The sequence below is a fragment of the Protopterus annectens genome, chromosome 1.part1, assembly GCF_019279795.1.
Source record: "Protopterus annectens isolate FY-2018-M chromosome 1.part1, PAN1.0, whole genome shotgun sequence".
Taxonomy (NCBI): Eukaryota; Metazoa; Chordata; order Ceratodontiformes; family Protopteridae; genus Protopterus; species Protopterus annectens.
The window spans coordinates 1,544,950,562-1,545,022,650 of record NC_056726.1 but is presented as its reverse complement, the minus strand read 5'-3'; the positions used below and the strand labels follow the sequence as shown (position 1 = coordinate 1,545,022,650).

The window sequence follows — 72,089 nt, the reverse complement described above, 5'->3', positions numbered from 1 at the left end:
CTGGGACCCCCTGCCTCTAGGCGGCGTCTATTATTGTTACCCCCTCTGCCTCTGGGGGTAAACTGACCACGTGTGTCCGGTGTAGCTCCTTGGGCTTTATGGAACCACATCTCCCCCCCCCCCCTTTCTGACCCTTGGGATATGGTCTAGGAGTGGAAAACTGGACTCCAACGGCAGAAAGAGTCTTACCGTCCTGCTCACACCTGGTCAAGGTATCCTTCACTTGAGGCCCGAACAAAGCCGAACCGTCAAAGGGGGTATTAGTGAAGGACGCCTTAAAAGGGTCCGCAAAATTACACAGCCGCATCCAGGCTTGGCGTCTAAGAGCAACTCCTGTGCCTGCAGCCCTGCTCGCTCCATCGGCTGCATAAGATATGAGCATAGAGGAGTTACATATGGAATTCAGGATAGCAAGCTGTGAGGCAATCTTTTCCTGAGCCCCAGCAGCAGAAGGATCCTGGACTACTTCACCCAGTTCTTTGAGAATATCTCGTTTAAGCCTGGTGAAGTGACAAAGGTAATTCAGCGAGCGCGCAAAGGTCGCTGAAGAAAACATCCGCTTCCATACCTGTCCATGGTCCTAGAATCCTTATTAGGAGGATGGACAGGTACTGAAGGATCCGCCAGTTCCTTCTTAGTGGCCGCCGCCACCACCATAGCATCCACAGAGACACCTTTGGAAAGGAACTGTTTATCCGACGGGGCTGTAATGAACTTGGATAGTCTCCTGGGGACAGGTTCCACAGAATCTGAGCCGTCACGCCTTCGAGCCACTACCTGCATGAGTGGGTGAAGGCGGAGACACCCAGGAGGTGGAGGGTCGGGATCCAAAAGCCTCCAGGTATACAGACTCATCCTCGGAGGGGTCAGTGGAGGGCCAATTCCCCCTCTGAGGAGCTCAAGGATGTCTGAAAAGGAGACCTCCTCAGAGGGGGACCGTGGGGAACCCTCCGACTCATCTAAGTCTGTATCAGATGTAGTAGACTCAGGGGAGTCTGTGTTTCCTCTTACGTCCTCTTCGAGGGGTTCCCCTGCAGGATCAGGAGAAACCGGAAGAGGAGGAAATACCCAGTGGGGAAACCTGGGGCGATGGATCCCTGGGCCTGAGAGCAAGAGGCTGGCAAGAGGCATCTGCAGGCACTGATGAGGGAGGAGCTAGAGGGATAGACCGTTGACCAGGCTCAGAGGCCAGGACACTCCTCATCACCTCAAAGGCTCCTCTCGGGCGGAACACACCCGTTCGAAGAAACAGGAATGGTCGGCTCCAAGGAGAGAGAGAAGGCTCCAAGGCGATGTCGGCGCCGAGCTTACCGAAGCCCCGAGAGGGAGAGCGGGGTCGGACAAGGGTCCGATGCCACTAGCCCCCTCGGAGCCGACAGTGGAAACCAGATGACCAGATCCCTCCAAAGGTCTCGGAGCCGAGGACGATGGAGCCGAAGGATGTATCGGCTCCGGCATCGAAACAGTCGCTGTCCCAAGAAGCTCCGGCTCCGAACTCTGGTGTGGAGTCGGAGGAGGAAGTTCAAGAATTGGGGCTATAGCCGAAGTCTGAGACGGGCTATGGAGCATTTGGGCCAGTGCCTGAGACTTCAACAGCCTGCTTACCACCCTCTCCAAGTCGTGGTCAGACAGCCTGGAAGATCTCGAAGATCGGCTCTGCTCTGACAAAATGGATCCCGGAGCCGAATGGATACTCATAATAGAGGGGGACCGAGATCTCTTACGGGTCGAAGCCATCGGAGCCGAAGTCCCTAGAACTCCAGATGGAGCCGAGGATTTCTCGGCTCCGATGCTGGATAAAGTGTCTGCTCCAGCCGGAGCCGACAAAACCACAGTAGTCAGGGTCGGAGCCTGCGGCACGAACCCACTACTCGAGTAGTATCGACTCCAGCCGAGCAGATATCGCCTCGGAGCCACGGAGGAGGCTTGGACACTGTAGCCTGAACCTTCGGTGGCTTAAGAGGTTTTCCTGACCCTGATTTAGGAGGAGAACCTTCAGGTTTAAGTAAACCTCGGAGGATTAGTTTGTTCCTCCTTTCCTGCAGGACTCTCTGGCTAAAAGCATGACACAACGCACAGGAGTCCTGCAGGTGCAAAGGCCCCAGGCAATAAACACAAGAAGTGTGACAGTCTGTCAGACATTTTCTGACAGCACTGGTCACACTTCTTGAAGCCTGAGACCTTGCCTTCTTTAGACATCCTAGAAGGATAGAACACAAACAGTCCCAACAAACACACAAATTAATCCCTTACACAAGCACACAGGAAGGGATAACAGAAAGGGAGGGATAACAGAAAGGGACTAGGCCTGACTAAACTACTTTAGACAAAAACTTATAAAAAATTTATATTGAAAAATAGGGTGGGCTGTAACTAATTACAGACTACACTAACAGGGAAAAATAAACCCCTAACTACACTTTTTCTTACTTGACTAAGAAAAAACTTACCTCAGCTGGCAAAGGAGACCTCTTTCGCTAAGCGGCAAACGAGATCTGAGGTAGTTCCGCCTTGCATCATGGGATATAGGGTTGCCTCGAGCTGGTAAAAGGAGTTCTTGAGCTGAAGCAAGTGCCGAGTCGGAGCCGAGGATCGGCTCCGAACCCATCCAGCAAGAATGAAGGCGAGATTGACAACTTAACATCAAAGATTAAGGCCACAATGTCTGAGTAAACTTGAATAAATTACCCCAGTGTCTGGAGGGAGGCTTGGTTACACTCTTTCCCGAGTAGTATATAAAGTCTATAAGGCATGGTTACACTCTTTCCCGAGTAGTATATAAAGTCTATAAGGCATCACACTGGTATGTGCACACAGTCCAAAGCCAATGTATAGTCACACAATAATACCTTAAGCACTAGTGTTTGGAGCCTGAAACTATGCACTGCCTAAAGATTTTTAAAGCTCTCTGCTCTGCTAAGGGCCCTTTACAAGAGCTACTGGAGTCACCTGCTAGGGCATAGAGAACATCCTGATTTTCGTCTTGTTTTAATGCAACAATTTGTACTGAAGCTCACTTGGTGGCCAGTGGTGCAGCTGTTAGTGTTGCTGCCTCACAGCAAGAGGTTCTCTGGTTTGATTCTCTGTTGGGGTGCCTACTGTGTGGAGTCTGCATGTCCTCAGGGTTTCCTCCAACATCCCAAAGACATGCAGTAGGTGGATTGGACACTCTAAATTGGCCCTAGGTGTGTGTGCCTTCTGTGGAAGGTTGGGCGCCAGGCTGGCAACTCTACACCATAAAACTCCACTGCCGATCATGAATGGACAGATTATCTTCTGTGGCAACCCCTAACTGGGAAAAGCCGAATAGTACTGAAGTTCACTACATGGCTTCTCTAAAAACCTGTAAGGTGTGTTCTTGCACCTAGGGCCAATTTGGTGTCCAGTCCACCTGTCTTATTTCTCCTGTATGGACTTGTGGACACCAGGCCATGGATGATGAACTAGTGTAGCAAATCCCCAAACAAACTCTCTAGCTGTTGGCCACAAGGGATATCAACCTTTCACTATGGTGTAGTGAGATGAGCTGTTGCAGGTGGCCAGCAAACACATCTAGTTTAGACTAGATGACCAACATGGTCAACTTTTCTGGTGTTGTATGTCAACATCTTCATGCTCTTAATCACAACTAATCATATAACTACCTTGTTCCTTTATAGTTTAGACAAAACTATACCCAAAGTTGGAGCTATCTTTTTACTAGAATAAGTTTAAGCAAATGCTTGGGGATAATTGGGTTAGCCCTCACATTTTTACAAGGACAGGGAAAATTAATTATGACACTTTAAATGCTTTTCTTTTGGGCTGTACCTTCAAGTAGTCCACAGAGATTGGTGCATTACCCTGGTAAACATTTCCATTTACTCAACCTAGGCATAAAAGCTGCTGATGGCTGTATGAGGGTGTCGTGGTACATGCTGCGCTGGCCCAAGTTGGGGGGGAAAGAGTGCAGCAAAATAGCTTGTATATATCTAAACAAGGTCAGCTACTGTAGCCATAGTGTCTGGTACAGTGTAGCAGAGCATGCCTATATCATGAGGTTTGCATTAAGGGTGGCAAGTTCCTGACATTCCGTTTAAAATGGTGACCTGGCACATTCTGAGGGCTCCATGGTAGTCTTGGGGTGCAGCATGAAACTGACCGTAGATATCGCTGTGTGCTGGTGAGGAACCTTCAGTGCTTTTTACCCTGAAACCCATCAGTGCTCTGTCTACTCTACTACAATACACTCACCCAACAAATCAAATATCCAGTTTGTCTAGGACCAACTTGTGTGGACTGACTTGTTCCATTCCTTTGCTAAACTAGATTTTGTATTTCTTGCACTAATGTCTGACATTTCTCATTTTCTTTGGACACTTTGTGAATTCTGCTGGACCTCATGGCTGAGAATATGGCTGAGAAATGGTGAAGATACCAAAACAGACTTGACAGATGTTTGTGAGCAAATCAAGTCTACTTATTGAGACTGCTGTATTTGATACACAAATGGATCATAATAAAATGATAACCTCAGACTTGAGTGGTGTGACATTTAGTAAGTACACAAAGACGTCACAATATTGCCTGGCTATATAGCCTTCCCATAGGTAGCTACAGGAGTAGTGAAAGTGGTTTGGTATGCTATGTTGGGAAGAGCAAACCTGAAATAAGTGGAAGTTTTTTACTAATTTGGTTTTCTAGTTCCAGAAAGTTCTAGACAAATTTATTCAGAATGCAATACATGGAATGTAGGCCAACTTTGCACCTCTCAATCTGGACAAAGACCAAAATCCTGATGGAATGGGGACAGTTTAAGAAACTCAAAACTGATACCTTGATGATGGGTTTTGCACTGTCACTTATTTTCTCAAGTATATGAAGTCCAACTAAAACCTCTCCTTATTGTGACTCCAACCTATACTAACTTACCTGAAAGTGAATCTGGATAGGTGAGGTATGTTCATCATAACCTAGGTGGCACTGTTGGTGGCTTACAGCTCAAAGTGGTTGTTTGGTCACCATCTAGTGATCTTAACCCTTGTTGGAAGGGGAGGCTCATACAAGGCACTGTTCAGATGGCTTAGCTACAAAGATGGTTCACTTTGGTCACCACTACTGACTATTGTTGCACATCTCCATGATGACTCCTCCCTACTCATTCTTTCAAGCATCTCACTATCTTTGCAAATCTGAACATGTTTGACATAACCAATATATAACAATTTCTCATTTCATGGCCAACATGGTGTAAGTCCAGTATAAGACAGCCCTGGCAGTGATCTCACTTGTGCGCTTGAAGTCAACCCATGAGTCCCTGTTAATCAAAGGGAAGGAATGATTGCCCTCCTACTCGGTCACATTCTGTAAAGGCTGCCAACTTGTAGTGCAGTGGGAATATCTGAGATCTGATGGGCTTTGTCCTGTGCAGTGGGTGGAAGTGGCTTGCATAAGTGCATCCTTGTGTAGGCTCAAGGCTCTCAACTGAGCATGAAACCTCAGGGTGTGGAGGCAAGCATACCATGAAGATAAATGGGATGCCCTTGGTGTTGTACGCATTCTGTTGGCCAGCATGGACAGGGTTTCCTGCCTCAAATGTCTTTCATTGGGAGGCTGGTATGGGCACAAACCACTTATGCCTGCTTGAGTTAGTCCCTTTCCCTCGCACTAGAAATGTGCAGCAGGTGCAATGTATGGGCTGAGACTGGTTTCAACTGTTTAAAAAAAATCTGAGCAGAGCAGCACTAATTAAAATACTCTGCTACAGTCCTGTAGACACTTGCTTGTGGAAAGAGGCTACTATCAGATGAAGCATCTTGCAGTTGTAGCCTTCTATGCTTGGGCCCTATGGGGTAGAGGGATTATAGTTGTATGGGGCAGACTTGATGCCATCATGTCTACGGAGGCCAGTCAAGTTAAGCAAGCAATGGGAATTGCCATCAGAAATGCCTGCACTGTCCAGGGGAAGATTGGCTGCTGTCCTGCAATGCTGTCAGTGTAAGTTTCTGCTTTGTGAGCAGATAGTACTGAACAGCATTTACCAGTGGTATATGGAGGGTTATTTGGTCCAACACTGACTTGCACTATGTCTAGTCCCATGCTGTGCTAGTTCAGCTCTGCAAAGAATGTGCCTTTGTAGACCTTGAACATGGCCTGCTATTAACTTATTACAAGCGAGTTGATCAGCCCCCTTTTTCCCATCTTTCTACATGAGTTATGTTAACTGTTGCCCACTCTCTCATGCCACACTCCTGCCTTCAACATGCATGTCTGTCGCAGATCTTTCACACAATCCATCCACCTTTTGAATGTCCTCTTCCCCGTACCTTCCTGTCCCAAATCTTCCTCCCCAAATTGTCTTCTGCTTTTCTACACACATGCCCAAACCACCATCTGTTTTGTCCCAGTGTGTATCCTACCACCTTTCTCAGGCGTTTGTTTCAATCACTGCTAGCTTCACGTGTTCTGCCTTTACTGCCCAGGTTTCTGTACCATACAGTACTACTGGTCACATCACTGTCTTATACACCTTACTTTTCAGCTTCTTTGGCATTTCTGTCCTAGATGACACCTGACACTCTATGCCAGTTGGCTGCAGCCCCTCTGATTCTAGCTTTGACCTCTTTATTCAGACAACCAACCTTTCTCCTAAACTATCCCTCCCAGATACTTGAAGCTGCTTATCTTCCCTTCCATCTTCCCTTCTATCTCTTAGCTTCTGATTTCCCCAATTTGCTTTCTTACCAGTCTTATCTGTGCTTCATCCTGTGTGCTTCAGATTTCCATTCTCCTATCCTTTGCAGAGTCTGCCTTTACTGCCACATCTGCATACAGCAGCTTTGTTTCCTCCAACCTGTTTACTAATTTAGTCCATCACTAGTATGAACAGCAGTGGGCTGGGAGCTGTACCCTGATGTACATCCACTCAACTGTGAACCCCTCTGAGGCCAAACAGTGCTCATACATAGCTGCACTAACTCTACCAATGTTTCTGGGACTTCAAACCCCCACAGTACTGCCCAGATCAGCTTTCTTGGGACCTTGTTATTTGCTTTCTCAAAGTCTAGGAATGCCCAGCTGGACTCTAGCTTCTCGAGTATCTGTCTCAATGCAAACACTGGGTCAATTTTGCTGCATCCTGATCCGAAGCCAAACTGTTAACCTCCCATCTTACATTGTACTACTCTGCCTAGCTTTTTATAAAGCACCCTCTCCAGTACTTTCATGCAATGTGATAGGCGTTTGATGCCTCTGTACTGCCTACAGTTGTGGATGACCCTTTGTTCTTGTACACTGGCACTAGTATGCTTCTCCAGTGATCTGGGTCGTGCCTTTCTCCACATTATTAGTACCCTCAGGACTCTCTCTCCTATCTCATCCAACACCTTTATTTGCTGTGACCTCATCTGAGCCTGCTGCTTTCCCTAACTTCCTCTTCCTTGGTGCTGTTCTTACTTCTAGGGTGGGCTCCTTTTCTGTTTCTGGGGCAGTACAGCTGTGGAGATTTCTTCATTCAGAAGCTGCTGGAGATGCTCCTACTTTGTCCTCTAGATTGGTGGGCAGATTGTTTCTGGCATCCCTTATGAAGGGTGTTTAACTTATCTTTCTGTCTTTGCCTTGCAACCTGATGGTTCCCTTAATGAGTAACTTTCCAGAATTTGGTACAGTGCTGATGCTCTATTCTTTGCTATTGCAACTTCTTTCTTGGCCAACCAGTAGTCCTTCCTAGCCTGGTCAGTCTTCTGTCTCCCACTTCTTCCTGCACTCCTTCCTTTTTGACTTCCAGGACTTCTGCATTCCACCACCAGCTTTCCTTGTGTACTCATACTTGGCTTGGCCACATCTTTTCTGTAGTCCTAACATGCTGTTTTTTAGGCACTGCCATTCTAAAACTCCACCCATTTCTTCCTCCTTGGTGTGCTAGAGCCCCAAGTAATTCCTTTTAACTGCTGTATTTTTTCTCCTGCCAATGTCCTGGTCTCTGACATTAGCCTTCTCTGACTGCTTGCAGCTGATTGTGGCAAATAGTGGTTTATGCTGTGGGCTGACTTGTTACACTGGGGATGACTTTGCAATTATGGATTCTACCCTGGTGCCTTCCTTTACTAGGAAAAAGTCTACCTGGGTTGCATGTTAACCACTCTTGGATGTGATCTTGGACTGTCTTTCTGAACCATGTTTTGGCTATCTGCCCTAGGGCATTTAAGCCTAGCCAGAGTGTTTATCTTTTGCCACACTTAGATTTGTAGACTGCCTTTGAATAGTAGGTAAGAGAATATAGCCCCTTTACAGTTGGCTTATTGTGCCTCTGTCTTGCAGGGACCTAGAGATCCCGGGGGTATACTCACTATCTCCCATCCACTTGTCAATATTCCTCTTGGAGTGTCAGTGAGGGGCTCTGCCTAACCTGGACTGGGATTTTGTTCCAGAGTGGTGGGAGTCTCTGGGATATGAGTCTGTCCCTACAGCATGTCCTATTTCTGTGCTGAGGTTTGTCTCTAGAACATGTAGCTCTAAGGGATTGATTTCTTGAGGTGGAGCATGTCCATTAATTCTGGATTGGACATGGCTTTGTCGGGCACAGATCACCTCTGAGTAGGCGGTAAGCAACTGAGTAGAGCTGGAGTTCCTTTAGCCTAACTGCATAGGGCATCTGAGTCCCTTTAGCCTCTTGTTGAGGTACTTTTGGAGTCTTTCCAGTTGCTGCAGCTGTCTGCTAAGATACATCCCAAATGGGGCATTGTATTCAGTTATGGGCCTGATGGAGTAGAGTGGCACAAAGATCTCTCTATCTAGATGTGAAACCTCTTGTGATGAGGTGGGCTATATAGATGGTCTTTCTAACCACTTTGGCAATGTGATTGTCAAAGGAGAGATTACCATCTGTTACTTGGGTCCCTAACTACTTCCTCCATACTTAATGTGTTGCCTCCTATGTGGTAGTCTGTGGGCACTTTGTTTTTCCCAAAGGGGATGACTATGCATTTTTGGCATTTAGCTTCAGGCCATGACTTGTCTGTCTGAGACCCTTTTGAAGGATGCTTGTCAGCCAGAGAGTCTATTATGGCACCCAGTTTACAGTCATCTGTGAACTTGGTCAGCCATAGTCCTGTTTGCATGTACCTTAGAAATAAAGACTTGAGAGGTCCCAGGACTGAACCTTGTGGGGCTCCACTTCTAACTGGTTTAGTCTGACAAGGCACCTGCAATTCTGACCATGTGGCTTCTATCCCTGAGCCAGTTTGCAACCCATTTTGTGACATAGGGGTTGATATTTAAGCTAGTGAGCTTATTTATGATACCTGAGTGGAGTATTGTGTCTAAGGCTTTTGCAAGGTCCAAGTAGGCTGTGTTGGACTACTTTTCCTTTGTCTATGGCCCTGGTGACCTGGTTTCAAAGAAGTCAACCAGGTTCAAGAGGCAAGATCTGCCTTTGACAAAGCTGAACTGGGTAGGATCCAGTGTCTGAAGGTTTCTGATATCATTGTTTGAGTTCCATGATATGCTCCATAGCTTTGCAGACCAGGCTAGTCGGGCTTATGGGGCAATAGCTTCTGTGTTCTGTTGCACCTCTCGTGGAGTGGGACCACTGTTGCTGTACATCATTCCTTGGGTACTTATCCTGTAGTAAGGCTGAGCTAAAACAGTGACTTAATGTGAGGGTTAAGTTCATTTTTTAGCTCATGTGGGACACTGTCTGGTCCCATTGATGCAGTGTTTTTGCACTGGAGAAGGGCAGCTCTCACCTGATTATCTGTGATGTCTGGGAGGTTACACTCTGGGATGGAGATTTGCTCTTTTGGGGTGTGGGGGGAAATGTGCACTGAACCTGTCAGCCAGGATGTTGGCAATGTCTGTGGGTTCAGTGTATTTTTTTGTCCTTTTGCACGAACTGAGCATATCTGAAAGTTTCTACCCTGGTTCCTGACACCATGATAAAACAATTTGAACCTACCTCCGATACACCTAGCCTTGCTCCCCCTTCCATCTGGTCTCTTGTACACACAATATACCAACCTTCCTTCAGTCCATCATATCAGCTAGCTCTCTCCCTATACCAGTCATACTATCAAAGTTCCAACCTTCATTATCAGTTCTAGCCTTTACCTGCCTTCGAGCATGCCTTCCCCCTCTTTTCCTTTGGCAAACAGTAGCCCAATTTCCATCAGCACTGTTGGCAAACAGTCCTGGTGGTCGTTAACAGTATATCTGGACACCCCTAGTAGCTAAGGCTCTAACTACAAAAGAATCTGAGCCATATGATGCTGGTGCCCTCTTCACTTTCTATGAATGATGGAAGAATGAGGTTTGCAGTCTCAACAATAAAGAACAATGTGTCCAGTTTTGCATGCACGTTACAGGGGTCATTCTGAGGCCTCATTATAGGTAGGTACTAGTCTAGCAGCCAAGGGCCTAAGTAAGCCTAGCCAACAAGTTTCCCTGGCTTACACCACCCAAGAAAGTTAACTTCCTGCTAGCTAGATCAGGTGCAGCACACAAAACCCAGACCTTTGAAAACTGGTAACCCAGCTGTTACCTAGATCCACAGTAATAACACATTCTAGGTACCTCAGATGTTACACAGAACCATGGTAAATGGTAACACATCTTGGGTAACCCAGATCCACAGTAACAACACATCCTAGGTAACCTACATGTTGGACAGATCCACTAATAGCACATCTAGGTCACCCAGGTATGTGTTACACAGACCCACTAATAACACATCCTAGATAACCCAAGGTACAGTGGAGTAGCTAGCCCAGGGTGAGCCCCACATTTGGAAACCACACCCATGGCCTTTAACAAGAAAAAATATTGTGTATGTGGGGGGTGCTTTGACGGCAACTTTTCATATAAACTTCAAACAGGAACTTTTTTTTGAAAGTTTAAAGCATTTTCATGTTATAAGTAACACAACACTTTGCTTTAGGAATTTAAAGAAACCACATGGTTAGCTTTCCCTTAGCATATTAAAATAAAGCATGCCTGAGTAACATACTTTTACTGCATAAAATTTCCAAACAATATTTTAGTTCTGAGGTTGTGTAATATTTAACCATTGCTAGTCCATTCAGCCTGTTATCTAGTTGGCATTTTATCACTACTAAATATGGTAGTAGTTGAGCATCTAAAACTAAATGGCAAAAAATAAAATAACATTGCTGTATCAACATTAAATTTAGGTTTTAGAAATCAGATTTTCAGCCAGATGAAAGTATGCCAGGTATTTCTACATACAAGTAGAACCATCCATGAAGCTAGGATCTGGACTGGATGGGACACTTAGATGAAATTTCTTTGATGTACATTATTAATCACTAATTGAGCCATGACTGGCATCAGCATTTTATGCATGTTGTTGCATGAAAATCCTTCCTTCCACATGAACAACTTGCATGGAGTTGCATGAAAGTCCTTCCACATGACTAACAACTCTACCATACAAATTGTATCCAGGAAGGAACCTATGCCAAATGGAGAGCAAAACAAAATACAATAATCTTGCAATGAAACCATACTGAGAAAATCCTTAATGAAAAGCATTCATTCAGTCAGCTGACACTGAGACAAAAAAGCCTTGTTAAATTAAGAGCTCATCTCCCACATAATCCAGTGTAGCATTGAAAATCTATCAACTAATAGGTAAAACAGCCTTGAAGTAAGAACTTCTCTGCCATAAAAATTCATTGAAAGCCTAATCATTAAATTAATAAAAAAATAGGTAAAACCAGCCTTAATGAATTAAGAATTCATCTTTTAATTAAATCCCACTCTCATATAAAGTGTAGCACTCATTAAAAGACCCATCATTAGAAATAAAGAACCAATAATTGATAAATTCAATCTTGATGAATTAAGTTCTATCCTCCCACTGCCCTATATAGTAACAATAACCAGTATTAGCAGCAATGACAGGAGGATACCCCACAATTTACACCAATGCTATTCCTTAAAAATCATTACCACCATCAGAATCTGGGACAAATTCAGAAATAATTAGACAGGGACATTTCAAATACTAGCACTGTTAATTTGAATCATTTGCAGAATAAGAGAATGTGAATTAATATGCTTTTTCTTGAAGTCAAGAAGTCAATTATAATTCTAAATACTGTAATTTACTAAATGCAATTCACCTCCTGATTCTCTAAAAAGGTAAATTTGTAACTGCAAAGGTGGACTGCATTCATGTATTACATTTTAATTTGAAACATTCACCAGTCCACTAAGTCCAGTCCTGTTCACTGAACAGCAATTGTTAACCAGACTCTGGTCTGGCTTTAATTATAGGTAAATACATCCAGAAATAATCAGAGACCATTCAGGGACACTTAAAATATTAGTACTGTGTTAACTTGAGAGTCATTCAGAAAATAAGACCAAGTGAATTAATAAATATTTTTATGAAGTAAATCTTCTTTTTGGCTTTTCCCAGTTAGGGGTCAACACCTTGTCCGCTCATGATTTGCAGTTGAGTTTTACAGTGTCAAGTTGTCAGCCCAGCGCCTAACCTTCCACAGAAGGCACACAAACACCTAGGGCCAATTTAGTGTCCAATCCACCTTAAGCATGTCTTGGGGATGTGGGAGGAAACCCACTCTACCACAGGGAGGACATGCAGACTCCGCACAGAAGGCACCCCAGCTATTCCTAATTAATTTCTAATCGCTGTTATTGTATATTAAGTAAAATTCTTCACTACCTTTTTCCAAAAAGGTAACTGTGTAAAAATGCGTTTTTGATTTGTTTTGCATTTTAGTCTGACACATCCAGTCCACCATACCACATCACTGTCCAGATTACTCACAGAATGTCTGGATTTTTGCCTCATGTTTTTCATCTGTTACACACAATTTGTGGTTTTCTGGCAAAGCACTGACTGAAGTCAGTAATGACATAGGTTTGAATTTCAGACTTCCTAGCCATCATAAAATCATGCTAACACAAGTGGTTAGTTTAGCAGCTTTCTAAGTTTATACCAGTTATTTCAAATCTGTCCCTATTTATTTGGCCTTTGTCCCACCATCACTGAGTTTCAGATTTCATCATGCATGCTAACACAAAACCTACCCTGACCTGTTACTATTGCACATTTCTGAGTTTATAACAGCACTATTTGTTGTCTGTCCTTTGTCCCATTGGACAGAGACAAGACGGTAATAACTCATTCATTTTTTTCATTGTCTAGCATGCACAGACACTTACTCCTTTGTCCGTTTTTCCATCTTAAAGTTCATCCACTTCCATTCATTCCAGGTCTTAGCACAGGCCCCATGTGCAAAAAAAGCAGACTGTCTCTCAGGTCATCCACTGGCAGACTTGAAATGTGCCATTTTGTGCAATGACTGCAGTCAAAAAATTAAGTTTATTCCACTCATTGTGCGGATAATTTTTTTAAAAAAAAGAAATGAACTGCAACTTCTGACTGCAGTAATTGCACAAAGCAGCACCCTTCAAGTTTCAGAAATTAAGAAACTTTTATTAAATCTATCTAGTGTGACTACTGTGAGATTATCCAAAACAAATAATCCATATTTGAATTTGTCTCAATGTGGAAGCCTGGCATAAGGCACTGTAACAGTCCTGTCTGCAACAGTCACACCACCTGCCCACCCAATCTGAAGTCTCTGGTGTGGTGCTGGAGGCTCAACACATGTAAAATGTACAGATGGGCTGACACACACACAGAAAAGGATGTAGAAAGTGGGAGGGATAGTATGCTGGAGTCGCTAGATGTTAATGTAGGACATTTTTTTTACCATTTCTGTTGCTTCCCTTAAAGGGAATTTTGAAAATATATATTGTAATTTTTTTTTCATTTAATGCAAAATGTGCTCTCTGCAATACAGTGCCTGAGAAGATTATCCATTTTGCTCCACCCTCCTACACTACTGCCAAGGTGTTACACAGACCCATCAATAATACATCCTAGGTAATCCAAGTGGTATATACAGTTATAACACATCCTAGTTAACCAGTTGTTGCATAAAGCCTCAGTAATAACACAACCTACGTAACCCAGGTGTTACACAGAGCCTCACTAATAACACAACTTGGGTAACCCAGGTGTCACACAGATCTACATCAATAATACAGTCTCTGAATGAGCAACTGCCTGGTCCAAATACCTCGAATACATAGCTGTTACTGAGGCTATGTCCCCACAGAACCCTGTGCTAGAAGTGATGTGTAGACATTTGTTGTCATTTGTTCAGCGGTTGCCATAATTATACAAACTCCACATTTTTTGTTGTCTAGCATCAAGGTTGAAGAGGTGAGTGTGTCATTTAATCTACTGAAGACACAGGGTATATCATATTGTAAAGCCATTTTCACGCTACAGTCCATGCAACTTTATATACCTTCTATTCTGGCATAGTATCTGGAACAAGATCTTACAACTGAGATATGCCTTTTGTCCCTAAGGGTCACTGTTAGTGGTAGTTGTAGGTCAGTCTAGTGTCCCCACAGCAGTCTGTCAGGCTGATCTGCAGACCCTGTTTCATAGAAACACTTACCTGAGTATCCATGTCCTTCACAAAGCACACCAGCAGTGGAATGCTATTACAAACAGTATTTGACCCTAGACTGCAATAACTGACTCAGTAGTTAAACTAGATTCAAGCACTGGGAGTCTCATTAATGAAACAGAGCAGTAAAAGTAGCCATCCCTGGCATTAGTTACTGTCCAGATAGAGAGATTGTAGTGACCTATACAAATAGGATACTGAGTAACATCAGCAAGTCACCACTGTCTCTCACTTGCTGAACTGGACTGGCTTGAACTCCCTCGCCTTCTTCAATGGTATCAACTCTCACTCGCCCACAAACTAGTAAACCATCCACTAAATGTCCCATCCCTCCAGAATCTACTCTAACCCTATCACACCACCAGACCACTAAGATCCAGCAACAAAAATCACTTGCAGATCACTAAAGCCAATAACTCTACTGGTGAAGCATTATTCTCTTGCACCATAGCCAAATTATGGAACTCCCTCCCACCCACAATTACCTCCATACCATCATGCACCCACTTCAAAACTTTACTAAAAGCGCACCTAAAAACATGCTGGCTATGCCCTTGCAACTTCGACTCTAATATCACCCACCCCATCCAACTACTTTCTTTCCACTCCACTAACTACCTTGATTATAGCAAGCTCAGGTGCTCATAAGCCTAGTACTTATTATACAGCAGGAACTTCTTATTGTAACATTTGTTCATGTCTAACCAAGAATGAAAACTACTTGGCACCACAGGACCAGGAAGCACATAAACAAAGGCTTTCAAAATAAGCAGATGAAGAAATCAAACAGCTGCTAGATCTCCAATGAGCTCCTTTAATATAACTAGGCAAAGTAAAAATCCACTATCTTCCAAGCGCTTTCACTCTACCACTTCCGAGCTTTTTCAAGGCAAAAAAACATTGCTGGAAGTTCATTCACATTAAATACTTCCACAATCATCGCATGACTTCCTGTGAACCTTTCCCAACAGGAAAATTACCATATAAGGAAATTCTAAAATGCATTCTTATTAAAAATTCATTTTCTAAAAAAATATCAGCAACTGGATACCATGTTAAACATAAAATTAAATCAAACTGTTAAAATGGGCCAAAAAACAATTCTGCAAAATATTTTTATAATCACAAATAAGTGCAGTGACCCCTTTTTTTCATCTGGGATAAAATCAAAACTCCAAATTAAAACCTAGAGTTATTGAATAGCATTGTAAAACATTTCTTTTCTAAGTTTCAAGTGTATGACATAACATTCCATATATCTTATTCACTTTTGAATTTACAAAATTTTATAATAAAACAATAAATGTCATGTTCCAAACTGTTAGACAGGCTTGCCTCAATTTCAGAACACTAATAATAAGGGTGTTCAGACCTGGGTATCTAGTAGCGTCTAAACGGAGCTGCCAAAATAGCTCACGGTATTCTAATTTTGACTCCTAACTACCACCTCTTATATCCGGTTGTACCTGTTCCAAAACCATGAACTTTATCTCCATGTCCTTGCATGTTAAAAGAGTGTTTATACTTTCCTTCCTTGTATTGATGTCATTGAAGTGTTCATAAACTCTTCTCCTAAACACCCTTTCAGTTTTCCCAATGTAAAAACCATGGCACGTAACACAGCATCCAAGATAGACTATCCCCTTAGATCCACAATTAAAATGGAACTTCTATCTTCTAGAGGGGAAGGTAGAAGGACCCCAAATTCAGCATAGCATGGCATTGCTTGCACATCCCACATGGATAAGTGCCTAATTTCTTTCTATTCTGATTCTGTGGATCCTCTAACCTAATTTCTAAAAGTTCTTTCAAATTCCTGCCCCTTTTCCTAACAAGAGGGGAAACTGGGCATAGAATCCATCTTCCTGAAGTCTGAGAATGGGCCAATATTTCTTGATCTTCTCTATCTGATCTGAGTTGTTAGAGAAAGTATGTATAAAACTATTTTTTGACACTGGAATGTCTTTTGAAGGGTTTGGTAACATCTCATTAACCCCCACCCCCAATAAAGGGGGATATTTATTTGCCCTCTTCTCAAATTTCTACAACTAGTGCTTCTACCAGGGCTTCCGGATATTGTTTCTCGTTAAAGAATCTCTTTAAAATGGAAACTTCCTCATTGAAGAGTTTGTCCATGCTGGGCATTCATGAAGCCCTAATTAGTTGGCCCTTCACTATCGCCTTTTGATAGAAGGGATGTCCACTGATTTAGGAATGCATTTTGAAAAAGTGCTTTTCCTGTAAATCTTGGACTGAAAACACATATTTGAAATAGTCCTTAACCAGTGAAATGTCTAAATCAAGTTTATGTTTACTGATCTTATAGGTAAACCTAAAAAATGTGGTTGTCATATTGATGTAATCCAGAAATTCCATTAAACTTCCTTCATTTCCCATCCACATAAAGGAGATGTCATCCAGAAATCTCCTATAGTACAAAATATCCTGATACCATGTACTAGTAAAAATATATTTCTTTTCCCATTGGTATAATACCAGATTTGCATACATGGAAGCACAAGAGGCACCCATTGCCACACCTTTTTTCTTTTTTTTTTAAAACAAGTTTGTTTTTAACATAAAATAAATATAACAATTTTATACAAGCAATTAAAATAGAAATAGTTATAACATTCAATAAAATAACCAAAGTATTTACAAAGACATCCACTACAAATCAAATCAATTGACTCTTAGTCATGCTATTGAGACTAAGATTTTTTTAACAGGTTTTGTAAAGTATCCCATATAATATAATATGTTTTTCTAGTAGTTCTTGATTTTATTGTCATCAATTCCATATGACACACTTCAGTCATAACATTTTTAAATTCATTAAATGAAGGAGGGGTATCTGAAATCCAATTTCTGGTTATTTTTCTGGTTATTTTTCTAGCCACTGCTAGAATAGACCATAATAAGGGAAGTTTAACTTTAACACTTTTAGGAACAGGTGTGTTAGTGATTTAGAAACAATGAAATTATCTGAAAAGGGCCTGCAAAAAATCATTGATTAACTTCCAATATTCCTTCAATTTTATACAGTCATAAAACATAAACATATGTGCCCAATCAGCATTTATTTCTACATTACATCTTTTACATAAGTTGTCTTTATTATTTATTTTATTCATCATTAAAGGTGTATAGAAGGATCTATGTAAACTTTTCCAAGTAAAAAGTCTCCAATTAATGGAAGTAGTTTTATAAGCAGATTCCAATATATATTGTTTATCTTGGTGTTTTGGTGATTCACCATTAATGGAAATGAAATAATTCCAATAAGTATCTGAACTGTAATGAGTTTCTTCTCTGATAATTTTATGTATGAGAGCTTACCTTTATCAGAAACTCTGTTGTAAATTTAATATCAAGTAATCAATCAGTATTGGAACAGATTCTTTAACTGTTAAAGACATTAAATCAATTTTATTAATAAGATGTTGTCTAAAAGTCTGAATTTCTAACCAACATGTTTCTCTCAAATCAAATTCTTGCTTTAAGAAGTCTAAATTTTTTACTTTATCAGACAGCAACTGATACCAATACTTTAGATCATTCTCTGTGACCAAAAGAGTTCTTTCAGAGGTAGTTGACAAAAGCACACCTTGTGTATACATTATAGGGAATAGAATAAAATTCCATTCCTTATACTTAGGATGCATGAATATAAAATTACGATAACTGATAATGTTTAATGGGTAACTACATATTTTGGTGTAATGGATGAAGTACAAAATTATTTTAGTAACCATAACATGGGGTTATTTACAATAATATTTTTATGTATTAAAGAGATTTTCATGAAGTGAATGCTAATTAGTTCCCAGTAATCTTTCCATCTTGCAACATATGACTGAGTTATTAACAAAGTAATAACTTTTATAATAGAAGAGATAGTATATAAATTAAAGTCTGGAAATGAAATGCCCCCTTGAGACCAGCTATTAGTATATTTCTTTAATGCAATCCTAGGTCTATTAGGTGCCCATAAATTTAACATTTGTGAAATCAATTTCTTAATTATTTTTGTAGGTGGGAGTATTATTGATTGCATATCTTGGGGAATACTATCATGAGTCTCTCTTCCATGGTAAACATTGTTCCAGCTATTGAAAAGATTTTGTATATTAAGAAGACAGGTACTATAATTATTATATATAATAGATTTGATATCTTTGGTAAGTTATCTGACCTGAGTTGGGTATATATTTGTTAAAATCATTAATGAGGACATTTTTTCGTGTGTATATTGGTAATTTAGTTTTTTCTTCATTGAATATTAAACCAGAGATATTTTTAAAATCCATCACTTTATCAAATAAGGACTGCATAGAAGAGTTAGATCCAGCTGATGTAATTAGAACATCATCTGCAAAAAGTTGAATTTTAGATTGTATTTTCATCTATATCAAATCCTTCTATATCAGTACTGTTTCTGATCAAATTAGCCCAAGGCTCCATTATTAAAGTAAATAATAGTGGAGAGAGGACATCCTTGTTTTGTACCTTTTAAAATGGGTATTTTTTGTGAGGCATATGTTCCTATCTTAATGTAAGCCAATGCTCCTTTATACAGATGTTCAATTAGATTTACAAATGCATCTGAGAAGTTTGTGCACTTCAGTAAGAAACAAGTAGTCCCAACTTACTGAATCAAATGCTGAACTTGTATTGAGACTAAGTGTTAAATCTTTCTTTTTTCCTATTTGCAAAATCAATTAATGTTAAAGTTCTCCTTATATTATCAAAAGTATTTCTATTTACAATAAAGTCTGTCTGGTCTATATCTATAATGCCTGGGATGATTGTCTTTAATCTATCAGCATAAATACTCATAAACATTTTATAGTCAACATTAAGTAATGAAATAGGTCTATATGAAGTGCATCTGGTTGGGTCTTTATTGGGTTTTAAAATTGGTGAAATAAATGTGTATTGCCAAGATGGAGTTAATTCATTTTGGGCCAAAATAAAAACCTTATGTATTAATGAGTAAGTACTTTTGGGAAGAATTTTATAGATCTCTGGTATAATACCATCATTACCTGGTGCAAGTGATTTCTAAATTCATCTAATATTTCTGGTAAACTAGAAACATTCTTCTTTTTCCTTAGAGAAAATTTCTTTATGATTTTGTTTGTTCAACCTTTTTATTTTAAGTCTATGTATGTATTTGGGACTCATTGAGTAAGACAAACTTGTATTTCTCATGTTTAACTTTATGAGTTAAAATTTCTTTGTATTTCTCATTTAATTTATTTATTTCTTCAATTACTTTTTTGTCCATAATATTTTCTTATGTTTGTATGAGTCTAATTTGCTTTGAATATCTAGTAATTCCTTGTCCCAAGATTTCCTTTTATTATACCATCTGATACTTTGTCCATATAAATATGATTTTAAAGCATCCCAAACATAAACAATGGAGACTTCAATGGAGACTTCAGGTGCATTGTTGAAGTCTAAAAAATGTTGCACTTCTGAAAGTATATAATCTTTATAGTCTTTTAGTTAAGTATGCTGGTATCATTTTGATCTGAACATTGTAAGTACTTTTTATCATAAACTCAGACAATTGAATTATGATCTGATATAGGACACAAAATGATTTTAGAATTAAGTCTCTAACCATCTGGTTAGAAATAAAGACTATCTATTTTTGAATAAGTTTTATATCTGTTAGATTCAAAATCATTACCATACACTTTTTTTCTATCTGATTATTAATATCATTCAAACGATATAAATTAACAAAATCCTTCTAATGTTTTGCATTAGATGTAATTTTCCTTTTTCCTATAGTAGTAGTATCTTTCATGTAGGATACAATTAGTCACCTGCTAAAATAATATCTCCTATAGAAAATGATATGATCTTATTGAGATGGTGTTTCACTGTATTAATGCCAATTCCTGGTATCCAATATACATGGATTAATGTATGTCTTTCCATTAATCTGTATTGTAACCATACAAAACATTCCTTTATCTTTATAAGACTTAATAGTTTTAGGTATGGGCATACTTTTATTCCACAACATAGCCACTCCTCTTTTTTTCTGAGTGTTCTGAACTAACCAAGACTGTATATTTATTAGTGGCTAATTTATCAATTATCCTTTTTCAGGAGATGTCTTGAAGGAATACTAAGTTGGCCCTATGCAAATTAATGTATCTCATTAAACTTGCCCTCTTACATGGGTTATTCAGTCCATTAATGTTTAAAGAAATTCCTTTTAGAGAAATCTTTTAGCTTTTATAAACATATAAAACATATAATCAGAATAACAATTAACCAAATAAATGATATTATACCTCCTCCTTTAGGTGTACCATTAATTATAGCTGTATTTATTGAAAATCTTATGGGATTTTGTATAAGCTTCACTTTTATTTGTAGTGACAATAAGTTTATAAAATGTGTTGTGTATGTCAGAACTATATACAAACAATAAACAGGTGAAAATAATATTAGGATTAAACATTGCACCTAGCCTGGAGTTAAGAACTCCAACTTTGAGTAGCACATACCACTCAAGTTATCCCCCTATCCTAAGCAGCAGTACCTCAGCTGCCACCATATCAATTCAATACTAACTATTATTAACTAAAGTTAACCTCATTTAATTAGATTATCTAGTAAGACAAAGCTAAACAATTTATAAATCAGCTTCATATGAACAAATAAGAACATTTAGAAACCACTCCTATTACTATGGATATCTATTTTGTAAAATACACTCATCAAAATAGCATTCTAAAACTTGATAATGGGAACCGAGAAGAGAGAGAAAGGAAGAGACGGAGAAAAAAAAAGGGGCATATCTATATATTAGTTTATTAAAAGTTTGTAAAAATAAGTTCTTATGTTCATTTGGATTCAATAACTTAGGCTATAATGGTTCAGACATTACATATATTAGGGTATTCCTACTTTCTGCCATAGAAATGCAGTTGAAAAGTTTTAAAAACTTTAAATTACTTGCACCAAAGCTTTCTTCTCGTACTTATTGCCCGTAAATAAAATATTTATACTCATACATATGTTTACAAGTCATACTGCACAGCACTGATAATTCCTAGTTATACATAAATCATTGTGATGAAAGCCATCTGTATTTTATTTATCTGAACTGCAGCTTTAAAATATGTCACATGACTATTTTTTTTCTAAAATATAGACATAATGATACTTGTGCTTGTCAGTTAGTTAAGGCAAATGATTTATAACATTATATATGTTTAAATCATAAGTATTTATATACATTATGCTGCAGTCATGTAAGCTTTCAAAAACATGTGTATGTGTTTTACCTTCTATGCCTTCTAAAATATTTCACTTGCTTACTATGGCATACTGAATCATTTAAAATCATAACTTTCATATTTTATAAATTACATCTTAAATAAGTTGTAAAGAATAACTCGCATTTAGATGTCATAAAGTTCGTTTTTCATCAGTCGCATTTACAGCAGTTCTACTTCCTGGAACAGTGTTCTTGAATCTGCAATGTGTCGGTGTGAAATCAGGGGTCAAAGTTCAAAATGACTGCATTCGGCTTCTCTGCGTGTATTCTGAGTGAAGCTTTTAAAACAACTCTAGGACACTATTCATGAGGTAACCCACATCCCAAATTGTCTCCCTTAACATTCTGGCGGGAATTTTAGTAAATACAAGTGACTGACATTCATTTAGAAACTAAACGGTGCAAAACCTTCGCGAAGTATTTTACAAGTCATTACAGTCTCTGACAGTGAAACCAAGCCTACAGTTATTTAACATTATACAACTTATTTTTATATGCCCCATTTCATTTTCTCATACAAATCTTATATACATATATCAGTATCAGAAGCATATAACTGTACTTATAAGAAAGAGAGAGAAAAAGAAAAAGGAAGAGTAGAGAAAAAAGAAACAGAGAAGAAAGAAAAGGAAGCTACAAAGAAATATTACTTGCTGTTTGTATTAATAAAGTTAAACATGAAACGTATTACTTACAGCTATTTTAGTTCTAATTATTTGCAATTATATCATGACATATTATTTGTAATCATGTATAAGCAATAGTCATGATATAACATTTAGCAACCGTGTTTAAACAGCATATATAGTTTTAAAGAACTAATAAGTTATTTCACTTTCCATGTTTTACATCCTACTTCTCTCCTTGCCCTCCCCCACCCCTCACTAAATGCATAGTTTATAAAGAATGTAATTATTTAAAACAAGAAGAGAAAGAAAATAAATGTATCAAATTACTAACCTTAGGTCTCTTTATCACAAAGAGAAATAAATTGATAGCATGTTATTTGTTCCTCAGTTTGACTATTTATGAAACAAAAACAGTTCTTTGCACACAAAAATAACTTTGAATAAATCTTTAAAATATTTGTGGCTTTCTGGAGATGCAGTAACTATTTGAAGAGATTAAGAGAAGGAATATATATATATATATATATATATATATATATATATATATATATATATATATATATATATATATATATATATATATATATATATATATATTTTCCTTCTCTTAATATATATATATATATATATATATATATATATATATATATATATATATATATATATATATATATATATATATATATATATATAATTTTCCTTCTCTCTTAATATATATATAATTTTCCTTCTCTCTTAATATATATAATTTTCCTTCTCTCTTAATATATATATATATATATATATATATATAATTTTCCTTCTCTCTTATATATATATATATATATATATATATATATATATATATATATTATCTATATAGAGAGAGAACATGTCATTTGTTTTTTAGTCTTTTTTGCTTCTCTGAAGTCTTCCAAGAAGTTCCTGTTGCCATCCTCTTTAACGAAGGACTTGCCCATTCCATATCTTCTATTTTATCTAATATTTTTTTACAGCAAAGCAGAGTCCAAGTCTTCAAAAATTCTAGGGCCATCAGGTAAAAATTTTTAGTTTGGCAGGAAATAAAAGGTAAGTTTTGAACTGTGCTTTCTTAAGCTCTCATTAATGGCAAAACTTTTATTTTAGTTATTACCAAGGAAGAATAGTCATTGTCAAAACGCACAGTTGCCTCATTAATTTTAATAGGTGCTTTAGCCCATGCAGATTTTAAATACCATCTCCTTGTCATAAGATGATAAAAATCTTACTATAACTGATCTAGGATACTTTTTGTTAGAGTTAAAGTTAGATAAGGACCTATGGGCTCTTTCAATACCAAAAGAAAATGCTTCTGAGAAGTCTAAAGTTTTGGGAAGCCAAGTATTTAAAAAGGAAGTAATGTTACCTTCTATATTTTCTGGCAGTCCAAAAATCCTGATATTATTGCGTCTAGATCTGTTTTCCAGGTAAAGTTTGGATTGTAGGTGTGCGTTCTGCTTCAGCAAAAACTCAATGTTAATTTCTTCTTCCTGGATTCTGTTCTCCATATCATTAACAGTCACTTCTATGCATGTAATCTGAGCCTTCTGTTGCAAGTCTTGATGTAACAAAACCATTTGTTTTGTAGTTTTTTCTATGAAGTTATCAATTTTAGTATCCAGTTTGTCCATTTTGGTTTTTAGTTGCTGAATAGTAGATATCAGAGACTGAAGCTCTTTCTTGATGCTGGAATCCTGACTGTTTGCCTTACTGGAACTCATTTTGAACAGAGGTGATGAAAGAAATTTCCAAGATTTCTGACAGGAAAATTATTGAAATTTTCTTTCTTTTTTAGATATTCAAGAAACTGATATTCCAAATGTAAGAAAATTATTTCATTAGTTGATTTTTAAAGTAGTTTATTTCCTGTCAGTGCAGTTAAGTTGGTGGAGCTGAAGAAATCTGCTGCTATCCTGTGTTCATCCTTGGCCATGCCCCACCACACCTTTTTTCTGACTATAAAAATTCTCCCTTAAAATGAATGAAGTTATTTTCTAAAACTAAGTCCATAAATTCCAAAATTAAGTTAGTAAACTTTGTTAATGTCTGTTATGTACTTCACAGATAAAGATTCTAGTTGTCTACTGAATTACTGTAAGTAATTGCTATGTAAATTGTTAATCACTATGTAATCCAAAGTAACTACTGTGTTTATTTTAAATGTGGAGCTTTTCTCCCCGGGCCTCCGCTGAAAATGGACCTATGTCCAGTCGGACACTCCCGGTCAACAAATATAAATAAATAAATGATGAATCACACTAACTGTTACTCATGGAATAGAAGTGTTTATAGTCCTACCTTTACTAATAATAATAAAGGGGAAAATATCACTTCCCCTAAATTCTGTTATAAATGTTGCAGAAGTCTTATTCAAAGCCCCAGGAGTTTCTATGTAGGAAGATATCTCAGCAAAATATGCCTGGGTTTCATGAAAGGCATAGCTGTTGTACAGTATGTAGAAGGTAGCCTATACTGTTATTTTGAAATCTGGAAATTGCAGCCAACAGTAAAATATGTCTTGTTTTCAATCAGTTGCAGTCTTTGGCACAATCCTTATTACAAATTTAGGGAGCAACATTTTCGTAATCCTAAAGTCTCATCAGTGCTTCTTAATATTACCCTTTAACATACTTACCCTACACAAGTGTTTTTTAACCTGCATCCCCAGAGCAGGGAAATGAGGTGCCATCTAAACCACCCCTTTCCCATACCGCCTGCAGTCTGACTGGGAAGGTAGTAGTATAGACCATATGTATAGCAAACGTGTGTGGTGCTGAAAGGGTTAAACTTTCCTTTACCTGACTAATGACAATTACCTGTTTCTGCAGGTACTGACAGCTCATTGGAGAAGTACTTTGGCTAATTATATAAATAACTCTAGCTAGGAGTTGTATGCTTTATAGGTACAGCAGGATTTCTTTTGTTTGTGTGTTTTTCACTTTAATTACACAGCAATGGCTTTGGCTACTGAGGATATTCAGAAGGCTATGAGTGTTTGGGAGAAATGTTATGTAAATGCTGAAGACAATGGAGCAATTACATTGAGTTTCTGCAAATTACAGGTTGACACAGTGATCTAATCTTACCTTATTAGGCAGTACATAACCCCATCTTATGGGGGTGTTTAGACTTAAGAAAAAGAGAAATTCACTTCTACCCTATTCTATGCTTCTGCCATATACCAATCTTCAAAGCACAATCTTAGCAAGCTAGAAACTAGATATAATAATATAGTCAGATTTGCCACTGGCTCCCTTTTTAGAACACACCACTGTCTCAACCTTGCACAACTCGGATGGTCAGAACTACAAAACCAACTACTAACTTGTGATCACACATTCTTTATCACCCAAATACCCCTATCCTCTCTAACCTGATCTACCCATATAAAAATCTTACAACACTACACTCGGTTAAAAAGCTACTAATTTCCAATATTAATCTAATAATAAATCTGGGGACTCATTTTTACCAGTGTTGGCAGAATCTGGAACAAGCTTCCTAGAACACTCGCATCTCTCTCATCTACACCACTCTTCAAGAAACATCTCTAAGAACATCTAAAATGCATTGGCTTTGTCCCTGCTCTAAGCCTGACTGAATCATACTTTTCCTCATATTTCTCTTCTTGCTATACCCCTTCCTCCTGGGCTATTGCCCCTCTGCAGCATTAATCAGTAGAAGCTAACTTTAAACTAGCCCTTGTGTTTTCCTGCCTTTTCTCTTTCACTTTGTACTTGATTGTATCTTAAACCTACAAAAGACTCTGTACTATTGTTCATAGAAACAATTTTTATTTTCTTCCAAACATTTTTGCTCTCTAATGTATTTGAATCTAGTCATTTTTAATTGTATTTTGTAATTTACTTATGCTTGGAGCTTTTCTCCCCAGGCCTCTACTGAAAATGGACATGTATCCAGCTAGACTAGCCTGCTCAACAAATATAAAATAAAATAAAGTTAAGTTGTGGAGATTTTTAGTAAGAGAACATCACGATTAATTCTAAGAACTGCTGGTTTGGGATAAACTATACTAACTTCTGAAATTAGAAACTGTCGTAACACTGTCCGTTTTAAACAGACACTATGGTGAAGAATATTATAAGACCTAGAATACTAGGACTTTATACGTATACCTGCATGAGTATTATATTATACTAAATGTGGTGCATAAAGACCTTCAACTATTGTGGGTTAGAACAGTAGGCAATCTACAGGAGTACAGTAAAAGCCTGAGTGAAAAAAATCTACACAAAGAGAAATGTGGAGGTCTATCACACTGCACTATCACTAATTTAATAAATGTGAAAAATTAATCCCAGCTTCAAAAAGCAAGCTGATACAAGAGGGAGAAAAAAAGCAAGTAGGCCATCCAGACATCCAGTAGTTTCATATGGTGCTCCTAATAGTATTATATGCACCAGGCATATAAAGCAAGTACTGCAGGTACATCAGTTTGTGCACCTGTCCTTAGAATATGGTGTTACAGTGAAATGTGCAAATTAGCTATACAGTTCCACCAGTTACATACTGAAGGTAGTGGCTGCCCATACTGCCCTATCAGGAAGGAGGGCTCAACATCAGTGCATAATAAACTATATTGAAGTTGTCCTTGGCAGTGCAAGACAGACTAACAGTTCCTGCCATAGACCACTTCAAAAAGAGAAGGGGACAAACAGATAGTTGGTCTTACAAATGTAATGATGCGTAAGAACATGTTCATTATACTAATGACTGGAATGTCACATTGGTCAATCCTTGCAGTTGCTCCACACCGAAATTCTAAAGATAGATATGCAGGTCCCACAAAATTAGCTTCACTACTGGCAACCTCATACCTGTGAGATTTGACCAAGCTGTGACAAACTCAGGCCTGACAGGTAGGAATTAAACATAACCATTGTGGCTTCTTCTGTCACAGCTATGAGACTAATATCAACACCACAGCGATTTTCAGGTACAAAGAGGGAAATCTTTCTGAAATCCTTACAAGTTATTCATCTCTCCAGCCATGTGTTAAACAAGTAATATCATAGGTTCATAGGTAGGTACTAGGCTATTAGCCCTAGGGCTTATATAAGCCTAGCCGTAAAGAGTGCCAACTGTTCATTATCACCCTGCCACATGATAAAAATATCATCCACAAAACTAGCATAGTGCAATAATTTACACCAAGGGTTATCTGTGAGGACATGGCTTTTTTCCCAAAAGGCAAGTACCAAATTGGAATAACTATTAGCACGATAGGACATCTTTCTAATCGCTGATATTGTATATATTAAGTAAACCAGCTGTTTTTCCATAAAGGTAACTGCGTAAAAAAGCCGTTAAGCCAAGCTACTTTTATGCTTTTTATTTGCATTGCATTTTAGTCTGACACTTCCACCAGTCCACCATATCCAAGAACTGTCCAGATTATTCGCAGAATGTCTGGATTTTTGCCTCATGTTTTTCATCTGTTTCTCATAAAATTTGTGTTTTCCTGGCAAAGCACTGTTGAAGTCGATAATGACAGGTTTGAATTTCAGACTTCCTAGCCTTCAGAAAATCATGCTAACACACAACCAATTATTTTAGCAGCTTTCTAAGTTTACACCAGTTACATTTAAAATCTGTCCCTGTTTTTTGGCCTTTGTCCCACCAGCAACAAGAGTTATAGACTTCCTCCTTCAGAAAATGCATGCTAACAAAAAATCTACCCTGACCTGTTACTCTAGCACATTTCTGAGTTTATAAGAGCGCTATTTGTTGTTTGTCCTTTGTCTCATTGGACAGACAACACAGTAATAGCCCATTAATTTTTTTATTGTCTCAGACACCCACAGACACTTACTCCTTTGTCCAGTTGTCCTTTTTAAAGTTCTTCCAGTTCCATTCATTCCAGGTCTGAGCACAGGCCCCAGGTGAAAAAAAAGCAGGCTGAGTCTCGGGTCATCCACTGGCAGACTTGAAAGGTGCCATTTTGTGCAATGACTGCAGTCAGAGGTTACAGTTCATTCCACTCATCGTGCCAGTAATTAAAAAAAAAAAATGAACTGCAACTTCTGACTGCAGTAATTGCACAAAGTGGCACCCTTCAAGTTTCAGAAATGAAAACAAACTTTTATTAAATCTATCTAGTGTGCCCACTGTTAGAGGTTAACCAAAACAAATGATCCATATTTGAATTTGTCTCACTGTGGAAGCTAGACATAAGGCACTGTAACTGCCTTGTCTGCAACAGTGCCACCATATGCCCGCCCAATCTGAAGTCTCTGGGGTGGTTCTGGGGTCTCATCACATATGTAAAATGTACAGATGGGCTGACAGCCACACAAAATGATGTAGAAAGGGGAAAGAAGGTATGCTGGTGTCTCTCAGATGTTAATGTAGGACATTTTTTACCATTTATGTTGCATCCCTTGAAAAAAATATATATTTTCAAATTTCTCTAATGCAAATTGTGCTCTCTGCAGGACAGTGCCTGGGGATATTATCCATTTTGCCACACCCTTCCTAAACTACTGCCCAGGTGTTACACAGACCCACAATAATAATACTTCAGGATAACCCATGAGTTACATATAGCCACAGTTATAACACATCCTAGTTAACCAGGTGTTACACAGATCCCCAGTTATAAAACATCCTAGTTAACCAGGTGTTACATAGAGCCACAGTAATAACACAACCTAGGTAACCCATGTGTTGCACAGATCCACAGTAATAGCATATCCTAGGCAACCCAGGTGTTGCACAGATCCACAGTTATAACACATCCTAGTTAACCAAGTGTTACATAGAGCCACAGTAATGACACAACCTAGGTAACCCACGTGTTGCACAGATCCACAGTAATAGCACATCCTAGGTAACCCAGATGTTACACATATTGACATCAGTAACAGTCTCTGAATGATGTGATTTGGTCAGTGGTTGCCATAATTATACAGACTCCACATTTTTTTGTTGCCTAACATCAAGGTTGAAGAGGTGAGTATATAATTTAAACCAGGAAGACACAAGGTATGATATTGAAAAGCCATTTTGAGACTACACTCCATGTAGCTTTATATACCATCTGCTCTGACTTAGTATCTGGAACAAGGTCTTAAAACCGAGACCTGCCTTTTGTCCCTGGGGATCACTGTTAGTGGTAGTTGTAGGCCAGTCTGATGACCCCACTACAGTCTAGCAGGCTGGTCTGCTGACCCTGACCCTGTCTCATAGGTTAATTTCTTATCTGAGTATCCATGTCCATCCCAGTGAGCAACAGCGGAATGGTAGTACAGACAGTATTTGACTCCAAGACTGCAATCACGGTCTAGTTTCAAGCAATGGGAGTCTCATTAAAGAAACAAAGTGTAGTAAAGGTAGCCATCCCTGGCATAACAGTTACTCTCCAGATAGACAGAGATTGTAGTGAACTGATAGGACACTGAGTATCATCAGCAAGATGATGAATCACAGCAACTGTTACTCACAGAGTAGAAATTTTATATTCATATCTTTAGTAATAATAATAAAGGAGAAAATATCAGTTCCCTTGATGTTGCTGTTATAAATAGGTTCATAGGTAGGTACTAGGCTATCTGCCAGAGGGCATTTATAAGCCTAGTCAGTGTCAGCTTTCGCCACCCCACTGATTAATTAACTGAGCCTCTGTCAAGAAGAGCCAATGAAGTGATCCTAGGGGTGTATTTTCTGTTACCCATCCACTCGTCAAGGTTTCTCTTGAAGAGTGTTAGTGAGGTGCTCTGCCTAATGAAGTTAGGAATTTTCTTCCAAAGCATGGGGAGTCTCTGACAGGAATCTATCCCTCCAGGATGTTCTATTTATTGTTGTGGTGAGGTTTAGCTCAGAGCGAGTGGCTCGCAGTGATTTGGATTCCTTTAGGTGGAGCATGTCCATTCATTCTGAGTTGGACATGGCTTTGTAAGTCAGGCAGAGATCCCCTCTGAGTACAATATGCCACTGAGTACAGCCGGAGTTTTTCCAGTCAGACTGCATAGGACATATGTTTGAGGCCAGTAATCCTCTTGATGAGGTACTTTTGTGGTCTTTCCAGCTGTTGGAAGTGTCTTGTGAGGTACATCCCAAATGGGGCATTGTACTCTATGATGCGTCTGAGTAGAGGGGCACTATAACCTCTTTATTTCTAGATGCAAACCCTTTAGTAATTAGATGGGCTACATAGAAGGATTTCCTAACTATGATTAGCAAAGGAGAGATTGCTATCTACCTGGGTCCCCAGATCTCTTATTACCTCTTCTGTATTAAGGGGGCTGCCACCTATGTGGTAATTCATGGGTGTTTTGTTTTTCCCAAACAGGATGACTATGCATTTTTTTGCATTTAGCTTGAGACCATGACTTTGACACCAGGTGTCCGTCTCAGTAAGGACCTTTTGGAGAATGTCTGTATCATCCAGAGAGTCAATTATGGCTCCCAGTTTGCAGTCATCGGCAATCTTGGTTAGCCATAGTCCTCCTGTGTTTGCCTGTACTTCTGAGAAGTATATGCTGAACAGTAGGAGTCCCAGGACCGAGCCTTATGGGACAACTCTTGTGACTGGTTTAGAGTCGGACCTGGAGCCCGCTATTCTTACCATGTGAGTTCTGTCTAAGCCAGTTGGCAACCCATCTCATGACATGGGGGTTTATGTGCAGCCTGGTGAGTTTTTCTATAATGCCTGAGTGGGGAATGGTGTCAAAAGCCTTGGCGAGGTCAAGGTAGGCTGTGTGAACCACCTTCCTCTCATCTATGGCCTTGGTGACTGTCTCGAAGTCAACCAGGTTTAGTAGGCATGATCTACCCTTAACAAAGCCGAACTGGGTAGGGTGAAGTGTTTGGAGGTTCCCAATATCTTTGTTAATGAGTTCCTTGATGATGCAATCCATAGCCTTGCAGACCAGGCTAGTCAAGCTTATGGGGCGATAGTTACCAGGATGAATTGTGGCCCCTCCTTTGTGGAGCGGAATAACTGTTGCTGTGCACCATTCTATGGGCATGTAGCCTGTGGAGAGGCTGAGGGTGAACAGTGTGCTTAGGTGGGGGGTTAGTTCTGTAGTTCATGCAAGACACAGCCTGGGACACCATCTGTCCCCATTGATGCAGTGATTTTGTTTTTTGAAAGGGCTGTTTTCACCTGTGCATCTGATTTCTGGGACACTTCACTTTTCCGATATTGTTGTGGGCACTTTTGGTGGTGAGAGGGGGCTGAAGTTTGCACTGAATCTATCTGCCAGGATGTTGGCAATATCAGTAGGTTCAGTATATTTTGTGCTATTTTGTACTAGCTCAGAGCATATCTGAGAGTTGCCACTTAGATTCTTGACAAAGGTAAAGAAGGCTTTGTGATTATCTTTCAAAACCTTGGCTTTTTTTCTTTCGAAGTTAGCCTTGAATGATTTTATGAGGGACCTTAGTTTCTTACTGATACTGATCATGGATGTCTTTCCTTCTTGGGATTTGCTTTTTTTCTGAACTAGTTTCCTCCTTATATTGTATAGCCTGTTTATGGACAATCCATGCATCCTTGTAGGTGTTCATAGAGTGCATTTGTAAAGGTTCCTGCATCTTGGACACTGTTATCCTTTAGCGTGGTGGCTGTGAAACTTACCACCTCTGTCTTAAGTAAGGTGAAGTTTGCTATAATAAAGTTTTCACTGTGGTTTCCTTGGTTGAGGGTGGTGGTGTGGACATCTAGAGTGATTAATTTATAGTCTGATCTAACCAGTGACGGGTTGACCTCTGGTAGGGGTTTACCAGCTGATCCAGGGCATTTGAGTTGATAAATTCCAGGGAGCGCTTGATCTGGGAGTTTGTACTTGAGTAGTTTTTCCAGTTAACGGTAGGGTAATTAAAATTGCCCAATATCAGGGTATTTGGTAGGACCTTTGTGTTTTCCAGTGTCTCCAGAAAGGTGGAGTGGTGGTCCTGGTTCATGGATGGTGATCTGTAGCAGGCCACAATTTGCATTGCAGATTTGCCCGATGTTAGTTGCACATGGATGATCTCAGAGGTATCATTCTGCCCCACTAACCTGGAGGTGTAGGTATCCTTGATGAATATGGATACACCCCCTCCTTTTGTGTTTCAGTCCATGTTCTGTGACCGAAATGTGTGGTATGAGTTGTAGCCTGGTAGTGCTGGGGTGCTCTGTGGAGTCTTGAACCAGGTTTCAGTTATTGCACAGATGTCGAAGTTCTCCATACTGAGGAGTGCTTTGAGTGCATGCATTTTGAGATTTAAACTCCTGGCATTAACCCGCATTTTTTTTATTTATGGAGGTGGGTTTGACTTTTGTGCCTTGCTTAAAAAAAGGCACTATGGGGGCAGCAAGAGCCTTGGCCAGTATTCAAAAGCCTAGGGGTGACAGGTGCAAGCCATTTCTTGTGAAGCAATGAGGCTTGTCGAGCATGTCGTTCCAGGCTGACAGACACTGGATCCCCTTTGAATGACACCAGAAGCTTAGCCAATTGTTGAAATTGATATTTTTTTCTTTATACTGCGGTATCATTCTTGGTGAGGGCAGGATGTTGCAGATGCTGCAACGCTACAGGCAAATGCTGCAGAAGTCTTATTTAAGGCCCCAAGAGTTTCTGTGAAGGAAGATATCTCAGCAAAATATGTCTCAGTTTCATGAAGGGTTGAAGTTTCAGGCATAGCTGTTATACAATATGTAGAAGGTAACCTATACTATCCTCCAAAAATATCATGGAAATTAAAACCAACAGTAAAATATGTCTGGTTTTCAATCAGAGTTGCAGTCTTTGGCCCAATACTTATTACATATTTAGGGAGTAACATTATCTTAATCCACAAAAGTCTCATCACTGGTTCTTAATATTACCCTTTAACATACTTACCATACATGACTGTACTCTTTCAATCTGCATCCCCAGAGCAGGGAGCTGAGCTGCTATCTGCCCCACCCCTTTCTCATACAGCCTGCAATGTGACTGGGAAGGTTGTACTATAGACCATATGTATAGCAAAAGTGTGGTGCTGAAAGGGTTAAACTTTAGTTTACCTGACTAAGGTCAATTACCTGTTTCTGCAGGTCTGGCAGCTCATTGGAGAAGTACTTTGGCTAACTATATTAAAACTTCCAGCTAGGAGCTGTAAGCTTTATAGTTATTGCAGGATTTCTTTGAAGTTTGTTTCTGGTATCCACTTTAATTGAATAACAATGGCTTTGGCTGCTGATGATATTCAGAAGGCTAAGAGTGTTTGGGAGAAATTTTATGTAAATGCTGAGGACAATGGAGCAATTGTATTGAGCAGGTATTTTTTTTTTTGATTGAAGCTGTACTTTAGTTTTTAGGTTTAACCTTTGTATTCAAAAATGTTTTGATTCATACATCTCAACATTCTAACAATTTTAGGCAAAGCTTAAAAACTGGGGAGATTTTTAAACATTGGCTTAATTGGGCTACAAGATAAACTAAGAGGCATAATCGGGGACTGTGTGTATGCACTCTTCACCTCCCCAAGATGTTAACAAATTTGTTCTGTCATGTTCTTTTCCTATTGATTCCATTTGATAGCACAAAAATGTTGAAGGTTAATAATTCCACTCACCCCAAACTTTTTCTTTCCTTGGACTATGACTCTTGGTTAGCAATAATACACTGTATAGTTGCTCTCTAGTTTGCTCCTATAACCATTGGGGTGTCTCTGAGCCTTTCTCTATATTGCTCTTAAACTTATTTACAGGAGCATTTTATGGCTTAATGCAGTGGAGCATGCTGGCACATATGCCCACCTCTGTGGTGAATCAGTTGCTGCCCGTGCTTTGAAAATGCCACTGCTTGTGACTTATTGTGTGCTAAAGTGCATGCTCTTCTAGTGCATGCTCTTCCAACACTTCCTGTGCCTCAGATGTTTGAGCTGTTAAGTGAAGCTTCCTTGTCTGGACCATAGGCAGGGATTTTGCTCTATACTCCAGTATTAGCACAGACTCCTGTTGCTGTAGATGTTGCTTTAATTGAATGTTACATTGTTATGTTACATTGTTATGACTTCATCCATGTAGTGTTACTTTATCTATTATCCATCCATGTTTAATGTTTGTTCCCTTTCCTAGAATGTTCAAAGAGCACCCACATACTATGAGCTACTTCACAAACTTCAAAGAACTACAGTCCATTGCAGGAACTGCCTCAGCTGCAAAACTTGAAGGCCTATCAGAAGTTCGTGCCCATGGCAAGAAAGTTTTGTCTGCTCTGAATGATATGGTACAGCAAGTAGACAACATGGATGCTTTAAAAGCTATTATTGAGCCTTTAGGCAAGAAGCATGCTGTGGAACTAAAAGTTGATGTGAAGGAATTTGAAGTAAGTTGTTTTGGTTATGTAGCAAATACTGAGTGATAGTTGATAATTTTGGGGCAGTTGACTGTTTTGTTTTTGTAGGAAACTGAGGAAGCAGCCTAACTTAATTTTCCTGTCCATGTTTTCATCCTGTTGTAACTTGTCTGCATAGTCTTGGGTAGTACTCTTAATGAATTGCCTGGCAGAATAACTGCAACGCTACAAGAAATTAAGTGCTCTTAATGAGGCCATGGCCAAAGCAGAACTGCTCCCCATTAATGAACTTCCTACATAGCCTAGAGGAAGATTGTCACCCAGGCTGATTCTAATGGGTGCTCAGGAAGTCCTAATAGAGAATTGCAAACTATTCCAGCAACTACTCTAATGTATCTGTTGCTCAGAAGGGTGTTTCTTCAGGCACATGTTCTACTTGGGTTTAGAGTGCTAAGTTGTACAGAACGTGAAAGGCAGCAAAGTTTTTTGGTGGCCTCCGATATAAAGGGGATGGGGTTATTGCCTGTTAAAGCAGGGTAAGTTTATTGAGCTTGCCTCCTGTCTGCTCAGATATTGGGGGGTACCCTTAAATTTTCCTTGCATGTTTGCTTTCAGCTTCTCAATTTTCCAGTTTAAGATGGATAAAGAAAATAGCACCTGAATTGTCCCTAAATATTGGGTTCCTTTCTTTCAACTTTCCTCTGGAACTTAACTTTAGATGGATATGGTACTATGGTTTAGGTAATTAAAAATAACTAAGAACAAGTTGCCTAGGGCCATAAAACCAAAATCTCCCACCATGCATAAGACTATCAAACTTCACATTGATTATGCTGCCATTAGTGGCTCTGGGTTAGTTGAGTGCATGGTTACTCATCCATAGTATGGAAACCCAAACTGGTATCGCTTGTTTGACTGATAGTAAAGTCAAATAGTTAAATCTACCTTCTGATTCTGTAGTACAGAGGAATGGGATGTGCAGTTGTAGGACGAATATAAGCAGGATTGTTAACATGGGTGCTTGACTTGCAGGATTGGGATGTGCAGTTGTAGGACGAATATAAGCAGGATTGTTAACATGGGTGCTTGACTTGCAGGATTGCTTGTTAGTAGAGAAGGCTAAGGTGTCCTCCACATGATGCAGTCATTCATAAAACCTAGCCAACAGACTCTCACTTGCCTGAGCTCCTGCTACATAGAGTAAGGGTAACGGACCTTTTTGTGACATAAGGTTGAAGTCCAGGGCCCTAATGGAGGGGTACTAAAGTGAGATGAGACTTCATATCAGATGTCCCACTAAGGTGGATACTAGATAGTGAAGTTTTGTAATGGTAGATGTGTTCAAATCTCTGACTTGTACCACAATGAAATACATAGTAGTGGTACTAAATGGTGCATTCCTGCTGGATAAACCTAAGCAATTATTGCATGCCACCCTTTTCTGGGGTGTTTAGAATCTGGAGCAGATACCTTTTCTGCTTTTTTTATTCCTGCTTGGGGTTGGTGTCATGGTGACCAATCACTAGGCAATGCCACCCCTACCAGGCATACCTGACCTTAGGATGCACTGTGTGGGACATCAGATGCAAATCCAACCACTCATCTGAGGCAGTTCATGTTCTCAACTAATTAGATTTTACTGCCAAAGTTTCTGTACCATACAGTAGTACTACTTCTATACCTGTCTTGTACACTACATTTCATCTTTGGTATTGTTGTGCAGCCCATCTGATTCTAGCATTTATCTCCTACAGATTTCCTTGTTAACTGCCCCTCTCAGATACTCAGACCTGTTAACCTGCTTCACTATTCCCATCTCTTGGCTTCTAACTTCCACACTTGTTGCCATTGCAACTCTGGTTAATCCCATGTGCCTTTAACAAAATGGAAAGCAAAAATTAAGTTCATGCTCATTCTGCCTCTAATAGCACTTCTGCATGCACCAGCTTTGATCTGTTCCCTCCAACCTGTTTTTATGAAACTGGCTAAACTGTTCTAGATGGATAGAACACCCAGAGTACAAAAGGGTTCCTAACCTGGACAGGCTTGGAGGACACTGCCTCCTAATTGAGCAGTACTACCAGTTCTGAGTTGCACAGCTGAGAGTGGTTTTACAAGCTAGCATCTCTTGGTGAACCCGGGTATCTTCTGAAAAGAGGTGCTCAGGTTAGTGGTGATTCTGCATCTTGTGTTGCAACTCACTAAACTTTACTGAAATAGCTGTAATGCCTAATACTATAGGATATTCCTGTTAGGCAGAAACCCACTCTACAAGCAAATAAAATGCCTCAAAGTCCCTGAAGTAACTATAGGTGTGTAGTATAAATGTTTGGTATGTGACAACTCTTAACATTCAAAACTATCCCCTCCCCAAAATGATGGCAATTCATAGGAAGTCTCAATGTATAAAGAGACCAGCAGTCTGAACAATACCCTGGGTATCTTGACATCCAAAAAGCCACTTGCCATATCAAACCTTTGTGGCAGTAAAAAGGCACCACAAGCTGTCTCAGGAAATTAACTTATAATGCTGAAAATTTAAAAATGCAGAAGCTGTAAAATGTAGTCAACAGCAGCAAAAAATAAAATCACATGTAGGCCAGAAGGGATTGGATAAGCTAGTGACATGCACACTTCTGTATTTGCAAATGGACACTTTGTATTTGCACTCTGGGTGACCTTGCAAGTAGCTACAAAGTAACTTGCTTTACTGATTTACCTTTTGGCTGGTAATTCTGTTTTGTACTTTACTACACAGGGATATCCACTTGGATATGTGCCCCACAGTAGTGTCAAAAGGTGGGCAACAAAGGCAAATGCTGTAATTGGCAGGCTAGTCGAGCTACATGAGGGCCATATTGGCTCGAGAGGGTGGTATCTCACAGATGCATGGTATTAGGCATGCGAGAGGCTTGAGGAGGTTGGTATGTAACCAAGATTAAGGCCACAATGTCTGAAACTGAACACTTCAAATTTAAAATTTGAACAGATTGCTCCAGAGTCTGGAGTCCAAAGCCAATGTATAGTCACACAGCAATACCTTATAAGCACTAGTGTTTGGAGCCTGAAACTATGCACTGCCTAAAGATGATTTTAAAGCACTCAGCCCTGCTAAGGGCCCTTTAGAAGAGCTACTGGAGTTTGCTGCTAGGGCATAGAGAACATCCTGCTTTGTCTTGTTTTAATGCAACAATTAAACTTTAATAGTACTGGAGTTTACTACATGGCTTCTCTAGAAACATGTAAAGGTGATCTATACTCTAATCTTCTGCTTTTCCCAGTTAGGAGTCACCACAGTGGATCACCTGTCTGCTCATGATTGGCAGTGGAGTTTTATGGTGAGTTGCCAGACTTGTGGCCAACCTTCCACAGAAGGCACACATGCATGTACTTGCACCTAGGGCCAATTTAGTGTCCAGTCCACCTACTGTCTTATTTTTCCTGTATGGACTTGTGTCATGGATGATGCAACTAGTGTAGCAAACCCCTAAACAATAACAATCTAGCTGTTAGCCACAAGGGATGTTAACATTTCAGTATGGTGTAGTGAGATGAGCTGTTGAAGGTGGCCAGTAAATACATGTGGCAGTTTTTAGACTAGATGACCAACATGGTCATTCTTCTGGTGTTGTACGTCAACATCTTATTGCTCTTGATCACAGCTAATCATAACTATCTTGTCCCTTCATAGTTTAGACAAAACTAAACACAAGTTGGAGCATCTTTGTTACCATCATTTTAGAATAAGATTAAGCAAATGCTTGGGGATAATTGGGTTAGCCCTCAGATTTTACAAGGACAGGGAAAAACATTAATTACAGCATTTAAATGCTTTTCACTTGGGCTGTACCTTCAAGTAGTCCACTGAGATTGGTGCATTACCCTGGTAAACAAATACAGCTGAGTGTTCCATTTACTCAAAACCTAGACAGAAAAGCTGCTGATGGCTGTATGAGGGTGTTACTTTCTTGCTGCGCTGGCCCAAGTTTGGTGGGGAGGGGAGCAAAACAATACCTTGTATATCTAAACACCAGCAGAGGTCCACTACTGTAGCCATAGTTTCAGGTGCAGTGTAGCAGAGCATGCCTACATCATGAGCTTTGCATAAAGGGTGGCAAGTTCCTGACACTCCATTTACAATAGTGACATGGCACATTCTGAGGGCCCCATGGTAGTCTTGAGGTGCAGCATGAAACCCTGACAATAGATATCACACCCTGTGCTGGTGAGGAACCTTCAGTGTGTTTCCTACCCTAATCCTGAAACCCATCAAAGTGCTCTGTCTACTACAATACACTCGCCCAACAAATCAAATATCCAGTTTGTCTAGGACCAACAGTTGTGTGGACTACTGACATTTGTTCCATTCTTTTGATAAACTATATTTTGTAACTTATTCTTGCACTAATGTCTAACATGACTAAAATTTCTCATTTTCTTTAGATACTCTGTGGAATTCTGCTGGACCTCATGGCTGAAAAATATGGTGAAGATACCAAAACAGACTTCAAAAAAGTGACAGATGTTGTTTGTGACAAATCAAGTCTACTTATTGAGACTGTGCTGTATTTGATACACAAATGGATCATAATAAAATGATAAAACCTCAGACTTGAGTGGTATGACATTTGTAAATACATAAGTAAAGACTTCACAATATTGCCTGGCTATATAGCTTTCCCATGGGTAGCTACAGGAGTAGTGAACTGGTTTTTGATATTATGAAGATCAAACCTGAAATAAGTATGGCAGTTTTTACTAATCACGCTTTTCTAGTTTCTGAAAGTTCTAGACAAATTCATTCAGAATGCAATACATGGAATGTAGGCCAAATTTAATTTTACCTCATACCTCTCAATTTCTTGGTGTAAACATCTGGACGAAGACCAAAATCCTAAATAACCAACAATTCCAGGTGGACATGGGCCCAAAAATGGGGACACTTTAAGAAACTCAATATTGAAACCTGATAACAGGTTTTGCATTAGCACTTATTTTGAAGTATATGAAGTCCAACTAAAACATCTTATTGTGACTCCAACCTATACTGATTTACCTGCAAACTACAGACCAGAAAGTGAATCTGGATGGGGGGGGGTATGTTCATCATAACCTAGGTGGCACTGTTAGTGGCTTACAGCACAAAGTGGACCAGTTTGGTCAAAATCTAGTGATTTTAACCCTTGTTGGAAGGGGAGGCTCATACAAGTAATGTTTCAGATAATCCTAGCTATCAAGATGGAACACTACTGTCATTCTCCCCAAAGCACACTGCCAAATTGTTGCACATCCACTCCATTATGACTCCTTAGAATTACATTTTATCTTTAAATCTGAACATGTTTGACAACCAATATATAACAAAAGTTTCTTATTTTATAGCCAACATTGCAGTAAGTCCAGTATAAGACTATAAGCCCTGGCAGTGATCTCACTTGTGCTTTAATTCAACCCATGAGTCACTGTTAATCAAAGGGAAGGAATGATTGCCCTCCTACTCAAGTCACGTTCAGTAAAGGCTGCTAACTTGTAGTGCAGTGGGAAGATCTGAGATTTGATGGGCTTTCTCCTGTGCAGTGGGTGGGGTAAGAGGCTTGCATCAATTTTTCTTGTGCATCCTTGTGGAAGAGTGGTCCAAGTCTGCCCTCCCTTTACTCTGGAGCCATTGTGTTGTATGGCTCAAGGCTCTGAACTGAAGAATGTAGGGCTGGTGCATGAAACCTCACAGGGTGTGGAGGCAAGCATACCATGAAGATAAGTGGGATGCCCTTGGTGTTGTAGGCATTCTGTTGGCCAGCAGGGACAGGGTTCCTGCCTCAATGTCTTTCATTGGGAGGCTGGTATGGACACAAACCACCACGCCTGCTAGAGTTTGGTCCCTTTCCCTCACACTAGAAATGTGCAGCAGGTGCAATGGATGGACTGAGCTGAGACAGATTGGCTTCAACTGTTCCAAAAAAGAGTTTGGAGAAGAGCAGTACTAGTAAAAATACTCTACTACAGTCATGTAGAACCTGCTTGTGGAAAAAGATGGGCTACTATCAGATGAAGCATCCTGCAGTTGTAGCCTTCTATTCTTGGACCCTATGGGGTAGAGGGATTAGTGTTGGTGGTAGGGGTAAACTTGATGCTATCATGTCTAGTGAGGCTTGACAAGTTATGCAAGCAATGGGAACTGCCATCAGAGAAAGGATGACTAACAAAGGAACACCTGAGCTGTCAAGGGGAAGATTGGCTGCTGTCCTGCAATGCTGTCAGTGTGGCACTCAGTTTCTGTTCTGTGAGCAGATAGTACTGAACAGTATACCAGTGGTATATGGAGGGTTATTTGGTCTAACACTGACGTGCACTGTCTAGTGTTCCATGCTGTGCTAGTTCAGCTCTGCAAATAATGTGCCTTTGTAGACCTTGAAGGTGGCCTGCTACTAACTTATTAAAAGTGAGTTGATCAGCCCCTTTTTCTTTTCTACATGAGGTTGGGGAATCTTGTTGACTGTCACCAACTCTTCAGTGTCGCACTCCTGCCTTCAACATTCAATGTCTGTCACAGATCTTTCACACAATCCATCCACCTCTTTGGATGTCCTCGCTTCCTCTTACTTCCTGTCTGTCCCCAAGTCTTCCTCCCCAGATTGTCTTCTGCTTTTCTACACACGTGCCCAAACCACCATAATCTGTTTTGTCCCACAGTGTGTATCCTACCACCTTTCTCAGGCACTTCATTTCAATCACTGCTAGCTTCACCTGTTCTGCCTTTACTGCCCAGGTTTCTGTACCATACAGTACTAGTCACATCACTGTTTTGCGGACCTTACTGTTCAGCTTTCTTGGCATTCTTCTGTCATAAACACCCGACACACTATGCCAGCTGGCTGCAGCCCCTCTGATTCTAGCTTTAACCTCTTTATTCAGACTACATTTCTCTTCAACTATCCCTCCCAGATACTTGAAGCTGTTTACCTGTTCCACTATCTTCCCTTCTATCTCTATTCTCAGCTTCTGATTTCCCCAATTTGCTGCCATTACCAGTCTTATCCATGCTTCATCCTGTGTGCTTCAGATTTCCATTCCATTCTCCTATCCTTTGCAGAGTCTACCTGTACTGCCACATCTGCATACAGCAGCTTTGTTGATCCGTCCCCTCCAACCAGTTTGCTAATATAGTCCATCACCAGTATGAACAGCAGTGGGCTTGGAGCTGAAGCCTGATGTACACCCACTCCACTGGGAACCCCTCTGAGGCTGAACAGTGCTCTTACATAGCTGCACTAACTCTACCAATGTTTCTGGGACTTCAAACCACCACAGTGCTGCCCAGATCAGCTTTCTTGGGACCTTGTCATATGCTTTCTCCTAGGAATGCCGAGTTGGACTCTCTCCTCATCTCTAGCTTCTCAAGTATGTCTCAATGCAAGCATTGGGTCAATTGTACTGCATCCTGATCTGAAGTCAAACTGCTAATCTCCCATCTTACATTCTACTACTCTGCGTACCAGTTTATAAAGCAACCTCTCCAGTACTTTCATGCAATGTAATAGGAGTTTGATGCCTCTGGACTGCCCACAGTTGTGGATGTCACATGTGTTCTTGTACACTGGCATGAGTATGCTTATTCTCCAGTCATCTGGGACATGCCTTTCTCTCCACATTATAGTACCCTCGAGGAATCATTTCTCCCCTATCTCACCCAACACCTTTATCATATTTGCTGTGACCTCATCTGAGCCTGCTGCTTTCCCTGACTTCATGCTGTTCTTACTTCTAGGTTGGGCTCCTTTTCTGTTTCTGGGGCATGGGGCAGTACAGCTTCTGTGGAGTTTTCTTTATTCAGAGGCTGCTAGAAATGCTCCTTCCATCTACATTTGTCCTCTGGACTGGTGAGCAGGTTGTTGCTGGCATCTTTTATGAAGGGTGTTTGACTATCTTTCTTTGCCTCACAACCTGATGCTATCTTTGTGCCCCTTACTGAGTCACTTTCCAGAAGTTGGTACAGTGCCTCTGATGCCCTATTCTTTGCTATTGCAACTTCTTTCTTAGCCAACTATTTTTTATTTATTTTATTTAACATTTGTTGACTGGGAAAGCCCAACTTGGTTCCACAGATTTTTTTTAGCAGAGAGGGGGGGGGAATGCTCCAGAAGAAGCATGTCTTTAGACATGTTTTAGGCAGGACTAGTAGTCCTTCCTAGCCTGGTCAGTCTTCTGCCTGCCACTTCTTGCACAACTTTCTTTTTGTGGACTTTTGCATTCCACCACCAGCTTTCCTTGTGTACTTTATTTCCATACCTGGCTTGGCCACAGCTTTTCTGTAGTACTAATATACTGTTAGAAGGCACTGCCATTCTTCAACTCCACCTATTTCTTCCTCCTTGGCTTGCTAGAGCCCTGAGTAATTCCTTTAACTGTTGTACTTTCTCTCCTGTCAACTTCCTGGTCTCTGACATTAGCCTTCTCTGACCACTGCTTGCAGCAACTAGTGGTTTATGGTGTGGGCTGACCTGTTTCACTGGGGATGACTTTGCAATCATGGATTCTACCCTGGTGCCTCTTCCTTACTAGGAAGAAGTCTACCTGGGTTGCATGTTAACTGTTCTCTTGTGAATGTCTCTTTCTGAACCATGTTTTGGCTACTATCAAGCAGTTTTCTAGACAGAAGTCTAGAATGCCATCTCCTTTATTCCTGTTGCCCTACCCATGTGGGCACAGGCAGTCCTCATAGCCTGTTTTGTCTATCCAGATATGTGCATTCAAGTCACCCATTATCAACACCAATTCATATTGTCCTGCTTTAACTAGTAGGTCCTGCAACTGCTGTCTGAATGCACTTTTACTCACCATCACAATCCTGCTGTGGGGTATAGGCTGGGGTTATGCCCTAGCATTACACTGGAGTCTGACTGCCATGAGTCTGTCATTAATTCTGATCATATCCCTTACTGCCTTCTGAAGATTGCTTAGTGGTTAAGGTCTTTGTCTCCCATGCACAAGGTTAGATCCTGACCTCTGACCAATGCCTGTTTGTAGTTTGTATGTTCTCCCTGTGTCTCCATGGGGTTTCTCCCATGTCAGAAACATGCTATGTTTCCATTGCAAACTTACCAATGAATGGAGCTGTGGGAAGCAGCACAGACACTACATGGAGCCCTACAGGGGGAAGAGTTGTACAGACCAACCACTTTGGGCATCTACTGTGGTGTGCAGCATCCTCAAGATAGGAAAACACAGACCCTGCTGTGGCAGGGCTAGCCATGCAATGGTGTAAAATATGGCTCTAGATGATTGTCATGTAGTTGCTAAAAATGGGCATGGGTAGTTACCAGTGATAAGTGGGTTGAGAAACTGGCCCCACACCAGGGACCCATGCTAATGGTGGGAGAGGTATATGTGCCCCTATTGGTCAGTGTGCCCACCATAAAGCTGAGCAGTCCTGGGTCAATAAGCTACTGGCTGGTGTCTAGATGCCTAGCCTGGGTTACCTGAGCAAAAGCTGGATGTAAAACCAACCTGCCAAACTGAGAATTGCTACACTTAATGTAGGTTCACTGACAGGATGCAGCTTGGAAGTGGATATCCTGTGTATCCAAGAGATGAGATGGAAGGGCAGTGTAGGAAAAAAAATAACTTTGCTTGGGATCCAGAGTCTACTACTCAGGTGGAGGGCAGGCTAGAAATGGTGCAGGAATTGTGATGAGAGAGAAGTGAGTTTAACTCATTTTAAAGAAACAATGAGGCCTTGGTTGGAATTCCAAATGTTCTTTAATGGCTACCTCCACATGAGAACACCCATTTCAAGCTAGAAAGGGTCTTCATATTTTACAACCTACTATGCAGTAGATGTTTAGTGTTGTGGTGGTATTACACTACATTTACTACAAATAATGGTACCAGCAAAATCCCCATAAATGCTGCTTTATTAATGGGCTTCATTGGGTTTTTAATTTTACATTTCACTCAGATGGTGTGACCATGGTAGTACTTGATGCAGTCCTCTGCAAAATCATGACTGGAACATGGGATAAATGAGTTTTATATCACTTCACACTAATATGCCAGCTAGTCACAGAACTTTCGACTGCATTCCAACAGGGGCTCTGATGTGGTAACTAACTTCAGTTCAATGCTGTAATTGGTAAGTAACATATCTAAATGTGGTGAAGTGAGCTGCAACTACAGCTTTGTGTTCCACAGATGTGCTTAACACTCTCTCTGGACCTGGCAGATGGAAGGGCAATGCAGATCAAGAAGCTGCTATCTTACTTCTGATCCACATCAGAGTTGAGATCGTCCAATAGAAGTGACTGTACATGCAATATAACACAAGGGCAATAAGTTCACATGCAAGTACTAAGCTAACTGCCCTTGTGGCATAATTACCTTTCCCGAGCTGAGCAGTAAACACCTTAACCATTGTACTATGCAATTCCACTGCTTGGAACAGCATAGGTTTGATACTGCTCCTCTGAAGAAGCAGTCCAGTATCGTGCCCTGTGGTATGTGCCAGTTGGTAGTCTCCATGGCCATTTTCTATTCAGAATAGTTACTGTGGTTTTCATCAAATCCCATGGATTAAAAAAATTAGTGTGTGATTTTAACATGCTGTATATCTTATGACACTATTTGGTCAATAGACTTTCTTACTGACATCCAAATGTGAGAATTGCATGTAACACATTAATCCACAGTATTAGACTGCCCAATCATCAAATAATGCAGTCAAATAGAAACCCCAAAGCTTGCCCAGCTGTGCAGAAACCATAAAAATCTGAACTGCTGTCCTACTAAGAACTGTTTAAAATGTCACCAACCTTTTTTCTTTCCTGCATGGGATGGGGGGTCTCGTGATATAGCATGATTGTTGCACTTCACACAATCCACCCATATCTTGCTGGATGCCCTTATTTCCTCTTGTCTGTCACAAATCTCTCGTACAAGCAGTACGCTATCACTTTTTCAAAATTAAACACTTAAAACTGCCATTTGAATTAGTGTTGCTACAAGCCATTCCCTGAAGTCATGCTCTAAAATGTACAACTATTTGGCAAGTGTATCAAAAGACAAATGTACAGCTAAGTGGGTAATCTAAGCGTCTAACTCCCTTTTCATCTGTAGTATCTGAGCAAGTACAACATTAAGTCTGCCTTCTACTTTAAGGTAAAATGGCCTTGCATTAGTATTAATACCAACTTAATTTCCCTTGTAAGTAGTCTAGGGCTATTATGATCCCACAGGCAGTTGAATGCATTCACATCTTGTGCAGTGCTTTGTGTAGCGTAAGTGGACACAAAGCTGACTTGTGACTTCTCTACTGATAACTCCAAATACAGGTCAATAGCCTTACTATAACTCCAAATACAGGTCAATAGCCTTACTGTCTTCCCCATCAAAAGTCTTAGAAAATGTGTCCAATAGTGGCTCTATAAATTTTAGTACAAACAACTTACTCTCGTACATTAGTGTCCAGTCTCACCACAACTCTATGCTACCTCCACGTCGAGCAACAGACATGCAGAGAACCTTCTCAAAAGCTTTTGAGCCATTTACCAGTGATTGCTCTACAGATTTTCTTCCCTAGGATTTAACTACTCTCTCACCTAGTTCATCTGTTACCTCAGTGATGGACTTTAAGCTGCAAAATGGGAAATGACCTGTCTCCATTTCTCTCAGTGCATATAGGGGTGAGGCAAGGATCTACCTTAAGCTATTCAATGTTTCCATAAACAATCTGTGCCACAAGTAAACATGTATACAATTATTCAATATGCTGATAATTTCACACATCTCTGCCAAAAACCTGCAACACTTTCCAACCCAAACACATGGAATCTATCTTCACTGAAACATGGCTCTAATTCTTACTTCTGTGCATACCTAAGCAATACTCGTTCACTGTTACTTCTGACCAAAGCAAAATTGGACTTGATCAAGCTACTATGTGTTATCATAGATGCCATGAACTGTTACCATTACATAAAGCTGTCAACAAAACAGGCAACCTTGGCACCACTGCAGGTGACTCACTGAATTCTCACTTTTCTGAAGTCTGGATTTTGATTGCCCTCTCACTCAGAACAAACCTAAACTCCTTCAAGCTGCTGTTGCTACAACACCAAAAGGTCTATTAGCTTTGCTCATGTGTCACACCTGACCAATTCCTTTAATGTATCCTTATCCTTTCAATGATGTACAAGCATCCATCACTGAATAAAGATCTGTTTAAATTGTTAACTGGCTTGTGTCCCCCTCTGGAAATGTACTTTATTTTTACCAGGCACTGACATTCTCTATGCTTTAACATCTGATGGAGTCACCTGCAGCACTGAGAGCAGTGATATCAGTTTCCCAGTCTCTGGACCTAAAGGCAGCCACTAATGCATGTTTCATACTAATACTGATTTTTGCTAACAGGATCTCAATATCAGTAAAGATCCTGTATACTGGCAGATCCTGGTGATCAGGATAGTTGTCATGGCTTCCTGTGCTCAATCACACATTTGTGAGTTGATCCATGTTTGGCTTCAATACTTGCATGACTGAGCTCTCACTTGTGCAGTTTTATCATACCAACTATAATATCTTTGCAGTTGTGCTACATGTTTATGTGAATTACCACCTCATTGCACATAGCTATCCATGGCACTATTATGTGTAATGCTGTGTGGTAATTGCTTCTAAATACCTCACCAACATGAGGATTTAACACATTTGTTTTGAGAGCTCTTAAAATAATTTTAATAAGTTGTATCCATTTTTCAGAGTATTACAAGAAGGCTTTATCCATATTTAAGCCTGTGTTTGTAACTTGACTTTAGTCATTATGCCATGGGGTTTCCTTGTTGAAAGAGTGAGTTTCTTAAGGGAAAGCTCAACACCAGTATGTCTGGAGGCTTTCGTTTGTCCAGCAGCAGCACTGTCACAAGCTGGTCTATATTAGAACACCGAACATTCAAAATGTCGAGTGTTCTAATATCGATCCCTATGAATTGAAAATTTAAAACATCAAACATTCAGAACAGTGAATCTTTTCCTAGGGAAAAAATTTGCTGTTCCAAAACACATACAACACAAGCACACCAAACAAACAGCAATCCACACACACACACCTAAACTCTTACACCTCACCCTACACTAAACTATACATACACCACTAACTATCCACTTACCTTAACCCAAACCCTAACCCTAAGATCCATCACTATTGCACATTCACCTCAAACGCACCCTAACTCACCTACCCCACCCTAACCCTCACATCCACACAATCACACCCTTACCTGACCTGCGCTCTAACCCTAACTCACCTAACCTGCCCTAACCCTCATGTCCACACAATTGCACACTTACCTGAACCAGACCCGTAACTTTCCAGTGCAGCACTGAAAATACCGAAGCAACAGAAACGGACAACCAAATTCTTTCCCTAGGAAAAAAATTGGTTTTCTGTTTCTTCGATATTTTCAGCGTTTGCTGTAAATGGGTCGATATTAGAACACACGAAATTTTGAATGTTCGGTGTTCTACTATAGACCCTCACAAGCATGGTATGTTCAAAGGGGTTCTACTTCACATGACTGAAAACTCAAAATGCTGAATTTCATTTGACTGAGACCACAATCCCTAATTTTCAAAATACTGAAAACTCATTTGACTGAGTCTCATTATACTGAAAGCTTACAGTGCTGAATTTCAAAATACTGAATTTAAAGCTATAGACATGATGTGTTTTCCTTCACCTGTGATTTGCTTTTGATAAAAAGAAATTCCTGTAACTTTAAAGTGCTGTCAGAATACCAGTAGTAGCGTAGAAAGTAGTGTTGCAATGTTTCTAAATGTGGGTATGTCTCGACATTTTTATGGGAAGTATCTAAAGTAATAAGGCAGATGTTTTGTGCGCTCCTGGCAGAGTGCACAGTAGTGTAAGGTAAGTAAAAGGTATATGCCCCTTTCCCCACTGTAGTGCGATCCTGGAGTTAGTATATATAGTTGGGGGAGGGCATAGCCCCCCAACCTAGTTTGGTTTTATATAGTCCATTTCTCTTAAGAGGGTAAGTAAGTAGTTTTTACGTTTTAAAAATTGTTCTTCATTGGTGGTAAGTGTGCATGTGTCTGCTGGTATGCACGTTGCTCCCCCCTGAGGAAACAGAAAGGAAAAAGGAAGCAACAGAATTAGCAGGAAGCTAGCAGGGAATACTGCTGGAGCTAGCAGGTCAAAACAATTAGAAGCAGGCAATTACACAGGCAGAATAGTAGCCCAGCCAAGCACTTAAAACTCTGCAAACAGCAGTGCAGGATGTTTCTCTCGAGACACTGCAAGACAGGAGTAAGCTATTAGAAGTGAAAACTTGAAAAAGCTGAACTCAGAGCAGAAATGCTAGGGGCTGCCATAGCTGTCATAAGGAGACATAGGCTACTTGCTGAGGGTGGTGACAATGCAAATGGTGCCAGACAACCCACAGTGAGGAGACGGAGAAGAGTGTACAGGCCCAGGGTCACCTACCACGGGTTACATGAGCTGGAGATAGTGGAGCGCTATAGAGTGGACAGAGACCTCCTGCAGCAAATTGTTGAGCTGTGCAGGCCACGCCTCACACACAAAACCAACAGAGGGGAACCCATCCCAGTGGAAACCAAGGTATGTGTTGGCCTAAGAATACTAGCAACAGGTACCTTCCAGAGACCAACTGGTGATATGATGGGGATATCACAGGCATCAGCCTCCAGGGTACTGCACCAGTTCCTGGATGCCATGTCAGCACATGTCGGTGATCATGTATATTTCCCCAATGCCCGTGAGATATTGGTCAGCAATATGCGTCTCTTCCATCAAATAGCGGAATACCCTGAGTTAGTGGGTGCAATAGACTGCACGCAAGATGCCCAATGGGAGGGGGGGCTAAAAACCCCCCCCCCCAGGGATGGGGGGGGGGGGGGGGGGGGGGGGGGGGGGGGGGGGGGGGGGGGGGGGGGGGGTGGGGGGGGGGGGGGGGGGGGGGGGGGGGGGGGGGGGGGGGGGGGGGGGGGGGGGGGGGGGGGGGGGGGGGGGGGGGGGGGGGGGGGGGGGGGGGGGGGGGGGGGGGGGGGGGGGGGGGGGGGGGGAAAAAAAAAAAAAAAAAAAAAAAAAAAAAAAAAAAAAAAAAAAAAAAAAAAAAAAAAAAAAAAAAAAAAAAAAAAAAAAAAAAAAAAAAAAAAAAAAAAAAAAAAAAAAAAAAAAAAAAAAAAAAAAAAAAAAAAAAAAAAAAAAAAAAAAAAAAAAAAAAAAAAAAAAAAAAAAAAAAAAAAAAAAAAAAAAAAAAAAAAAAAAAAAAAAAAAAAGTTGATATCTGTCCTGTAACAGAAAACTGGGTCAAGGCTCACAACAGCACCCTAACACTACCAGGTTACACCTCATACCTTGTTGGGCTGCTCAGAATCCACGGTTCGGTGTCTGGACACATCTGGTGGAGCCTTGCAGTACTCACCAACTACATGTACCCAAATTGTCATGGTATGTGCTATGCTACATAATATGATCTTGCGAAAACAGCTGCAGCAGGACCAGCATAGGGCTGGGCCAAACAGCCCACCATTGCCAAGGCCATCACAGGCAGGCGTGACTCGGAGGAGGAACAATCTGAGCCTGCCCCAGTAGGCAGAAGGAGGCGTGCCCAGTATGCCCTGGCCTTGGCAAAGAGGCAACATATAGCACATACACTGGCTCAGTAGGAACCCTGGGAATGATACCCCTCTCTGACTCACTCATATAATAACAGGGATGCCTAAAATGACATAACCTGCTCTCAAACATGTACAGGGAGTGTAGTATGTGCATCCGACAGAGGCAGCCCTGCAGCACCACCTGAGGCATGACTGCCATGTGTTAAGCAATGTAACACCATGTAGTATATGCAAACTTGATGACCCTGACTAACATCCTACCCTCACCAAGCATGATGCTATATTATGACGATGAGATGATCAATTGCAATAATTGGCTGAGGTATTGCTGTTAGTCAAAGGGGATCCAATGTGTGCCAGCCTGGGATGACATGCTGAGCATGACATGATGCTCCACCTGCTAGGTGTGGTGTGCACCTATCAGTCCTGGCCATATGGATACTGGCAAAGGCTGTTGTTACTCACAGCATGCCTTGACTAGGTAAGGCTCAAAACACAATCCCACTTCCATAGGTATCACAAGGGATAACAACCTAGATGTAATGCTACCCAATGCCAGAAGTCTAAACAGCAAGATGCATGCAGTCTAAACTCCCCCAGTATGGAAAATGTTGATATCTGTCCTGTAACAGAAAACTGGGTCAAGGCTCACAACAGCACCCTAACACTACCAGGTTACACCTCATACTGTGCTGTACAGCCTAAAAACATGGAACAAGATACAAAAGGACGGTGACTAGCAATAATTGTCAAGGATAACCACACCCCCATGTTGGTACCACAACAAGAAGCAGTATGGACTAGCCATGGTCAAGTAACAGTGGCTAAAATTGCCTCCCAGTTTATAGCCTGCTAAAGACTACCATCCTAACACCAGGAACTGCACTTGGCCTATGTTGGAATACATGAATATATCAAGCCCTCCAAACCATATTATATTGGGTGACTGAAAATACCCAAACATAGACTGGGAGCATTATTCTAGCTCCAACACTGTAGGACAAAAGTGCCTAGAATCCATAAACCAAAATGCCCAGGAACAACGTACCACTCCCACAAGAGGGGTAAGCATACTGGATGTGATAATCAGCAACATGGGTACTGGATGGCAAGATGAGAAGTGTATCCCTCACTGGTAAGACCAGACCATAGAGTAATCACGCCGGATATACACATCCTGACCACAGTCCCTGGCCAGAAAACCACAGTGAAAAACATGTGTTAAGCAAAAGTTGCACTCCTCCAAACTGATGTGGAATCCATTAAAGGCCCTGTGCAGGTGCAAAATATGGGCCACACCTCAGAACCTGTTATACAGGCATTCCATGAACACTGCCAGGAATGCATGGATTATGCAATCCCAAATAAAACCAAGACACAATGCCATACACGCAGGCATCTGGCATGGTGGACTGCAGCCATTACCAAACCATGCAAGAGAATGAGGAAGCTACTACATGATAGAACAAACATAAAAAGGGAAGTAATCACTGATCAGTAGTATGGCAATAAAATATGTCCACTCATACAATCCACTAAGGCCAGCTACAACAAGTTGAATCTGTGAATCTTGAGGCAATGTTACACCTGCCCCATGTACACAGACAACCCTCACCTCCCCCCAAGAAATACAAATATATGTGAGAGATGCAACCAATTATCCAAACCGGAGGCTGAGCTCTCTCAACTCAGTACTGTTAAAACTAGTCAGGAGGAGAAGGTAACCACACACACACCACAAACCCAGTCTCACATAGACCATTCACAACTGCAAACCATAGACATAAACACAGAAAAACATTCCCGGAGGCCCTAATTACAAACACACTACATCAACAGAGGCCTCCAAAGCAGACACCCAAGCAACCACTACCTCCAAACATAGCACATGCAACACATAGTACACAAAGCTGGTGTGCCAAACAGTCACAGGCCAGAAGGAGAAACAACATGCCTGATACAGTTGTAATAGGTGACTCCATAGTCAGACACGCTGCTGTCCCGCTCACCAGACTGAACAAGGGAAAGGGTACAGTAAGCTGCCTGTAGGCTGCTACAATACGCCACATAACACAAGTACACAGGTCACCCCAAAGCAAGTAGAAATATGATGCGGCCATTGTCCATGCTGGCGTGAATGACCTGAGATGTACCTCCCCGGACTACATGAAAAGAGACATAGATGAGATCTCCGATTATGTAGTCCAGGCCAGTATGACACTGACCGTGTGCAGCATCCTACCCTCACCAAGAATGATGCCACAGTACAAACACAGAATGATCAGCTTTAACAAGTGGCACAATTACTGGTGTCATTCCAAGGGGATCCAATGTATGTCTGCTTGGGATGTAATGCTTGACAAGCCACGCTGCTGTGCCAGGGATGGCTTGCACCTGTTACCCCTGGGCGTCTGGATATTGGATAAGGCTCTTGCCACCTCCATAGAGCCTTTCATAGGCAAGGCTGAAAAGACTAACCCACCTCCCTAGAAAACATAAGTGGAAAGAAACATAAGGGTAATGCTGCTCAATGCCAGACGTGTAAAGCTTAACATGCATACTCCCGAGGCCCTCCCCAGTATGGAGAACATCGATGTCTGTGCAGTGACAGAAACCTGCAGCAGGGCTCCTGACAGCACACCAGCACTACCAGGTTATACCTCATATCATGCGCTATGGCCACAAAACCTGGACCAAAACATAAAAGGAGGGGGGGTATCCATATTCAGCACAGACACCCACACGTCCAGGTAACTGACAATGCACAAAGCATCGGAGACCACCCATGTGCAACTAACCGTAGAAAAAACTGCTGTACAGTCTGTAGCATGCTACAGACCACACTCTCACACACAAGAACCCCACTCAGCCATCCTGAAGACACTGGACAGTATGAATGTCACACCAAATACCAAACAAGGTACTCACAAATTACCACATAGGTGGTAATCCATTATGTATGGAAGGAAAATCAGGGACCTAGGGACACAAGTGGACAGTAACCTGTCATGTGACACTCACATTGCCAACATGGCTAGGAAGACTGTCTATATTGGACACCGTATCATGAAAGGATTCACATCTACGTCAACAGAGGTCATTGTGCCCATATACTGTTCTCTTATCAGACCCATAATCTAGTACAATGCCTCATTTGGGATGTACCTTACCCGACACCTACAGCAGTTAGAAAGACCTCAAAGGTACCTCACCAAGAGGATAAAGGGCCTCAGATATTTGTCATATGCTGCCTGGCTGTAGACACCCTAGCTGTATGCAGTCACATGCTGCCTACGCAGAGGCGTTGCATGTCTGTTGTACAAGGCCATGTCCAACACAGGAGTAATGGACATGCTCCACCCCAGAAAACCGAAATCATCGGAGCTGTGAGAGTGAGAGATGTCAACTTCAACACATAATGAAATAGGATGTGCTGGAGGGACAGATACATAACCCATAGGCTCCCTACACCCTGGAACGGAATCCCACTCCATGTTAGGCAGAGACCCTCACTGACTCTCTTCAACAGGAATCTTGCCAAGTGGATGGATGATCGTAGATGTACACTGGGAGTCTTCACTGTGTCACGTCCAGACAGAGGCACAGTAAAGTAAATCATAAATGGCCATAATATTCACATAGCAAGGGGTGGCGAAAGCCACACACACTCTGGCTAGGCTTAGAAATGCCCAAGGGCGGATAGCCTAGTATGAACCTATGAACCTATGAAGATACAAATTGTACAGGACACTAAGGATAATCACAAGGCTTTCTTAACTGATGGTAGGAACCTTGTTGGCAATTCACAGATATGCTCTGAATCACTGAAATATTACAAACAACATACCAAACACACACACATATTGCCAACATCCAACCTGACAGGTGCAGTGCAACCCCCCCCCCCAAAATGCAAAATATCTGTCCCAGCAGAGTGCTGGCCCCCTGACATTGCAGATGCTGAGGTAACAGCCAGCATCTACAAAGCAAAACACACAGCATCAATGGTATGAGATGGTGTCCTGGGCTGAGTCCAACATGGACTCCAAGAAGAATGGAATGCCAAATAACACTACTGCTCAATGTCAGCCTTACCACAGGATATGTATCCAAAGAGCAGTGTACAACAACAGTGGTCCTTCTCCACAAAGGTGTTGCCTGAATGGATCCTGCAAACTACCACCCCAGAATGCTGACAAGCTTGGTCTGCAAAGCTATGGAAAGGATCAGCATGTACCTCAGACATAAAGATATTGGGGACCTACTGACACTGGACCCTACCCAGTGTGGCTTTCTTAAGTGCAGATCCTGCCCCTTAAACATGTTTGACTCATTTGAAACAGTCATTAAGGTCATTGATGAGGGGAATGTGGTCTACACATCCTAGCTGGACCTTGCAAAAGGCTTCCATACAATACCCCACGTGTTCATTATAGATAAGCTCACCAGCTTAAATATAAACCCCTATGTCAGTAGAGGGGTTGCAAACCAGACCAAGGACAGAACTGACATGGTCAAAAATGCTGCAGCCATGTCAGACTACAAACCAGATACAACTGGCATCCCACAAGGCTCGGTCCTGGGACCTCCCTTGTTTGGTAGATATGTCGCATAGGTACAGGCCAACATGGAAGGACTGTGTCTGAACAAGTTTGCAGAGGACTACAAACTGGCCACCATATCTGACCCTCCAGCTGAGGGCCATGGCCGCCCCCACAGTGTGGGCAACATGCCACATGCAGTTTACATGTCCATCATTGGGTACCAATACTTTCATTACCTTAGCCCCTGTGCTACCTATGTATGTAGCCTTCTGTTGACATCCTTACCACCAGTATGCCAACATGTGTAGATGATACACTATGGTACTTACCATGGGTGTAGAAAACAGTACAAGACTATCATACCCTTACTGCATCAGGCATGCTGGGATATACCCACAATTATATCAGCACACAGTACTGTTAACAACATGATACTATTACTACACGTCTATGTAGTCACCCTGTGCATCAGCAACATGTTAACCTGTACCTGCACTGATGTTACAGATTGCAGGAGGTGGCACAGTTTCATCATATGCACAGGGTGTGAACTTGGTATGCCTGAGTCTGCCACTGATACCACCAATTGACATGTATGTGTATGTGTGTTGGTGAGGGACAGCAGTACAAGGTGGGGTAATGTTGATGCAGTGTGTGCGTGTATGCGGTAGCCCTAGGTGTTGTCAATTCGCATGTGTATGGATGCACACAGTTCCACCTCATGGCTGCCATATACCAGTGTTTGTGGACAGCCACAGACTGTACCTGCCAGGTCATACAGATCAGTGTCTCTGGCCACGGACACAGTACGTGTGCCTTGCAGGGGTGCTACGGACCATATCCGGTACCAATCCAGACTGGGTACTGTCATCAGAAGCAGGTGTTCATTGACTGGACACAGATCCCTGTTGGGCCTGTCCAGAGCCACGTGCACGTGGTCTCCTGGGGCAGTCTGATGACAGCACAGACTCAGCATTGCTGGGGCTGCTGCTGGCACTATGGGGGCAGCCACAGCCCTGTTGTCGTCCGCCACGACTGCCAGCTGCTGCTGTTGCTGGCATACGCCCACGTCGATGCCTCAACCGTCCACTATTGCCCTAGCTCATGGACATGTAGTTGTGAAACTGATCTAATATGTCCCCACAACGTCTGTCTATGACATCGGTGAAATTACGGATGGCAGCCGCAATGTCACGCATACTGTCAGTCATGGCTGTGCGACATGCTATCAGCTCCCTCAGACCCTGTCTGGTGTTCCGTTCCATACGTGACTGTGCCTGCATGATAGCCCGAAACATAGCTGAGGTTGTAAGACCTCTGTGGGCACATCTGACAGGGGCAGTACGCCCACGGATGCTCCCATGAGAACCCCTGGACATCTGTCTGTGTGGTACCATCTCTGGGCCATGCCCATGGCTGCTGTGTGGGGAGGCATGTGCCACAGATACCACATTACCCTGGTCAATGCCCACTGTATCCTGTCCATCACCTAGGGATATTGGTGACAAAGGGTGTATTGGCAGGATGACTGTGCTCATTGATTGGGTTGACAGCTGTGTACTGTCAATTGGCTGACCAATGATGGACCCTGGCACACCTTCCTGTGCCATTACACAGATGTCATCATTATCAGTACCCGTGTCACCTGATTCAGGTTCCCTGCTGCATGACATCAAAGCAGCACCAGAACCTGTGGGAGGGAAACAGGAAACACAGTTTACAATGTCTACACAATGTTACCAGTGATGCACACATGCACAGGTGCACACATGCACACATGTACACATGCACAGGTGCACACATGCAGACATGCACAGGTGCACACATGCACACATGCACAGGTGCACACATGCACACATGCACACAGTTGCACACATGCACACAGTTGCACACTTGCACACTACTTAGTATGCGAGATATCAACACACAGACACACCTGCATGCATACACAGAGCACTACTAAGCGAGCCTAATATTACTATTACTATCAAGACTATTAAAGGTATTGTTAATACACACTCACCAGCATGGATAGGCTGCATTGCTGTTACACTGGAAGGACCTGCAGAAGTGAGGAAATTAATGTCAGTGGGCACAACTGTGCCACTGTTACTGAGTATGATACAGGTCAGTAGTACAACAGTTGCCTTTCACAGGTCAGCTGCTGATATTGAGAATATCACACTTGCACATTAAATACTATGATGACAGCTACAAACCAAGGACACACCTCACACATGCATTAACTACAAGTGTACACAACAGTCAACTATACATATGGCATATTACCTGCACGCTTGTAGTCTTGGTGCTGTGTGGCTCCAGCCTCCATCATAATGCAGGTCTGCTGCTGTTGTTGTTGTTGGCAGGCTGCAGCTACAACACTTATGAGTAGTCCCTCCAGTCTGGTGAGTGGGGGATGTGTAGCCACCCCACCACCTGTGGCAACCTGTTGCCTGTGGATATCCGACGCACGCTGATGGACATTTCTGATTAAATCACTGCAGTGATGACGTACCTGCTCATATGTCCTATTATGCATGCCTATGTCATTTACCCGACGGACCAGGTCTTGCCACAGTGCAGCCCTCTCCTGCTGATTCTGGCTGGTGCGGGAAAAGAGTATTGCATAATCCTGCATCAGGCTCTGGTGTATTTCCTCATCCTCAGCTGCAGAGTATGCTGGATTGCGCTGGTGAGTCATGGTCCTGAAAAAGGAAATAAAATGATATCAGCAAAATATGTCAGCAGAATTTGGCACACATACTACACATGCTACTCGACTGTTGTGACGCAACATATCTCACATATATAGCATCTGTCTGTCTATTGGTGGATACACATGTAAATGGCCAGGTATCAGTGCTCAGCCAACAACTGTGCAACAGTACCTGGCACACTCCATATGACATACTACCAAACCCCAGCGGTCAGAACACTGATTCAGGTCCAAAGCACCTCCTCACTCTGGGGATTTGTATCGAGGAACTGTATGGGGTACATCATCAACTACTGTGATCTGACCACAAACTAATTGCCCTGGATATACATATCCCACCTCCACCACCAGCACAAACGACTACAGTGAATAACATTTCAAATGCAAACTTTACACTTTGTAACACTGAGATGGTATCCTTTAAGCCCACTGGGCCAGTGGAAGACACAACCCACAATGCTGACTCCTTCACAAATGATTTCTATGGACATCTCCGAGAATGCATGGATCATGCAATCCCATTTAAGACCAAGACACTCTCCACAAAGGGAAAGCATCCTGTCTGGTGGACCCCAGCCATAGACAGATTGTATAACAAAAGATGGAAGCTACTGCAAGACAGAGCATAATTCCATAAAGGGAAGGCATGTCTGATCAGCACTAGTAAAGAGCTATGTTTTCTCATACAAACATCCATGGGCAACTTTGAGAGGGAAATCACCGGGACACTACAGATAACCACAAGGCCTTCTTCAGTTATGTTAGAAACCTGGTCAGAAACCCTCCAATATGCTCATAGTTAGTACACAACAACAAATAATTCACTGAACCCACAGATATTGGCAACATTGTGGCAGACAGTTTTAGTGCAAGTTTCCCCCCTCCCTCTCCCCCAAACTAAGACATACTTATCCCAGCTGAATGTAACCTCCCTGTCATCACAGATGTCCAGATGAGAGCCGCCCTCAGAAAAGCAGAAAACACAGCATCAATGGGGCCTGATGGTATCCTCGGTTGCATGCTACATGAACTCCAAGAGGAGCTAAACACACATATAGAAATGCTATGTAACACTACAGGATATTTACCTGTACACTGGCGTACAGCAGCAGTGGTTCCACTCCACGAATGAGGCACCTCTACATACCAATACAATACAATACAATGCAATATGCTATTGCCCCTGGGACTACAGCAGCATACTGTTCTGCTACCCTGACCATTGTGACACATGTGATGTGATGGTACCTGCTCCTGTCAAACAGTTACACAGGGTGACTCATATGACATATTACCTATCTGACTAACATTCAGCAGGGGTATGTGTGACATGTACTCATGGGGAGTCTTGCTTCTTAACGCTGTGTGGTTTATTGCAGGGTATGTCTTATCTGTGGGTAGGAACCTGTACCTCCGCCATGTGCTCTCTACTGTGGTGTCAAGGAGGACACACAGCAGTCATTTAGGTTGTGGATGGTGTGAGGTGTTACTATGGTTGTTGGACATTTGTCATGGGTGTGACTTAAGTATGTAAATCCAGGAGTGGTAACCTCTATGTGGGTAGTATGTGTGTACTCTGTGGTGTTGTCAGTCACTGTGCATTGGTAATGTGTTTGAGTGCATTGTCACAGTGTTGTACGTCACTGTGTCCTTCTCCATATCTGTAGCTGTCATATGAGGTACATACCGTGGCAGCCATTGTGTGGTGTGGAGGGGTACACTGACCTACATGTCCATAGCTGACACACCATGTCTGCTGACACATACCATGTGCAGGTATTCCAGGAATAGTGTGCCACTGTGACTATCATTGGAAGGACTATTGTACACATTTATGACCCTGTTCACCTCTGACACATGCAGTGGTGGGCAGCCAATCACATATCTGGTGGTTACTGGTGTAGGTGATTTGAAATGGGATATGGTACTCCAATTTCGACACTGGTGTTCACTCCATGACTTTGTCACCAGGCACCTGTTGCAATACATCTGTACACATGTGCCTCACTCAGAATATATAGATATACATCTCTCTCTCTCTCTCTCTCTATATATATATATATATATATATATACATATATATGTGTATATATATATATATATATATATATATATATGTACACATATATATATATATATATATATATATATATATATATGTCTGTATACATATGCACATATATATATCTCGATGTACATATATTGCTATAGCTATGGAGATGGGGGGGTGTGACAGAGAGGGGGTGAGAGTGACAGAGGGGGTGGGACAGGGGGAGTGTGAGATTGTCATATACAGTCATATCTGTAGATAGTCAGATCTGTCTGTCTATGTATATGTATCTACATATATCTATATCTGTATGTATGTATTACATATATATGTTTCTACATATTCTATCTATCTACATCTGTCTATGTATTCCTACATCCCTCTCTATGTATGTATACATATATACATATTATATATATATATATATATATATATATATATACATACATATATTGACATACATACGTATCCATATGATAGGTATATCAACATGTTTGTTTACAAAACTGTATACACACACTAACATACTGCTAAACATACATAACTGTGAAACCTACTTTGTACATTGCACTACAACCTACATTCAACCTACATTGATATGTGCACATAGATGCCCTCACATACATATGTATGTACAGCCTTCACTGATAGTTGCTGTATGTCCCCTACCCTATGCACATCTTCATATACATATGGATACAGACCAATGACACATATGGAGGGTTCACAGTATGTAGACTTTTAAAGTATTACTTTACATTACCTGTGTTTGTCACAGCTGCTTGCATTGCCGTTTGGTTTGGTGTCCTGCTGCTGCTCCAGTTGGCAGATGTCAGCTTTCTAGTCAGTTTTGATGAGTGTTTTTGTTTGTGTTTGTTTGTGTTTGTGTATGTTTCTCTCTCTCTCTCTCTCTGTCTCCCTACCTCCAGAGGGTGCAATGAAAGTATTGCATGTGTGGACTGGGAGTACAGCATGGCTTTGTAGGTATCTGCATATTGTTAGCCAGCATTTGCTAATTGCATGCAGCCAGTTGTGTACTGATTGCAGTTCTCACTGTGATTCCAGGACAGTGCTATAAAAAGGTATGTGAGATAGGTGTAGCCCTTTCAGAGTTTAAGGGTAGGGACCATGCTGGTATGCTGTGGACACTGTTCTGTGAGTGTAAAGGTTAGTATCTCTCTCATATTTCTGGCTGTGTTGTAGATTAACATTTCTCCATTCATTTCTCCAGTTTCCTGTACTAAGTGTGTATGTACACTGACACCTAAGACTACTACTACTGTTAATGTGGGTGTGTGTTCTTTCCTGTGGGATATGTGGTGTAACTGGTATATAGCAGTGGCTCTTGCACTTTGTTGCTATGGATTCAATATTTGCCCTTTACATTCACTACTTGTATGCCTGCTAGGTGTCTTGACTGTAGTGTGTTGCTGTGGCTTTCCTATTTTCCATGTACATTCATACCTTGGAATGCTTGCTATAGCTGCTAGGGTGTTACTGCATGCAGTGTGGTCTGGCCATGGTGTGGGCCTTGACATCTATTAGGGTATTTGATTATGCTGCTGAGCAGGCCCCAGAGACTCTCAGGTGCATCTTTTATCTGCCTCATGGAATGGTACATATCAGTGGGGTACACCCATTAAATTGCCTGGTATTCTGCAGTTGTGACTGTGGGTTAGCATGAGCATATGTATTACTACACTATTTCCGACGTGCAAGTGGTGCATACTTTTAGTACTTCATAGTTACCATTGCATGTGTTGTAACACCTTTCTGCCTACTGTTTGTACATTTCACAGGGAGTCTGTGGGGCATCCCTGTAACTCAGTCACTGTTGCTATGTCTAGGCTCTTAACTATTCAAATATGGCAGTGTCAGACCTCTCAAGTGTACAGATATTTGCAGGATGTCCACATTTTTGCCTCATATTTTGGTCCATATCTCATAAACAGCTTTTTCTGGTAAATCACTCTGGGCTCAAGTCAGACTATAGTGATAAACATTTCAGTTTCCGACTTCATACCCTTCCAAACATCCAACATAATGCAAAACCTGTTACTCTCTCAACTGTCTAAGTTTGTTGGAGCAATATTTGGAATGTGTCCCTGTTTTTGGGCCTTTGCTCCACATTTTTTATTACTTAGTCCGGATGTGTTACTGTAAGAGGTTGTGGGGTATGGGCAGTGATTATCCTGCTGTGAGTATGTGTGTGGCTTGCAAGGTGCTACAGTGACATTATTACCTACTAGCTACCAACTAGCATGGCTGTTTCTGTTCACACACTACTATTATAGAAATCCACTATATTTGACAGTAAATATACATGACATGCTTTGTGTACTACACATCCTATATTCCCTTTACATTCATTCCTACTATTACATGATATATTTATTGTAGCACAATGTTCTTTTATAACAGTCATGGCTTAGTGGTAAGTTATGCAGACTACTGTTTCCAAGGTTCTGGGTTCTGGACTGACAGTGGGACTACTGCCAGGTGCACTCGCCAGCTGAGGAGGGAGAGGTGGGTCTGCTGGAACCCGCCTTCCCTTTTGTCCTATGTTTTGCATTATGTCGTGACAGTTTGGGTTAGTAGCGTACAATACCATTCACAATTAGTTGTAACAGCATGCATTAGTATTCCCATTAACCAAACACCCAGTTATTCAAACCATTGAACAGCAAGCATAACACATGCATATTTTGAACAGCAATACACAGTCCAACAACATGCAGGGTTGATTGATGGCAACAGGCCATCAGGTTTGGATGTATGAACAGGGCAAATGCATCAACGTACATGCAAATATGTATGAACCAACAGGACAAATGTCCAGGGGTGTTAATTGTGATTGCACATACCAATTTCACGTGGAATGGATTATATGTGGTTATAGGGTAGGGTGAAGAAAATTTAATTAACAACTTCAAATACCAATACATATGCTGTACATTTCTAATAGCTGCAGATATATACACACTACAGTTCTGCCTACAGTTTCCTATGTGATAACTACTTCAAGTTGGTGATAGGAATGTTACTGCTACATCAACATACATTTCATATTTATTCATACACATTCATATCTGGCTCTGTTCAGCTACATCATCCTGCTACACTTGCTTTATATGGCTATAGACAGCTGTGGTTGTTTGATATTTCAGACAACCATACTATCTGCATATTGCAGACTGAGAGCAACATATCCAGATTTTGGGACACACATTCCAGCTTCAGTACTTTTTTCAACACGTTGCTGTTTGGTTGTGCCTGTCACATTCATTTCATTCTGTACTGGCTGCAGTATACTTTATTCAGAAGTTATTACTACTTTATTGGTGGATTCATACCTCTTTCTCACACTCTCTCACTTGTTTTATTTTTACAATTCAGGATGGTACTTAATTCTAGGCTTTATTGACATGTTTTACCTTTAGTTATAACAATCCTTTCCAACAGTCTCACTTATGTCATGTTTCAGAATTTTAACAGGGACATATTTCACACGTATTTTACTCAGCTTCTGCAGCTGTACTTTTCAGCCTGCTTCAGGTTATGTACTATTATATTACAGGTGGGTCATCTTTATTTCAGACTTGTTTCATTTTTATGTTTGGATTACAGGCTGCATCACACTTTTGTAATCAAGCAATACTTGCAAACTCTCTTACACTGTTACTTGCACATTTTATTAATTAGTGACCACACTGCACTCTTTTGCTAACTGTCATACTTATATATTTATTTACAGTTACAGGGAGAGAATTACTGACCAGCCTGGTGGTGCAACTGCACCAGCCTATCGCCATAGGCTCGATGGTTCGCAGAACGGACACCTGCAGCTGTAATATAAATAAAGTAATATTGGAATACACATCTCCATAATATCAGCTAGGTTAATTTCTTACATAAATAATTACAAGTAACTTACTCAGTAGTGGGGCGTTGGGCATTTGCCGGGCCTCCTGGATCCAACGGTTCAGTTGGTCCTGCTTCCATCTCTTCAGGTCCGCATGGTGGTGACGGACCTGTTCACCAGTCCTTGGTATTCCTATGGCACTGGTGAGATCATGTGCCAACCGGTCCCACGCCTCAGCCCTATATGCTCCTCATAGGACCTGGCCCTGCATGACTTGGGCCTCATGATCATGGACGAGGAGCCAAACCATATATTTGGACTTCTCAATGCCCCACCTCTGTGCTCAGAAGCAACTACCCTCTCCTACACCTGACATCCAGGTTGCAAGTCGGTTCCACAATCGGTTATGCTGTGTCTTCCCGCCTATGGGGCTTATATATGCCGTTTTTCCCGCACTTATCTGTGATTGGCCCTTTTGGAATTGTATCAGCTTCACAAAACCTGCTTTGTCATGCTCCTCTTTCTATTCATTCCTATATATATGCTATTACTGCATTTCTAAGTGCAACTGTCATGGCTTAGTGGTTCAGTACTTTGACTATGGTGAATGGTATCCTGGGTTCGAACCTGGCCATTGCTTTTTATATTTTATGACTGTCTACACAGGCTAGGAGGTGTGTCTGTGTAAACATAGTTTTGGTACAGCTTGCTCAATGTTGCCTGCCGGTTAGCTTGTTGGCGCGGTGCGCAGCTCCGCGCAAACAGGTCACGCTGGTTTACGCGTCGTTTGGCTGTCAGCACGCATATTACGCCCAACTCAGCTATGGGCACACAGTTTCAGCGTGTTAAACCACCGCTCAACCCCCGATCACTCATTTTTCACCTGTTAAACCACTGCTCACCTACGGGCACTCATTTTTCACCTGTAAACCACTGCTCACCTACGGGCACTCATTTTACACCTGTTAAAACACTGCTCACCTACGGGCAGATATACTCAACTTGTTAGAGTGTAGCTCAGTTATAAGCACATCTGACATTTTTTTTATTTTTTAATATCTCACATTTCTTCAAAATACATGGCCCATTTCATTACATTTTACATAAAATATAATTTTAGATATGTACATATATGTCAGGGAATTGTTTCGTGCCTATTTCACTAAAAATAAAAATTTATGTTGTGGGGGCTCGAACCATGACTGCCTCCTCTTCAGCCAACGTCTCCACCGCTACGCTATTGCTTCTTGGCTTACTTTGCATATTTAGTTCTTATATGCTTTTCCACTGACTGCTAACTGTGGCTAAGCGCCGGGCACGCCCGGGCAAATGAGCGCACTCATGGGCAAACATCTTTACAACTTACAAAAAAATATATAAGATGTTCATGTATACATTTTATGTTCATAGTCTGTGGGGGCATGTGTTGTGTTGTGTTTATTCACATTTACATGGACTCTGTCATGGGGGTTTACTTTCGGGACTTTTACTCTTCTGGGGGCATGTCCGTTTGCAGGGCTCGCCCTATGGACACGCCCCCTACTGTCTTACATGGACCGTGTTAGCCTTAGGTCTGATTCAGCATGCCCTCATGCATATGCATGACATGCTGACGTCACACCGTTTAACTGTAGCCTCCGTGTAAGCCTTGTAACTCTTACACGGAGGCTTTGTGAATCCTGCCCATTGTGTATTTGAGTCGGGGTAACTGCTTTTCAGGTAAACTGGTATACATTGCTAGGTGTAATACTTGTATATCATTCTATGTTGGAAAAACTGAGAGGTTATTTAAAACCAGGATTTACAAACATCTCTATGACATAAAAAAATAAGAAGGAAACTAACGCCTTATATTAACACAGTTTACAATGTGCTGACTTTTGTGGTTTTAAATTTGCCATTCTTGACATTGTCCACATTGAAGCTTGGGGAGGAGATTGCCAAAATGTTCTCAGTAAAAAAGAACTATTATGGCAATTAAGACTAGCTGCAAACTTCTTTCCAGGTTTAAATGATCATCTAACTATCCTGCCAATATTAAGAGAAAAAGCAGGGCAGGTTTAATATTTGTATATAAAGTTTTTTATATATAGAAACAAAGTTTTTAAGGTTATTTAGGGTAAGTACACCTTTAATAAGGAATATGATAACTGAATTTCTTACTGTGAAGAACAATTTGTTGGATACAATTGTATTGCAACAATGTATTAATTATGTGTTTTTAAATTGTTTTTTAACAATGTTATATTTAATATTCATGAGCAGTGTTTTATATTCATGAACCAAGGTTATATTCGTTAAACCATTGGTGAAAGAATGAACCAATTACTACTGAGTTTGCATTAATTAAACAAAATTTTTGTTTTTTTGGAGTGTTCTGAGGAAGTCAACTGGTATTTACGAAAGCGCTTAACTTTTTGTTATAAAATTATCACTGAGGACTCACAATGCTTAGTGCTCTTTTTTTGGTTTCATTTGGGATAGAATATACTAACTTCTGAAATTTTAAACTGTCATCCATTGTGGTGGTGCTGCGGTAGCATTGTCGCCTCACAATAAGATGCTGTCCGGTTCAATTCTCAACTAGAGCATCTTCTGCATGGAGACATGCGTGAATGGGCGTACCTTCGTTGAAGGTTGTGCGTCAGGGCTGGTAACTCAGCATGTAAAAATCAACCACCAATCATTAGCGGACCGGAGTTCCACTGTGGTGAACCCTAACCGGGAAAAGCCGAAAGACTCAACAACATAATACTGTCAGTTTTAAACAGGCAGACACTATGGTGAAGAATATTATAAGGCATAGACTATTAGGGCTTTAAACGTATACCTGCATAAGTATCATATTATACTAAATGTGGTACATAAAGACCTTCAACTATTGCGGGTTAGAACAGTAGGCAATCTACAGGAGTACAGTAAAAACCTGTTGATTGAGTGAAAAAAAATCTACACAAAGAGAAATGCGGAGGTCTATCACACTGCACTATCACTAATTTAATAAATGTGAAAAAATTAATCCCAGCTTCAAAAAGCAAGCTGATATAAGAGGGAGAAAAAAAGCAAGTAGGCCATCCAGACATCCAGTAGTTTCATATGGTGCTCCTAATAGTATTATATGCACTAAGCATATAAAGCAAGTACTGCAGGTGCCTGCAGTTTGTGCACCCATCCTTAGAATTTGGTGTTACAGTGAAATGTGCAAATTAGCTATACAGTTCCACCAGTTACATACTGAAGGTAGTGGCTGTCCATACTGCCCTATCAGGAAGGAGGGCTCAACATCAGGGCATAATAAACTATATTGAAGTTGTCCTTGGCAGTGCAAGACAGATGAACAGTTCCTGACATAGATCACTTCAAAAAGAGAAGCAGACAAACAGATAGTTGGTCTTACAAATGTAATGATGTGTAAGAACATGCTCATTGTACTAATGCCTGGAAGGTCACATTGGTCAATCCTTGCAGTTGCTCCACACCGAAATTCTAAAGATAAAGATAGATATGCAGGTCCTGCAAAGTTAGCTTCACTACTGGCAACCTCATACCTGTGAGATTTGACCAAGCTGTGACTGTAAAACCCAGGCCTGACAGGTAGGAATTAAACATAACCATTGTGGGTTCTTCTGTATGTTAACTTAAGATTCACAGCTATGAGACAAATATCAACATCACAGCGATTTTCTGGTAGAAAGAGGGAAATCTTTTTGAAATCCTTACAAGTTATTCATCTCTCCAACCATGTGTTAAACAAGTAATATAATAGGTTCATAGGTTCATAGGTAGGTACTAGGCTATTAGCCCTAGGGCCTATATAAGCCTAGCCAAAAAGGTACCCTGGCTTTCGCAACCCAAGAAAATTATTTTCTTGTGGCCCTGTCAAGCAGAGCCACAGAAGTGATCTCTGGGGTAAATTTCCTATTTCCCATCCACTCATTAAGATTTTTCTTGAAGAATGCTAATGAGGAGCTCTATTTGACATAGATAGGTAGTCTGTTCCAGAGTACGGGCGGTCTCTGGGACAGGAATCTATCCCTTCAGCATGTTCTGTTTATTGTGGTGACAAGGTTTAGGTCCCTAGAGCGTGTAGCTTGGAGGGATTGGGATTTCTTTAAGTGGAGCATGTCCAACAGCTCTGGGTTTGACATAGCTTTGTATGTTAGGCAGAGATTGTCTCTGAGTAGGCGATATGCAACGGAGTAAAGCTGAAGTTTTTGAGACGGCCTGCATAGGGCATCTGTTTGAGGCCAGTAATCCTCTTTGTGAGGTATTTCTGTGACCTTTCCAGTTGTAGATGTCTTGTGAGGTACATACCAAAAGGGGCATTGTACTCTATAATGGGTCTAATGAGTGATGAGTAGAGGGGAACAATGACCTATTTTTTTCTGGATGAGAAACCTCTTGTGATGAGGTGAGCCATGTAGAAGGATTTCCTGACCACTGTGGGGATGTGATTATCAAAGGAGAGACTACTGTCCACCTGTGTCCCAAGGTCTCTTATCACACTTTCAGCATTAAGTAGACTACCACTTATGTGGTAGTTCACGGGTACAGAGTTTTTACCAAAGGGGATGACAATACACTTTTTGGCATTGAGCTTCAGGTCATGGCTTTGACACCAGGCATCTGTCTTAGGCCATTTTGTAGTATGTCCACATCATTAGGAGTTTCGATTATGGCTCCTAGTTTGCAGTCATCTGCAAACTTTGTTAGCCAAAGACCTTCTGTGTTAGCCTGTATTTCAGAGAAGTAGATACCAAACAGGAGAGGACCCAGGACTGAACCCTGTGGTACTCCACTTGTGCGTTTATATCACGTTATCGAAAGATGAAAATAGCGAATGCTATTTCATCAAACCTAAAATATCTAAACCACATAATACTGAACATTCAGAACAGTGAATTTTTTCCTTGGGAAAAAAATTGCTATTTTGAAACACATACACACAACACAAGCACACCTAAAAAACATCAATACACACACATACACTTATAATCCTACAAGTAACCCTACACTAAACTATACATACACCACTTACCTTAACCCAAACCCTAACCATATAAGGTCTGTCAGTTTCATCTAACCCGCCCGTAAACCTAATTTTCCTAACCCACGCCCTAACCCACCTAACCCACCTAACCCACACCCTAATCCTACTAACCACACAATCACACATTTACCTGAACCGGACCAATAAATCTCCACCACAGCACTGAAAATAGTGAAGCCACAGAACCGGCCAACTGAATTCTTTCACTAGGAAAGAATTAGGTGTTCTGCAGCTTCGCTATTTTTAGTGTTCGATTAAAATGGGTCAATATTAGAACATTCAAAGTTTTAAAACTTCAATGCTCTGATATAGACCCCCACTTGTTACTGGTCTAAATTCGGATTTTGAGTCTGCTACATTCACAGTGTGGGTTCTGTCCATGAGCTAGTTGGCAACCCATCTTGTGACATAGGGATTTATACCTAGTTTAGTGCACTTATCTATAATTCCAGAGTGGGGGATGGTGTCAAAAGCCTTGGCGAGATCTAGATAAGCTGTGTGAACCACCTCACCCTCATCTATGGCTTTGGTGACTGCTTCAAAGAAGTCAATCAGGTTTAGGAGACATGATCTGCCTTTTACAAACCCGAACTGGGTAGGATCCAGAATTTGGAGATTACCAATGTCTTTGTTTATGAGTTCCATGATGTTAAGTTCCATGGCCTTGTAGACCAGGCTCATCAGACTAATGGGACAGTAGTTCCCGGGGTCTGTCATGGCTCCCCCTTTGTGGAGTGGGATAACCATCAAGGTGCGCCATTCAGTGGGCACAAAGCCTGAGGTGAGGCTATGACTGAACATGGTACTTAGGTAGGGTGCCAGTTCATTCTGTAGTTCATGTAGAATGTAGCCTGGGATATTGTCAGGTCCCACGGATGCTGTGTTCTTGGCTATGGAGAGTGTGTTTTTTACCTGTGCAGCCTTGATTACAGGAACTTTGCATTCTTCCGGTATAGAGATGGGCCCTCTAGGGGGTGAGAAGGGTGTAAAGTTAGCAATGAACCTATCTGTCAGGATGTTGGCAAGATCAATTTGTTCTGTATATTTAGTGCCATTGTGCTGTAACTCAGAGAAGATCTGAGTGCTGCCATTGAGATTCTTGACATAGCTATAGAATGCTTTGTGGTAGTCTTTAGAGTCAGTGACAATTTTGTTTTCGTAACTAGCTTTAGAGGATTTTATGCGGGATCTCAGCTTCTTACTGAGGTTGACCATGGAGTTCCTCAAGTCACGGGATTTTACTCTTTTATGCAACAGTTTCTTTCTTCTGTTGTAGAGTTTGTTTATGGCACAGGGCCACCAGATTGGCTTCCTTTTTTTGAAGGATAGCATCTTGGTTCTATTAGGGATAGCATGATCCATGCACTCGTGTAAGTGCTTATAAAGTGCATTTGTGTAGGATTCAGCAGTCGTACCTCTATTGTCTATCTGCATGGGTGTCATGAAGTTTGCCTCTTCTGTCTTAAGAAGTGTGAAGTTGGCTTTGGAGAAGTTTTTTACTGTGGTTTCCCTAATTGGGGGTGGAGCGGGATGTGGATGTCTAGGGTGATTAGCTTGTGGTCGGATCTGATCAACGAGTAATTGACCTCTGGTGTAGAACACCGGTTGCCCATGTTGGTAATGACCGGGTCTAGGATATTGCTGCCCCTGGTGGGGGTGTGAATAAGTTGATCCAAGGCATTGGAATTTATGAATTCCAGAAAATGTTGAGCAAAAGAGTTGGTACATGAGAAGTTTTCCAAGTTAATGGATGGGTAGGTAAAATTGCCCATTATTAGGGTGTTGGGTTGTACCCTAATACTTTCCAGTGTATCAAGAAATGAGGAGTGGGAATCCTGGGGCATGGTGGTGGGTCTGTAGCAAGCTACAATTTCGATTTTGGTCTTGCCTAGAGTTAGTTGCACTTGGATAATCTGAGATGCATTATGCTGTGCAACTAGCCTGAAGGTGTGGATATCCTTAATAATTATGGACATGCCTCCACCTTTAGTACTTCGTTCCGGGTTAGGTAGCTGAAATGTGTGGTATGAATTATAGCCTGATAATGCAGGGGTTCTCTCTGGAGCTTTGAACCAGGTCTCTGTCATTGCACAGATATCGATGTTCTCCATTTTAAGGAGTGCCTCAAGTGAGTGCATTTTGAGAATTAGACTTCTAGCACTGAGTAGCATTACCCTGAGATTTTGCTTGCTTGTACATGTTATGGTAGTGAATTTGTCATTTGAACCTTGCCTAAAGAAGGCACTATAGGGGTGGCAATAGCCTTAGCCAGTATCTGGAATCCCAAGGGCGACAGGTGCAGGCCATCTCTGGCAAAGCATCAGAATGAGTCAAATCCCAATAATCGCAAAAGATAACAAAGTTGGTGTAAATATGCAATACTGCAAAATATCCCAATGGATTAATCATCTGGAGTTCTTAATAAAATGTGAAGTGCAAACTGTTCAACACATTGCAAATTATATCTAATTGAGAAAAAAGGAAAGCAAAAAAGTCACCATCCATTCCATGTGGGAATGTGGGATTACATACCTATTGCCTAGTAAGGAACATGGGATAAATTAAATGTCTTACAAAATGCATATTTTCAAATATATGACTGAATGGCCTTTTAGGGAGGACATAGATGACACCGCAGAAGTCATTCAGCCTTTCACTGTTACTTTCTGCATATCAACATTGCTGAACACTACAAAGATCAGGACAGAAGTATTCAAAAGTCAACTTGGTGCAGAAGAAGCCAGTCAATCTTCCTATTGTTTCTACCATGTGCCAAGACTGCTAAATAAAACACCCATGACTCATAAAGAATGATTAAAAAAAAATTGTTAGGCCATAGTATCTCCCACAATCTGCATGATCCCACGGATTTCTGAATATTCAGAGTCAAGACCCGCGGTGGTGGTGCTGCGGTAGCATTGTCGCCTCAAAGTAAGATGCTGTCTTGTTCAATTCTCAGCTAGAGCGTGTTCTGCGTGGAGACATGCGTGAATGGGCGTAACTTCGTTGAAGGATGTGCATCAGGCCTGGCAAGCCGGTACGTAAAAATCAACTGCCAATCATTAGAGGACCGGAGTTCCGCTGTAGCGACCCCTAACCGGGAAAAGCCGAAAGACACAAACAAACTGTTTACCTACAGTCACAAAGTAATTACATGCAGCTAATGAACAAAGGACAAATGGGATGCTATTAGAAGTCACATGACATAGTATGGATGGAAAAATATTCCCAGGAGTAAATACCAGTTATAAATCCCCACAGTCTGTCTAGAAACAGCAAACAGGGGGGGTCCATGAAAAGGGAAAACAAGGCTTATCTGCAGAGACAGCTAGTAACTTTAGAGCAAGGGGGTGCAGAAAGCAACAGAATGAGCAGGGATAACATTAATTTGATTGAGCTACACAACAGCAGAGCCAGCTTTGAGCATGAGTACAGTTTTACATAACTAACTGGT

The 72,089-nt window shown here is 41.2% G+C and overlaps 1 pseudogene; it reads left to right on the top strand.

Annotated features, from left to right (window-relative positions):
• Positions 1-33,632: 33,632 nt before the first annotated feature.
• On the top strand, positions 33,633-39,315 carry LOC122811270 (annotated as a pseudogene).
• The last annotated feature ends 32,774 nt before the right edge of the window (positions 39,316-72,089 follow it).